Source organism: Salvia splendens, chromosome 1, assembly GCF_004379255.2.
Source record: "Salvia splendens isolate huo1 chromosome 1, SspV2, whole genome shotgun sequence".
Classification (NCBI taxonomy): domain Eukaryota; kingdom Viridiplantae; phylum Streptophyta; class Magnoliopsida; order Lamiales; family Lamiaceae; genus Salvia; species Salvia splendens.
In genome coordinates, this window is record NC_056032.1 from 19,459,580 (window position 1) to 19,531,668 (window position 72,089).

The following is a 72,089-nucleotide window of genomic DNA, read 5'->3' on the forward strand; positions in this document are numbered from 1 at the left end:
CACACATTCATTCTCGAGACTTGGTTGATCCATTTGAGCATCCTCACTTTCATCAAAATCAAAGTCAACTTTAATTGTCGAACCAAAATCTCTTTCCAAGCTCCCCTTATCATATACGCTTCCTTCCATTGTTGCCAAGCAACGCATCTTATCAAAGATGCACTTGTCGAGGACATCAACTCTAAAGCACGCTTTTGCATCACTAGGATGCTTCATCGCTTTCTCCACATTAATGGTCACTTGCTCACCATTAATTCTAAACGTGACAGAGTTGTCTTTAGCTCCTAACAACACATCTCCCGTGGCAAGAAACGGTCTACCAAACAGAATAGGTACCTCTTTGTCCTCGGGCATGTCCAAGACTATGAAGTCGACGGGGATGATGAACTTGTCTACCTTGACCAAGACATCCTCTACTATTCCAGTGAGCTTCACAATGGAGTGATCAGCCAATTGTAGAGCAATGTCGATGGGTTTCATCCTCTTCTCTAATCCAATGGCACGTGCCGTTTTCAACGCCATCAGTGAGATCCCCGATCCTTGATCCAACAGACATTTGGTGAAGATTGTGTTACTGATCTCACAAGGAATCACACAGCTTCCCGGATCCCTCTTCTTCATTGGCATCATTCCCGAAATCAGTTGTGAGCAATTCATGCTCAAAGCCACTATTCCCTCGTCTTGAAGTTTCTCCTTGTTTGCCATCATGTCCTTGAAGAACTTGGAGAACTTGGGGAAATTAGTGAAGAGGTCCACCAATGATACATCCACATTCACTTTACGGATCACGTTCATCATCCACTCAAAGCTTTTCTCTTTAGGGACCCTCTTCTTCCTCTTGGATGGATATGGTGGAGGAGGAATGTGATCGGGGAAGTTGAACTTGCTTTTCGGATCTAGTGCTGGACTTGTCATCATCTGTCTCTTTGATTCCATCTCTACACTCTTCTTTCCTTTCTCTTCTACTGAAAACCTTTCACTTACCTCGGATTCTACACCATGTTCCTTGCTGCCGGATGCAGCCTGTTCTTGACCATGTTGGGCACCCTGCACCAATGCGGGACTTCCCTTACATGCCTCGTCCGCCCCTGCGTGCGAGGAATGCAAGCCTAACATCTCATCCGCCCCTGCGTGTGAGATGCCGGAAGTACCTTGGCCGTCCATTGATGGTGTCGAATCCAACTCGCGACCACTTCTCAAGACCACTGCTTTACACTGTTCATTGCCTCTCGGATTAGGTACGGTATTACTCGGGATGGTATTAGGAATCCTCGTGCGTGATGCTGTGGCCAGCTGCCCGATTTGCGTCTCAAGATTCCTCATTGTCGCCTCCATTTGCCCAAACTTTTCCACCGTCCTTTCCTTGAAATTCTCGTTCTCCTTTTGACTCTTAGTCATAAAAGAGAGAATCTGTCCCAATTGATCCTCGACTGATGGCTTCTTCTCATAACCCGGAGGTTGAGTGTTGTTCCTCCATTGAGTCCCCGAAGTGTTGCTAGGACCAGCTTGATTCCAACTCGTTTGCTGAGGCCTCCAATTTTGCTGATTGTTGTATTGGTTGCCTTGATTGAACCCTTGGCGATTGTTACCAATGTAGTTCACATCCTCCACGGGAGGTCCTTGAAGACTTAGGCACTGATCAGTATGGTGCCCACCTTGGCACAACCCACATCTCATCACAGTCACAGCTTGGGGTTGAGGAGTCAATTGAAGAGATTTAACTGCCTTTGTCATCGACGACATTTGAGTGCTAATGTCCGCCAGTTGAGCCTCAATTGCGGTCACTCTTTCCGCATCCTTTGTAGCACCAAATGTATCTCCTGCTCTATCAGCCCCTCGCCTTGGATTGTACCAATTCCGTTGATTGTTGGCCAGCCTTTGAAACAAAGCCCTCACCTCATCGTGAGTTAGATCATCTAGGTTCCCATTCGAACCTGCAGTCACCAATCCCGTGCCTTCACTGTTGAGTCCCTTGTAGAATTTCAAAAGGTCATGCCCCGGAGCTAGTCCGTGACTTGGGCATTTCCTTATCAATTCCGTGAATCTCTTCCATGCTTCCGCGAAGGACTCGTCATACTTCTGTCGGAAAGAGGTGATCTCCTCTCTCAACTTCTCAATCTTCATAGGAGAATTGTATTCCAAGAGGAACAACGTCTTCAACTCTTGGAACGTTGCTATGTTGTAGCCCGGGAGGGAGTCATACCACGCTCTTGCGTTCTCCCTCAACGAGAACGGAAATAGGGCCCTCTTAATCCGATGATGCTCCACATTTGGAGGTCTATGCGAGTTTGTCAGCTCATAAAAGGCATTGAGGTGGCTCACCGGATCTTCCTCATCCCGTCCGTGGAAAAGATTTCCTCCATTCACCAAACTAATGTAGTGAGGTGGAATGTTGACGTTGTCGTTTGCATAAGCGAACTCCCCCGGGTGCTCAATTCCCGATCTAAGAGTGTCGCCAAACCTCACCACGGGTGGTGGGATCTCATTGTTCTCTGCCATTGATTCACCGTCTGAATCCTGATCCCTTTCTTCACCAAAGAGTCGGTTACTTCTGAATGGACTCGAATAGTCAGAGAAGATCTCAAACTCTGAACCTCTAACCTTACTTCTTCGTTGATAACAGAGTAGTCCAAACGGTGGTGTACCCTGTGATCGCGTGTGCATTCACTTTTTTTATATATATATATTTTTTTATTTTTTTTTTACCTACACAACAGAAAATACACCAAGCACAAGCACAATATATTTTCTATTACCGAAAGCGAGACCTCTCGACAACTTCGGGGTAAGTACTATAAAACGTGTGTGCTTAAGTGAAAAACTAAACTATCTAAGCTAAGAGATAAAAAGATGTCACCTAGAAAATATACTCCTTCGTCTTCAAGTCCAGACGTGGTAGATGGCTATCACCTCCAGAGAAAATGAAATGAGTACCTATAAAAATAAAAGAAAGATCAAACAAAAATAAAACAAAACACAACTAGAAGTTAAACAATCTATTGCCTTCCCCGGCAACGGCGCCAAAACTTGATGTGTAAAAATCGAGTTCAATTATCAAGTGTATTATCACACAAGTCAATTTAATAAACTCTAATATTACAGCAATACTGCAAGAATACAGTGTCGATTGTAATACTTCGAGTGTCGATCCACAGGGAAGGTAAAGATTAGTTAACTCCAAAATTAAGAAAACACATAAAAGAAAGTATTTTGTTTTGAAGATTTTGATTTCCAAAAGTTAACGACAAAGTAAAGCTACAAGTTAACTAGAGGAAGACTATTCGAACGGGAAAATATGCCACTCCAAGTTGCTCACTGGGCTTGTATTGTTCTACACCTTTAACAATGAAACATAAGAAGGGATTAAAACATCAACCTAATCACGTACACTGAACATGTTTGTGACGTATAATTCACAGTCAGCTGAACACTTGTTCCATGAATTAATTTTCAAAGATATTAAACTCCTGCGGAAGCGCGGGAGTAAAAGATCCTCTACTATAATCTCCTACTTAATCCACTATCAAATTATCCTCTGAACAATTCTAATTCGATAGCAATCCATCAATCAATCATTCATAAACTATGTTAAAGAGACAATAGCAGAGGAATTAACATCACTACGTTATTAGCCAAAAACATAGTGAATAAATATTGAGCACATTGTTGGACACAAACATATGAAATCAATGGTGTAAAAACATCCATACAAGCCTAGATTACAACTTGGAGCAACATAGAGAGCTTAGCCTATACACATGGTGAATTTTGCAATTAAAACCGTAGGATTCAAGCTCTCGTGAGTGGAGTTGAGATTTGGAGTCGGATCGTCGAAAAGTTGGCCGGAACTTCCTCTTCTCTTCTTCCTCCCTTTTCTTCCTTTTCCTTTTTCACGTCACACCACCTGACACCTTTTTTTCATCCCCCCACCTTTCTTCTTTTTCTTTCCTTTTCCCAATCACACGTCCAATCACTCTCTCTCTCATCCCTCCTTTAACTGCAATATTGCAGTTATACTTTATCCACCCGGCCGGGTAGATTAATGGGCATGAAATTCACCCGGCCGGGTGGCCACTTTTAAGAGCTTTCTGCACAGCTTTTCACCCTCCGAGGTTCCTTCTTTGTTTCACCATTTACTCCTCTTCCTACACCATAAAACACACTTTTGCAAGCATCAAACTATATAAATCATGTAAAGTTAGGGGAATAAAAATGTACAATTTGATTCACATCAATAGGCTTTCAATAGAATGGTAAAAGACAACGATAGTAGGATATGATTGTGCAATAGGACAACAAAAGACAGTTGTATAATGAGATGGTTAGGATGATTTCAAATTATGGCAAGAAACAATTGTACCATCGAGTAGCAAAGATAGTATGTCACAAATAATTGTGCAATTAGGAAAAGGACGATTACAATATAGTATAGCAAAAGGTAATCGCACAGTTTGAACAATAAGAAATGATATCAAGTTATTGCACAATAGAATAGCAAAAGACAAAAATTTCCATAGAATTATCAAACGTTGCCTCCAAGAGGTCTTAGTTCCATCATCATCAAAACAAAAGGGTAAAACAACGTGGAAAGAGAAAAAACTAGAGTCATGCAAAAAGGTAAAGTATCAACAACGTGGGGAATCGAAATAAAATATTCCAGAATTATTATGTTTAATCTTTTCCATCCTTATCCTCCTTCGCCCCGGTCTCTCCAACGCTCTCTCTATTTGGGTCCTCCTCCTCCTCGGGTTCCTCCTCCTCCGGATCCTCCTCTGGATCCTCTTCCTCACTTTCTTCCTCGACACCTACGGGTGGAGGTACTATCCCGGGCATCCCATCGGCCTCTCTGTCGATTCTTAAAGGGGCTGAAATGCGCATCCCGAGTCTCATTCTCTTAGGAACATGGGAGACATGTGGCTCCCTGTCGCAGCGATTCCTTCGCATGCGGGCTTGAATAGGCAGATAGATATGTGGAGGTGGAGCACGTGGCGGTCCGTCAAAAGCAGCTGTCATAGCCGGAAGTAGCACCTCTATAAGGCCAACCAAATCACCCTGCGCGGTGTAGTCAAGCGGGCTATACCATATGAAAAACTGAGATGCCTGAGCGGTCCACTCGTCCCAAGGCGGTGGTAAAGTGTGGATGAGCTTTTGGATCCCCTCGTGATGGGTGGCTCCCCCATACGCATAAGCATTCATCCACTTATCATAAAATCCGGTGACATAGGACATAAGGAAAAGCTTCCCATCCCACTCGTAATCTTGGTAGCGCTCAACTGGGTGGTCCCTATTGCTGGAGTAACGATTTCGCATCGGGGTATAATACTGATGGACCATCTAAAGGGACAACAAAGAAAACTCAGCATCAGTCCAACGATAGAAGGAAGCAATGGGGTTTATGTTTCAAAAAGAGATGCTAAGAACATGATGCCTATGAAGATGGCTATGTATAGCAAAAGATTTAGGTATGTAAGTAGCATCATGTCAAAGTTTTGAATATTCCAAGGTTATTGGTTCGTGTGTTTTCGCGTTTCGTCGAGTCGTAGCATGCCGACTTCCCCATAGGCTACTTGCCTTGCACTAAGCATTTCACATCTCTACGTTCATTATTATCGCAAAGTTTTGCATTCATTGCACCAATTTATAACTAGGTATAGTAGCATGCTCAAGTTCACCATCATAGATATTGTTTCACAATGTAATCGCATAAGCATCATCATAAAATTTCATCTAACTCATAGGTTTAACGCATATTCGAGTAACATATACAAGTTTATTTTCATAACAACATTTGTCATCTCGGCATAAGCGCAAATATCAATTTCACATCATATCAATTCATCAACCCATATTCCAATCAAAATTTTCAACATGATATATAATCTCAAATCCCCATAGAAGTACTTTCATTCATGCAAGAGTAATATTCCCATCGATATTCCCAACATTTCACAGTTCATATCAAAATTCCATCAACATACTTGTTACCTCATTCCTCGTGGTTGGGCAGGGACGAGTTGTGGTGTTTGAGCTCCCGATGTTTATCATTTATCCAAATTACACATGCACAGATTTTGACTCAAAAAGACTCTTGGGTCCAGAGCGGAAATGTAACGCCCCACTTTTCGAACCATAATTTTGGAACCCTAAGACGTTGTATTTATTGCTTTGATTGTCGCAATTAAATGGCGAATCGTTATGTGATTTATTCGATGACCAAATTTTGTTTTGACCTAGTCAATTTCGTTGATTTTATGACGTGGCTTAAATTAATTGATGTGGAATGAAATATATTGTGGTAACTTATATTTTAAGGGGATTGAGATTTAATTAGGATCATAAGTAATTACCTTGCCATTTTGTGGAGAAAATTTCGACCATTATTATTATTTGGAGAGGAATTATTTTTCTTGGATTTAATTATTTATTTTGGGATAGTTAACCAAATTAAATCCTAAAGCCTAATTATCTTATTTCTTCATGATAAAAATCGGCCCTATTATTTTTCCTAAGGGAGATTTCGAAATCTCCTAGCTTGTGGGGGAAGGAAATTATTCATTATTTATTTTGATCCCTTAATTATTTCTTTCCATGTTTTAATTGGAACATTCTAGCAAATCTTGCCTTATCTATTTTATTAAAGATTTGGAAATTATTCCTTGTGGAAGAAATAATTTCACACGCCTATTCCTAGTTCATGGGAGGATTTTTTATTTATTTTTCTGCTCCGTGAAAATACCAAATTAAATCATGGCTAATTAAATAACCATGATTTTCGAATATCCTCCTTATTCTCCCTCAATTTACACGCCAATCATCCCTCCCCAAATCTCTCAAATCTTTATTTGATTTATTTTCCATATCTTCATGCAACTAATTGGAGATTTCATCTTAACTCTATAAATAAAACAAAACCTAACCCTAGCCCCCACCAAAAAAATCGCCCCCTCCCTTGAAGTACACGCTCATTCCCTCTTCTCCACTCTCCCACACTTGTTCATCCATTCTACTCAAGATCCCCTCAATTTCCCAAGAGATTATTGAAGAACCAAGGTTTTATTCGCTTTCTACCGATTGTTTCGTCCAAGAAAGGTAAATTCAAACTCATATTCTTCACTCCTCTCCACCTAAACCTTCTTTGACTCCGTCATGCATGTAGAGAGTGTAGGGAATGCGGATCTAAGGGTTTAATCGGTGGGAATGTGTAATCGTATGTGTGAATGCATTTTGATTTCAATTGGTTGATGATTTAATGAATCCTCGGTGAATGATATGTGATTTCATGAAAATATGTGTCTAAGGACCCTTTTGAGCATGCTTGTATGTTAAAACCATGAAAAGGTTGATGTTAAATAGGTGGGGGTAAACCCTAATTTGGATTTCCTAAAAGCATGAGAAACTGTGATTCCGAACAGTAAGTTCCGACTCGTTTTTGACCGATTCTTTTTCCTGAGTAAACTTCATGATGTCTTCTATGTTGTATGTAAATTTCAACTCATTTGGATAAAATATGGATTTTTGGTGAATTTTTAAAGTTGACTGCGCATTTCTGGCAGAAACTGTTTTCTCGACCAGTAGGTTACGTTTTCTATTTAACCGACCTAAAAAGGTTATTTTGACATGAAATTTAAACTGGAAGTTATTTGATGAGTCTACTGCTTTGTCGTAAAGTGTTAGCCCCAACGGAAGTCGGATGATTTTTAAATGATTTTTATAAAATGGTTGCGCAGTGCTGCCAGATTTCTACCTTTGCAAAATAACTATGTTTTGAATGGCATACATGAATTATATATGTGACGAGATGACGTGATATGCAAAGATGTTATGCTATGATGTGATTTCCATTTGTTGTTGGGAAAAGGGAAAAATTAAGGACATGCATAATACTAAGTCCATGTTAGTGACTAATTGGGAATACCTTATCCAAAGGTGAAAATTCGTGCGTAAAGCGTGATATCAAAGGAAAAGCGAAACTTGAAATCTAAAGGATCGAGGTGGGCTTCTTTTCAAACCTCTTTATTTTTCCGAAAATATTACGTGGTGTTATAAGGGTGGTTTAAAGCGATTATCATGCCGTGATTTGTTTTAACATGCCTATCTGATGTGGCTGTTGCCACTGTTATATAAATCGAATTCGGGTCCTCGTAGGGCCGCAAACCCTACTTGGATTAGTGTACACCTATGGTAGACTGTGTGCTAGCGTACGAGCTGGCCGGTCTAGTGACCTGGTTTGCGGCCGCATTCCTTGTCATGTATTGGCAGATATGGTTGATGACGATGGGGAAAAATGACTGCGCAGTCGCTATTTTGAACAATGGAAAATATTTTGGTGCCTCGGGCCTTTTTAAAAGCTCAAACCCCGATGGTTACCTACGTATGGCATGATAATATGTACTTTTATTTAAAATGTTTTCGGCATGAGCCACTGAGTATTTTCAAAAGTACTCAGCCCTGCATATGTTTTCTCTATGTGCAGGTTGAGCAGCAACGAGCGGTTGGTGGTGTTGAGCAGGAATTAATAATAAACTATGGTCGTTTTGAAACTCCGAGTGTCGTCGTGTCTTCACACATGACGTCACTCTTCTCTTGGATGCTTCCGCTGTGATGTTTTCTTTACATACTTTTATTTAAATTAAAACTGTTTTATGTGGGATATTTGAAAACTCGTTACTTTTGAATAAATGCTAAACCCTTAGTCCTTTATTTATTAAACGTAATTACTCTTGGTCGTTTTATTTATTAAACCTAAATTTTGGTCACACTTTTATTGAAAACCCTAGCCTTCTTTGAATGTCCTTTAAAACCGCCTTTAAGTCGCGATCGCCCGCTTTTATTAACCCTAGGGGGCGGTCGTGACAGGAAAGAACTGAGGCTCTGATACCAAACTGTCACGACCGCCCCTAGGGTTAATAAAAGCGGGCGATCGCGACTTAAAGGGGCTTAATGGACAGGCATAGAAGACTAGGGATTTCAACAAGAGTTTGACCAAGAATTTAAGCTTAATAAATAAAACGACCAAAAGTATTTATGTTCAACAAGTAAATGACTAAGGGTTTAACATTTATTCAAAAAGAGTAACGAGTTTGCAAATATCCCAAATGAAACAGTTTTTGAATTTAAATAAAAGTATGTAAAGCAAACATCACAGCGGAAGCATCCAAGAGAAGAGTGACGTCATGTGTGAAGACACGACGACACTCGGAGTTTCAAAACGACCATAGTTTATTATTAATTCCTGCTCAACACCACCAACCGCTCGTCGCTGCTCAACCTGCACATAGAGAAAACATATGCAGGGCTGAGTACTTTTGAAAATACTCAGTGGCTCATGCCAAAAATATTTTAAATAAGAGTACATATTATCATGCCATACGTAGGTAACCATAGGGGTTTGAGCTTTATAAAGGCCCGAGGCACCAAAATATTTTCCATTGTTCAAAATAGCGACTGCGCAGTCATTTTTCCCCATCGTCATCAACCATATTTGCCAATACATGACAAGGAATGCGGCAGCAAACCAGGTCACTAGACCGGCCAGCCCGTACGCTAGCACACAGTCTACCATAGGTGTACACTAATCCAAGTAGGGTTTGCGGCCCTACGAGGACCCGAATTTGATTTATATAACAGTGGCAACAGCCACATCAGATAGGCACGTTAAAACAAATCACGGCATGATAATCGCTTTAAACCACCCTTATAGCTCCACAGTCATACGTAAAAGATTTTAGTAAAAGAAAACCCACAAAAATGTAGGGTAGAAAAGAAGCCCACCTCGACCGTTTAGATTTCGACTACTGCTTTTCCTTTGTTATCACGCTTCGCGCACGAGTTATTACCTTTAGATAATATATATATCTTATCAGTCACAACCATCGACTTAATATTATGCATGTCTCTATCGTTTTCCCTCCCCCCCCCCCCCCTTGAACAGCGCATCATGTCATCACATATATCAATCAAGTAATTCACTTATAACAACATAGTGTTTTTGTCAAGATATAAATCTGGCAGCACTGCGCAACCATTTTATAAAAATTATTAAAATTTCACCCGAGTTCCGTTGGGGCTAAAACTTTACCACAATGCAGTAGACTCATCAACTAACTTCCAGTTTAAATTTCATATCAAAATACCCCTTTTTGGTCGGTCAAAAAGGACAACGTAACCTACTGGTCGAGAAAACATTTTCTGCCAGAAATGCACAGTCAACTTTAAAAATTCACCAAAAATCCATCTTTTATCCAAATGAGTTGAAATTCACACACAACATAGAAGACATCAAGAAATTTACTCAAGAAAAAGAATCGATCAAATCGGAGTTCATTTGGTCGGTAAAATGCATGTCGGAACATACTGTCCGAACTTACAGCTTTTCATGCCTTTAAAATTTCGAATTAGGGTTTATCCCTATTTATTCAAAATCAACCTTTTCATGGGTTTAACACACAAATATGCTCAAAAGGGTCCTTATACTCATGCTCTCATAACATCATACATCATTCACAATAGATTTATTAATTCATCAAACAAATTCCTTCAAAGCGCAATCAAACATACACACACAAATTCCCACCGATTGAATCCCTTAGATTTGAAATCCCTACACTCTCTACATGCATGAGGAAGTCAAAGAATGTTTAGATGGGGAGGAATGAAGAATAGGGTCTGATTTTTACCTCTCTTGGACGAAACAAACGGTAGGAACGAATAAAAACCTTGCTTCTTCAACAATCTCTTGGAAAAATCGAAAGGATCTTGAGTAGAGTAGAAGAACAAGTGTGGGAGAGTGGAGAAGAGGGAGGGGGCGTGTGATTGAGGTGGGGGGCGTGTGATTTGAGGTAGGGTTTAGGAGTCTTTTATTTATAGAGTTTAGGGAATATAATATCTCCCAATTAATTAGAGAATAATTGGAGAATAATCACAATAAAGATGGGAGAGATTTGGGGAGATTTGATGGAGGTAATTGGCGTGTAATTGATGAAGAAATAAGGAGGATATTTCGAAAATCATGGCTATTTAATTAGCCTTTGGTTTAAATTTGGTGTTTTCGCGGAGCATAATAAAATAATACGGAGCAGGAAAATTAATAAAAATCCTCCCAAATAATATGATAGTAGGCGTGTGAAATATTCCTCCCACAAGGAATAATTTCCAAATCTTTAATAAAATAGAGTAGGGAAAGATTTGCTAGGACATTCCAATTAAAACATGGAAAGAAATAATTAAGGGATCAAAATAAATAATGAATAATTTCCTTCTACAAATTAGGAGATTTCGAAACCCCCTAAGAAAATAATAGGGGCCGATTTTTATCAAGAATGAAGTAAGGTAATTAGGCTTTAGGATTTAATTTGGATAATTATCCCAAAACAAATAATTAAATCCAAGAAATAGAATTCCTCTCCAATAATTTGGTAGTGGCCAATATTTCAACAATAAAAGGACAAGGTAATTATTTATGATTCTATCTTAAATCTCACTCCCCTTAAAAATATAATTCACCGCAATATATTTCATCCCACATCAATTAATTTAAGCCACGCCATAAAATCAACGAAATTGACTAGGTCAAATCCAAATTAGGTCATCGAATCAATCACATAACAGTTCATCATTTAATTCGTGACAATCAAAGCAATAAATGCAACGTCTTAGGGTTCCAAAATTAGGGTTCCAAAAGTGGGGCGTTATAGTTTTTCTTAAAAGGCCAGAGCTTACTAAATTGTTTGAGAGCTTAAAAGTTCGTCTAATCAGACTAAGTTCTCTCCTCCCATACCATATCTAAAAAAATGTGTGCCGGGAAAGTGGCCACCTTCCACGGACACCATAACCGGCCAACTCACTGGATGACTCACGACCCACGTTGTGTACACCAGTCTGTGTTAGGACGCTACCCACACTCAGACCCGAATTCGATTATAATGTTTTGACGTAGCCAAAACAAAGAGGCACTTAGCATCACAGATAAGCATCAAAACAAACATTCATGGCATTACAATAATTTGATATGAATCACAGCTCCATTTTTCAGAAAAGATGATATTTCATAATTTCACAAAGTATTTGATTTATATCAACACTAATTATTTGATGCATAATTTCGCAAAGAAGGCCCACCTGATAAGCTCAATTTTCACTTAGAGTTCTTGTACCGATTTTACACCGCTCCGAGCAAAATAACCCCTTTGAAAAGTAATAGTGTAGCACATTAATTAGTTTTGAAATATTTGCTTTGAGAAAAGAATGCATACATCCTATTAGATAGCACTTATATCTTACTCTCGTGTTATAGGATTTCTAATTCTTCCTCGGGCTTAACTAAGTGGCGAGATTTAATTACTCATTTATATCTTATTGCAAATAATTACTTGGGTAATTATTTAATAAAATAGGGATCTTGGATATTCCTTTTTATTTTCCTTCGAATTTGCCCAAGGCCGTCCAAGGCGTCGTGGGCGATGCCAGTCGGCTTCTACGTCCCCAACTTCATGATTTCCCATATTTGGAAACTTAATATTTTATTCGGGAATTAGTTAAGCTCCAAACACTAACTCCACAATTAATTCTAGTCTAAGCATGAATTAATTTAATTTCGCCTAAACTCCGATGCTAAGCCCAATCCTTATTAAAAATCGGCCCATTTTGTGTAGTAGTACTTGGCAAATTCCAATTAATTCTCTCGGTCCACACTAATATTTAATTTAGTAATCCAAGTTCCTTTAAACTTTCTGGCCCAAAATAAATAATTTCTTGGCCCAAACTAATTTGAGAGATCACCAATTAAAAAAAGTGGCCCAACTCCTTAATTAAATGGGACCAACCCAAATACTCTTCCCAATATCGGTTTTTTTTTTCTTCCCAATATCGGTTCTTCTTCTTCCTCCTCCCAAACTCCTCTCATTTTCCTATTATCCCCAATTTGCTGAAAATTAACCTTGGATTGAGAAGCAGCGCCTCCTTCACCTCTCTCATCGGCGAAATCTCCGTTCCAATCGAGTTTCCACCCCAAATTGAGAGGCAGCGCCGCCGCTACTACGCCGGACAGCCATCGCCGTTGTGGGCAGAGGCTTGCCGGCAGCCAATCTGAACAACAATAGCTCTACAGCCCTCTCTTCCTAAAGCTAAGTTCTTTATTCAATCCTTTCCTAGTGTAGTCACTAGTCATATGATGTGGGCAGTGGCTATGTGTGGTTAAAAGCCTTGAAAATGGTGTGACCAAGCTTTGATCTTGTGAGAAATTACTTACTGGAATGCCTTCTTACTCTTGTGGTTTTGTTACTGGGCTTTAGAAAATGGCGGTCTATGGTTATTCTTGGTCCAAATTGTGTGCTGTGAAACTGTGAAAGCCCTAAAGCTCTAAGTTCGTCAGCTTTAAACATGATTTTTCTATTCTACTGTTATGGTTGAGACTTCTAATATTTCTAACTTCTTGCCTAGCTAGAGGGTGGTGTTGTGGGGTTTACCTTGACCTATGGGGCTGCTCTCTTGCTGCCACTGCCTCTCCTTGCTCCCCTCTCCACTCCTTGCTGCAATTCCTTACGTTGTGTGAAGGTGGGGAGCAGAAGTAGGGGTTGTGGCTTCTTGTGCAGCTCCTCGTATTCTGTGCTTCCTATTTTGGGCTAAATGGTTTCCTCACTTTTGAGCTTGACAGAGGGGCATCCCATGCCCTATTTGTGCCAACCTTGGAAGTGCACTTTTTGTTTGATCTTGGCCATTGTCCTCTTATGGGTTCATAAATGAGCTGACATTTTCTTCATCTTATTTGTCTATCTTCTTCACTTGAAATATTTGCAGACATCCCATCCAGCCATCATCCTACTTATTTGAATAATGCTTGTACTCTTATGACTTCATTGGGCTTTGTTCTCATCCCCTTTTTTTGATTGTTTTGGGATGCTCTCTTGGAGCTTTGTGGGTTGCATACTCGAGGGAAGAAGAAAGGAGAGGTAGAAAGGAGAATCTTGCTTTGAGGAGTATTTGGTCTTTGCCTCTATTTTTGGATACACACCAAGCATTTATCTTTGCACTTCTTAGGGACAAGAAGTGCAAAGAGAGGACCCCACATTATGTAGCAAAATCTCTTATGCGTACGTGTGTATATGCGTGTAATATTGGTGGGCGAAAAATCTAATTTTGCTTCTTGGCACTTCTACTTCTTTGAACACAACAATGATACCTCAATGTTTATTTAATAGTACACGTGCTTCACTAATATCTCCTTGAATTAATAAATCCCTTGCACCTCATTTTCCCGAACAAGTACTTAGATTTATTTCGAAGTTGGATATTACCACAACAAGACTCATGAGAGTATAACAATTGCAAAATGATGAGGACCTAGTACTAAGTACGATCTGTTATACTCCTTCCATCCCATAGTAGATGTCACACTTAGGAGATAGCACGAGATTTTAGGAGATGTTATTTTATGTATTAAGTGGTGGGAGAAAATATAATTTTATAATTGATATGAGAGGGAACTTTTTCTAAAACACGAAATGTGACATCTTTTATGGGACAAACTAAAAAGGAAAGTGTGATATCTACTATGGGACGGAGGGAGTACTAATTAAATCTGATTTTTCTAAAAGGATGGCAAGGAAATCTTTGGGCGTCACACTATTGCTTAAGAGCATCCGCAACGGAGGACGTCCCGGCGGACGTCGGACCGGCATGCCGGACGTTCGCCATTAGGCGTGCGGGAGGCGGACGCGGACGTCACTTGTGGACACCGCAGATCCGCGGCTTTCCGACAACGGACGTCCCGGCGGAGGTCCCGATTTTTTAATTTAAAAAAAACTCTATATTATACGGCTCGTTGAACTTCATTTCATTAGCACCACTTGTTTTAACGAGTTTCTCTCTCTCTACTTTCATTTCTTTTGAAGATAAATGGAGCACAACGATAGTGATTCTCCCGCCACGAGCGAGTCACAAACGCCGACGTTTCCTGTTAGAGGTGGGGGAAACACCAGTGGAAGCGCACTGATGTCCGGGATGATGCCCGGAATGGCGTCGATGATGCCCAAACCCCAAATGGCGGGGATGATGCTCGGGTACTACAATATGTACCCCCTTGGTGTGCAAGGGATGATGCCCCAAATGCCCGGGGTGAGTGCCGCGATGACGGGGATGACGCCCGTCCCGATGATGCCCCAAATGCCCGGGATGATGCAAGGCATGCCTGCCGCTGCGGGGGGTAGCAGGCAGGGGTCCCCCAATCACCTGGGACAATGTCTATCGCCCATACATGGATTTATTGTCTAGTGATTCCCCCCAGAGTACTCCTCTGGAGACTTAGTTCACCGGCATAGAGACTTTCTCTTTTGAGGAGTTGTGACTATCTTCGATCAGGGAGTCTCCCACTGTGATGCCACAGGGAAGGGCAAGGGCACTACCTCGTCCTCGCGTGCAGGGGACGAGGGTGGGCCGGGGGGCGAGCAGGGGGAGGAAGTCGGCGGGAGAAAAATGACCATCTAGAGCATAGGGGAATGCGTCGCGCTGGCGAAGGCCTGGGTTGGTGTAGTCGAGGATCCATACATCGGGGCTAAGCAACATATTGACAAAATGTGGTGGCGCATTAGCCAAAGCTACCTCCAATTCAAACCGCCAGGTGGGAAGCCTCACGATGGAGAGCAATGCCGGAAACAGTGGGAGCGGCTGAGGAGGCACCTCAACCGATTTTCCGGCATCTACCAAAACAACCTCCGGCGAAGTACAACAACAGACGAAGATCAACGCCTCCGGCGAGTACAGCAGCAGTGTCGGTTCCCACAACCTCCCCGATGTCGAGGCAGAGTTCCCGACCCCTCAATCGTCTTCCAGTCGCCGTCGCCCGGTTGGGCAAAAGACCGCGATGCGGATGGCTAGGGGAAGCGCCAGAGGGTCCCACGAAGTCCAATTGGAAGCTCCTTCCCAGGTCACTCCCGAGCTCAACCACCTCTCCCGCATGCAGCAAACGCAGAGCCTGCTAGACACCATGGACAAGTGGTATGCAGCGACTGATCCCTTATACAAGATGATGTTGAAGGATGCCATCGACACTCTGAGGCGCGATTTGGGAATGCCACCCCTGCTCGGGAGTGGCGCCGGGAACGACGAGGAGTGATACGGGGGCCGTATTTATCGAAGTTTTGGGTTATATTTTTTTTAACTATGTATTTTTTAAAAAAAATAATTATGTATGTTTTTTTAAATAAAGTGGTTGCATTTTCCCCGTATTCGTGTCGAAATTTTAATTCCGTAAATTGCATATTGGTGGATTTGTGAATTTTTATTATTGTGGATGTCCGTCGAGATGTCATTGGGGATGTCCGTCATTGTGCAGTCGAATGTCCTTATGACGTGGCAGTGCAGTGGAAGGTCCTCATGACGTGGCAGGAGGTGTTTTTGGGAAGTCCGTCGGGATGTCTGTCGGAAAATCCACACCACTGTAGATGCTCTAAGGACGAATGGAGTATATCATAATATATATGAAACAAGTTTTAATAAAATGATTGATGGTACGTGAGTTGAGTGAATTTACACTTTAAATGTGTGGTGAGTGTGATAAATTGTGTGGACTTTTTTTTTTAAACACACTTACATCGTAGTTCGTGATACATTTGGCAAGCTAACTAGCCCTTCCCAACCCTCGTGGCTCGTGAACTAGCCTCCCTCCAGCCGGATTCGGTCTCGTGAACTAGCCTTGGTCAGGCTCGTAGACCAGCCACCCTCCGACGGGTTCGGCCAGTAGACCAGCGCTGTCCCGGACGGGTCAAGGCTCGTCAGCTTGCCAAGCCCCAAGGCAACAAGCCTTGTAAAGGCCCACATGGGAAATTAATTCCAGGTTGCACCATCCAGGATTCGAACTCAAGACCTCCTAGATGGGCGGTATCCTTGCCTCCCTTCTCAACCAGTTGAGCTAGGAGTCATGGATTGTGTGGACTTATTCTTTCATGCTTTACAATTTTTTTTCTTTTTTGATACTGTACTATTCTTTCTCCAATTTAAATGTCAATTTTTCAAATTCTATGTAAAAATATCCTTAAACTAACTTTAGACTGAGGAAGTACAATACAATTTCTTAACTCCCTTCTAGGAAAGATGATCCATGATTTTATGCATTCTTATTTGAAGGAATTTAAGTTGATAGAGATAAAAGGTTGTAGGATGTTTAGGAAAGCTGGATAAAGTAAAAGAACGAAAAAATTATTGGATGTTTTTAAGTCACAAATGAATAAAATAACAAAGAGAATTTGTAGTTGAGTATTTTAATTATTTTCTTAAATAAGTAATGAGTCATATTTGTTTAAATGGATAAAAAAATAGTGAGTCGTCTTCAATGGAACGGAAGAAGTACTATTATTCATCGTTATCATCTCAATCCTACTTTTATTCATTCCACGTAGATACCAGCCATAAAAATGTATGATTCATTCCATTTCAGTTCTACCTTAATCCTTCCTAATTAATTATTATTTTAAAATATTAATCGAGAGAGGTAAAGAAAGGTTGATAGGCATATTGGAAGGAGAAAGTAGAGGGATATATTTCTTGTACTCCATGTTTTTGTTGTGTATTTTGATATGCTCATCTCCCTAGTATTTATAAGGAGATTAGAGTCTCGTTAAGTACACCAATAAATGAGTATTGGAAACACACTACAACTAGAAACTTTACACTTATTAAATATTCTAGGAACTCTACTATAATCAATGTGTTTATACTTCTTTTTTCCAACAATTATCATCTAAATTCATGCTTACATATCATCCATCAGCTAAGGGTTTATGAGTGGGACTATATTTGGTACTCCCTCCGTCTAATAATAGATGGCACACTTGAGGATTGACACGAGATTTTAGGTAAAGTTGTTTTGTGTGTTAGGTGGAGAGAGAAGATAGCATATTTATATTAATGTAAGATGGAGTTTTTTCCAAAAAAGAAAATGTGACATCTCTTGTGGAATAAACTAAAAAGGGAAAGTGTAACATCTATTATTACACGGAGAGAGTATATATTTAGAAATTAAAATAAAAAGTTCAAATATCGGCCAGATTCAATGGAGGGAAAGATAGTAAGCCAAAACCATCTCAAGGGTATTTAATGAAAAATAATTTATTACTATGTCTTTTAAAGAAAAAAATACAGGTAGCCACTGTCCCCAAATTGTACTAGTCATGGTAGTAGTAAATTAGTAATAATTGAAGTCTGATGATTATTGACGATTTGGATAAGTAATGTGGTCGATGTCATGAAGATTAAATTAAGTGGATGAAGTAAGAAAATAGACATCAATGAAAAGTAAGAAGCCGTGGCCTCAACGAAGCCAATACATTTATTCATGCATATGCCTATTATTCAAAAGCCTGACATCAAATTTATTTTCACATAGTCATCAAAACTTCCTTATCTACATTTCTATATATTAAAGTTTACTAAGCGACTTGCACAACTAACTCATTATAATTGAAGAAAAATGTCTGAGTTGTGCTTCATCAAAAGCTTAATCGTGTTACTCACATTTAAAATTGATAAATGTGGTTGAGGTTACAGAAAAAAAATAAAAATATTTAATGATCATCTCAATTGTAAAAGAAACATCACATGTTCTTTCTTGGACATCATATCAAAATTAGAGTTTTAGCATACTAGTCATGACTCAGAACACAAATGGGACAAAATGAAGAATAATTTGGTCCGATGTCTACACAGACATATGCATATATATTATTCCCTCCGTTCTCAATTAATTGACACTAATTAACTTGTTACGAATTTTAAAAAATATAATGAAATGTGGGTCATACTTTTATATATTAATGTTATAATAAAATGTGAGTTGGAATGAGTTAATGGAATATGGGGTCAATTACTAAAAATAATAAAAAGTAAGAGTGTCAATTAATTAGGAACGGACGATAAAGGAAATTAATGTCAGTTAATACGGGACGAGGGAGTAAACAACTTAGCCAGAAATGAGTTTTTAACTCATGATTTGATGTTATTTGATCTATAGAAGAAAACAAAGCACCACCATTTTGTCGGGGCATAGTCTAGAACGACAAAAGAAGAAAACTCACAATTAATCAAAACGAAACTCAAGTGTACGTACCAAAACAGATGAGCAAGAAGGAGCCGTGAAACTCAGGATGGGTAGCGCCGTCACCTAACTTGAACAGTTGAGAAGGCGCTATCCCTCATGAGCTTTTCAGATCCTTCGTTACAATACATAGCGACATTGGATTTAATTCGAATTGATTTGGATGTAAAAAAACGATGTAAAAAATGGAAAATGGTAGTGTTTATGTATAGGGGTGGGGGGCGTCATAGATGAGAAAAGGACGAGTAAAATGTGAAATGGGATATGAAGTAGTGTACGGTCATATGAAGGAATCATGTGTTCACGTTTGAGGGTTTGTTTATTCGCATAAGCTAAGGTAGTTGGTTGCCGACTGTAGCTTTGTCTATGCTTTTCCATTTACATATTCCTACTTTAAATAACTTTTTTTGTCAATATTGGTACATTGCAACCATTTATCGCGCTAGCTCGACATTTCCAAGACAAACTACCTAATTTTTATATGCATATATAAATATAGGGATGTATTCATGACAATAAATGAAATTCTGTCAAAAATCTAAGTGAATCTCATCCATTGAATCTTGTGATGTAACCGTTAAATTAATGCTACGTTTTAGTCTAATAATGTAGATTGTGTAGTCTAATAATGTAGCTCGGCTAATAATGTAACGTTTTTAGTGTAACAATGTAGCTCAGATATTATTATCACAATCATCCAATCTAAGGATCCAAGGGCTGAGATTTTATTTGATTTTTGACAAAATTTTGCTTATGGACTGTGAGAAATGGAGAAGAAGATGATGGATAAATCTCCATCGAAGAAGAATGAAGAAAAAATGCTCAACGAAGAGAGAGAACGAAAGGGGAGAGTTTTTCATTATGGACTACATTTTTAATAAGTGGTGTTTACAAAAATATAATAAAAGCCATTTATATAGGCTGATAAAAGAAAGAAAATACCTAACTAATTACAAATTATTTTTCAATTTCAATAGCCTCCCTCAAGATGGAAGCATATCAAATGCAACCATCTTGACAAAAACATCATTACAAAAGGAAAATAACTACTAGCATCTCAATCTAATTCTAACTATTCTAACTCACCATCTTGAGCATTTGCAAACCATCACATTGCAGCAGGAATTATGGTAAAAACCTTGATGCCTCAAAACATTTACTAGCATCGAGTACATCCAAGATCACCACACAAACCATACAACAACTTCTAATCCCCCAATCATCTATTAGACTGCAGTCTAGCTCAAGCAATTGTCTCTTGCTGCTTGCTGCACAGAGAGCAGCAAGTTTACTTGGCCAGGCTTGCTGAGCAAGCTGAGAGATACGATGAAATGGTGGAAGCAATGAAATAAGTTACGAGATTGGATGTTGAACTGACGTTATCCAGCTGAATTCAAGGGTACAGATGATCGTAAAGAGGCAGCAGACCAGTCACTCAAGGCTTACGAAGCTGCCACTAGTGCTGCTTCCACTGACCTTGCTCCTACACATCCCATTAGGCTTGGCTTGGCCCTTAACTTCTCTGTTTTCTACTATGAGATCTTGAATTCCCCTGAGAGGGCCTGCCACCTTGCAAATCAATCCTTTGATGAAGCTATAGCAGAACTCGACAAGCTTCAATGAAGAATCAATTGGCTCCAAAGATGCCACAACTCAACAACTCTCAGCCTCAAACCATGTTTCTCCAAAAAAAACTCCAATTCTATCTTCATCGCAACATCGATTGACTACGAACAGCGCCACATCAAAGCATAGGATAGAAAGTCTTTCTCCTCGGCAAAAATAACAACGAATTCGGCTGTGATGCAAACTTCTCAATGGAGATCAAAAACACATTTCAAACATCCACGAACCAGGCTTGAAATAGATCCAACCGAACAATCGGTGAATCAACAAAACAAACATCCGACATACAATCGGAAAACCAGAGATAAATCTGAAAACATATTCAGATTCAACAACAAAATTGAGAAAACATATTCTCAAACAGAAACACTCAACCGATTTTAATCGGAGAGAATACAAAATGATTCACATATCAGAAACTGAATACAGAGATTCACAAACAAAAGAGATAGATTCACCTATACTCAGTGAATAAAACCAGAAACAGAGATTGATATGAGAATTTCAAACGAGAGAACCGATTAAAAATCGGAATTGAAAAAAACAGATCGGAAACAAAGAGATCCAAAAGAGGATTGAACCTGGCGATTTTCATCGGTAAAACTGCGGCAGAAAACAACAAAACCGCTTGATGAACACTCTAAAAAGCAGAAACATTCTCACAAAACAAAAATCACAAACCCTAGCTGGAAATCAAACAAAAAAAGGAGAAGAGATAGAGGTAATCTGAGGCGCGCAGTGGATTTGCGCTCTGATACCATGTGAGAAATGGAAAAGAAGATGATGGATAAATCTCCATCGAAGGAGAATGAAGAAAAAATGCTCGACGAAGAGAGAGGACGAAAGGGGAGAGTTTTTCATTATAGACTACATTTTTAATAAGTGGTGTTTACAAAAATAGAATAAAAGCCATTTATATAGGCTGATAAAAGAAAGAAAATACCTAACTAATTACAAATTATTTTTCAATTTCAATACCATAGTGCACCCCATATAAATATATATGTCTATTATATATGCTGCCTTCTGTACGTGTTCCACATGTCATACTATAGATTTTTACATTATGATCTTGGGATGTAATAACAGGAGAAGAATTAAGTGGCCTAATATAGTTGAATCAGGGTAGATCCAGAATAAAAAAATATAGGGAAAAAAGAAATTATTAAAATTTAATTACAATACTTCAAAAATATTTAATAAAATAAATAAGAAGAAGTATATTTCTTGGTTAACTCCATCACTGAATATGTTTTCACACGTACGTACTTTTGTTATCGAAGGCCACATAGTTGCACGATGAGTTATATTAGCGATGCACTATTTATTAGCATAAAAGAAAAATGCAAATAGACATGTGAGTCTAGTATAACTAAAGGATAAGGACGAATATTGACTCACGAGACTAATGATTACTACTAACAGAGGTGAAACTAGTAAAGGGGGGAGAGGAGCTTAATTAAGCCCCTATCTAAAGTTTATACTTAGCCTTTACAAACTTCTGCCACGAACTCCTATTGGGGATATAATCAAAACGGTTTTGATGTCACACGATTCAATGAGATAACTATAATAGCACCGACACATCTCTGTTCTCCCCTAATTCCTTCTGAATTCGATTTTCGCCGGACAACAGTCACTCACAACACTGACCCATCCCTTAACCTCGCTCGACAATAGCGTCTCCTCCCTCAACATCAACCCGATGTCGATTCCACTAGTTTCTGATTTGTCAATTTCAGTAATGTTTTCATCTTACTTTGATTTGTTTAAGATATATTCACAATTCAGTTAAATACAGATATTAATTTAAAAATTCATAGAATCAGGTATTACAAATACCCAATTTTCTGGCTTGGACGCGTCTGAGGGTGGCGGGTAATCTACCGGGGCTGAACTCGTCGGAGGGAGTGCAGTCTACGAGCCAACATTGGCTAGTTCACGCCCGAACCCGTCGGAGGGAAGCTAAAGTATTCGAGCCACGAGGGGCTGTGGCGGGCTAGTTCGCTTGCCGAATGTATCTCGAACTCCTATGTATGAAAAAAAAAGTACCCAATTTTCGGGACTGGATCCCGACTCGGGTAATTAGTACCCGATTTTGATGTGGGTTCGAATTTCAAATATTATTTTGGATTTTCGGGATCAGACGAAAATTTCAGATCGGACATCCACGAATACCTTATTTGACAGCCCCTGGACTATTTATTGATTGTTTGCTAGGGGAATATGTACATGAGGATTTACCAATGATTTAAAAACCGGACCGGACCGGCCGGTTCGACCGGTCGGACCGCGAACCGGTAGGTAGTCCGGTCCGGTTCACCCCTTTAAACCACCACTGCATTGAACTGCCGTGAACCGGTGGAACCGGCCGGTCGGACCGGTTGGACTGTGAACCGGAAACCGGTTTTCTATTTTTTTTCTTCAAAATTTTTTAAAATTTGTTGTTGGTAGAGGTTGAACTCATGACCTCTCTTCTAGTTAAGAAGACATCTACCACTCCACCACATGAGCTCATTGAACAATTTGAACATTAAATATTTTTATACATTAACCATTAATTTTATCTATAAAAACTAATAATTCAGTTTAATTTTATTATTCTTTAATATAATTGTTAATTATAATATTTATAATTATCATCCTTTATATGTTAATGATGCTCTACTTACCACCTATATTATTATTAGTACCATATAAGATTCATTATTTACTATAAATAAATTTTTTATATTATATACTTAATTTATATACCCTAGCTATTGACATTAATGAATAATCTTATCTAAACTAATTAATAAGTACTTAATTTGTATTTAATTATATATTATTTTACGAAATAAATTTTCTTAAATTAATACTCCCTCCGTCCCGAGCTACTCGCTCATTTCCTTTTCGGCACGGAGATTAAGGAATGAGTGTATAGGAAAGTAAAAAATGACGGCTATATGTGAAAATTTTTACTAAAAATGGAAAGAGTGCAAGTAACTTGAGATGCCCAAAAAGGAAATACGTGCGAGTAGTGCGGGACGGAGGGAGTATAAACATTATCTATTTTAATACATGAAATATTAAATTTTTTATCTAGATTAACTAATATTAAATATATATATCTGAATATATTTACTAAATTTTAATATTATTTATATTTATACATCACTAATTATCTATAAGGTTTAATGTTTTGTGATATATTATTAATTGTAAATCATTTACTAAATTTAATATATTTTTATATATATTTGCAACAGTAAAACGATTAGACCGGTGGTTCCACCGGTTGAACCGTGAACCAGTAATGTCGCCGGTTCACTTGCCGGTCCGGTTTTTAAAACATTGGGATTTACTTTGGGAGAAAATAATAAAAATTTCCTATCATCATTGCATTTCACGGCAACACTTGGACACCAAAGATTTATGCTTCACAAGACATTACTATTGATGTCAGATACTCCTCTCTGTCCGTGAATAAGAGTCCCATTTTTTTCATTTTAATATGTCTTCGAATATGAGTCTCAGTTCACTTTTACCATAAATGGTAATAGGGTCCCACCTTTCACTAACTCATTCCACTCACATTTCATTTAAAACTAATATATACCAGTGTGACCCTTATTCCACTAACTTTTTTCTACCCACTTCTCATAGCATTTCTTAAAACCTGTGCCGCCCATAAATGGGACTCCTGATGGCGGATGAAGGGAGTATTATAATAAAATGATCATCAGATTTATGCTTCACCAGACAACAATCTTGATGTCAGATAAAATCCCAAAACAGTAAAAACTGTAGCAAGTTACTAAACCCCCATGTTGGAGACAGAACAGGAAATTCAACAATTGCATAAATCCATGATAACTGCAAGAACTTAAATCAATTCAGAAAAGCAATTTCCAGCTTCACAATAAAAATTCCTTCTTTGTGACCATATCAAAATTTTCTGGTGCAATTAGACTACATAATTTATCATAAACTCAACAAGGCCCTGCTCGTGCAGGTCCGTGTGATATAAATACACGATCAACGAAATAAATAATGGGGAAGATAGACCCTACTTTCACCAGATTATTGGAACAAAGAACAAATATCTACACCACACACGAATCAAATGCTCTGGTTGCCTCCTCGACTAAATTGATCGTGCCTCTGCCTGTGTATTGCTTTGGTGTTTCTGATACAACAAACTGAAAAGGTGCATTGCATCAGCTTTCTAAGTCACGTTGTTAATGTTGTTTCCGTTGTTTAAATCTTGGAAGAAGGATTTTGCTGCTTCGTACGTAGACCAGCAGATAGCAGCAGCTGGAGCATGGAAGAGCATTCTCGGCATCCATCCTCTCATAAGACCTCTGTATCCATCTTTCTTGATTATTGTTCGAAAAACATCCCCGATTGAACCACTTACAAATCTATCACATCCGCAGACACCCTGCATATCAAGGTGGTGTCAAGATGTAGCTCAAATAGTCACAGCAACTAATTAACTTCTACACCTCAGTTCTTACAAAGATTACAGTTTTTTAGGTTTTAACAAGAAAGATACTTAAAAAAAACAAACAAAGATACCAACATTCTCTAGAGACGAACAACACAGATTAGGCCCACATCGCTGTAACTGTAAGCTTGATGGTTCTTACTCCACAAACCTCTCCTAAACATCCAATATATGCCACAACTAGACATGATTAGACCTACCCTATCCACCCATTAATCCTTGGCTGTGTTTACAAATAACAGAATGTGAACTAGAGTTCATTGCTAAATACTCTCTCTGGTCCCATATTTCATTATTTGGATGGTGCTCGACTAATGTCTCATTTCACTTTTACTATTTGTGGTAGTGGTCCACTAACTTATTCTCATTCACATTTTATTCTTAAACTAATAGTACACAAAAATAAGACACGCATTCCACTAACTTTTCCTACGTACTTTTACTAACAATGTCAACAATTTCTTAAAACTTGCACCAGTCAAATATGGGACATTTAATGTGGACCGGAAAGAGTGACAACAATAGAGTTCATTGACAATTTGACACAAGACAAATGATATCTTTTAACTTGTAGATGGGCAAATTAGGGCAAAGATAGCTCGTTTACAAATACTCCCTCCTCTCACAAGAACATGCATTCTTTCCGTTTTAGTATGTTCCATAAGAATATGGACTTTCTAATTTTAGAAACTCTTTTCTAGACGAGACCCATCCTCCAATATCAATACTTGAATTACTTTTCTAATCTATCTATCACTTACTTTACCAATTGTGCATTAAAACCCAGTACCTGGCATTGCAATTGAGTTTTGACGACGTCAAAGGGAGTAGTGAAGGCCGCCGCCAATGCCCCAGCTGCTGCGCCAGCAGTAGCATGAACAACCAACATCTCCTCACCGAGAGTCTCGGGTGAATTCGACACCTCGGTCAAGCCCCTCTTCGCAGCCTCATAGGCCGCAAAATGCAGCGCCGTGAAAGGCGCATTCATTAGCACCGTAGTCCTATAAGAAGCATAAAACGCTCCAATCCCATCCTGCCTCACCACTCTGGAGACGCAATCCACCACCCCCTTGTAGGGACTGCTCCCCAATTGCAGCCTCTGCTTCACCATATCCATCGGCGTCAGCACAGCGTCGCTGGCCACGGTGGCGCAGACACCCGAAGCCGCGTGCGCCGCGTGGCTGTCCGGATTGCCGCGGGAGAAGCGCCTCTTGCAGACCTCGTAGACGGAGAAGTAGGCGGCGTGTGCGGGGCCCGCGCCGAGGGCCATGGCGCCGATGCCGCGGTAGAGGCTTCTGGCGCCTTCGGATTTCAGAATCGACTGCACGGCTTGGCTGACGGTGGCGGACTTGATGGGGCAGGAGCCGAGGGCTTGCATTTGGGTCTTGATGGTGTCGACGGGGAACATTGCCATGTGCTCCACCATACCGGCGACGGAGCCGGCGATCATGAACTGCCAGAATTGGAGGCCGTCGTGCTCCACGGCGGCGACTCCCGTGCTGTAATCGGGGAGAAGCTCGGTGGCCATGGGAGACCGAATTAGGATTTCAACAATTGTTCAATCGGTGAAAGGTGAGCCGCATCGCAGGAGAGTGATGGAGAGAGGTCTTCAAAACTAGGGTTCTGCTCCAATAAATTGGGGGCACGCTTCCACTGATGCACGACTTTTAAAATTTACTCCCTCCACCCGGATAATTCATCTCACTTTGATCGGGCACGAGTTTTAAGAAATATAATGAAAAGTGAGACGAAAAAGTTAGTGAAACCTGAGTTATACTTTTATATATTAGTTTTATAATAAAATGTGAGTATGAATGAGTTAGTGGAATATGGGGTCCACTACCAAAAATGGTAAAAGCGAAATGGAACAAATTACGTAGGACGGATCGAAATGAAAAAATGTGATAAATTATTCGGGACAGAGGGAGTACTGTTTTTACATAAACTCCGCGTGTCCCACTCAAATGACCCACTTTCCATCTTTATCACTGCTTTACTTGTTCAGTTATTCTCCTTTGCTTTATTTTTTTCCACTTACTCACTCCTTTCCATAAAAATTATCTCATTTTAATTAGATACGGGTTTTAAAAAATGTAATAAAATATGAGTTGAAAAAGTTAGGTAATGTGGGTAAGAATGAGTTAGTGGAATATAGAGTCAACTACCAAAAATAGTAAAAATTAAAATGAAACAAAATTTTTGGAATGGACGAAAACAGAAAAATGGGACAATCTTTGTGGAACGGAGGAGGTAACCCATAAAATTTTCCACTTGATGAAGGGCATCTCCCTTGGAAAGGGACTACTTTATTAGTTTAAGAGCACCCGCCGAGACGAGACGGCAGCCCTACTTTATGGGACTACTTTATGGGACAACCCTACTCGCGTGGGTGTCTCGTATCTCGTCCCTCCGAGACGAGATGGCAGCGAGACGCGTTGCAGCGTCCCGACTCATCCCGGTCTCGCCGAGACGCCGTCCCACCGAGACGGCTGGCGTCCCAGCTCGCCACGCGCTCGCGCGACGTGGCGCGCGCTGGCGCTAGGCGTGACGCCCACTCGCCGACCCGCGAGTGGGCTTCGTCACGCTGACGGAATAAATTATTTTTTTAAAAAAAATCAAATTTAATAAAAAAAATATTTAAAAATTCAAACGGTAATGTTACCGTTTTTTACAGTTTTTTTTTAATTTTTTTTCTTTTATTACTCTATCTATAAATACTCTTATTTCATCCTCATTATACACACAAACACACATCTATTCTTCCCAAATCATCTCCATCTCCTCTCCAATTTTCATCTAACCTCTCCAATTTTCATCACAAAATGTCCGGCGACGGAAACTCTGGCTGCTCCGGCGGATTTGACATCAACGCGTTTGGCGACTGGGGGGCATGTACAATGTCTTGGGTGGTTCTGGTTCCGGTTTGTCGACGCCGGGGACCCAAGGCTCGTTAACGCCGGCGGGGTACCAACCACCCCATTTTGATGTGGATGCATACGCTCGTCCCTCCGCCCAGAGGTATTCGTAGGGATTATCCCAAATTAGGGAAGATTATCCGGATGAACCCAATCCGGAAGGAGGACGAGGCGGTGGAAGTTCCAGGGCATTCGACGTCGTGGTGGAAGAGGAGGAGGAGGAGGAGGAGGATGTAGGTCGTCATTCGTACAGCCGCAAGGACACGATGGCTCTATACAACGCCTGGATCAGCGTCTTGTACGATCTCATCGTCGGGAATCAACAATCCCGGAAGTGCTTTTGGGAAAAGGTCACCGAGGCCTACAACGAGATTAAGCCGAAGGGGTCCCGCCGCCACACATTGAAGATGCTCTGAAGTCATTTTGACCGAGTCGACAGAGAGGTCAAAAAATTCTGCAGCATCTACAAGAATGAAGCGGCTCATTACCAAAGCGGAGCCACTAGATCCGACATTCTGAGATCGGCTTTGCGAGTCTATTTCGACGACAACGGCAAAGAATTCAAACATGTCGATGTTTGGGAGGCCGTCAAAGACGTCGAAAGATGGGCCGACGGTGTCCAGTCCAGCACGGGCTCGACCTCGAAACGCACGAAGCACACAGCGGGTGGCCAATACTCGTCTAGTGGGGGCAGTTCAGGCAGCGCCGCACAAGAGGTTGCCTCGCATGAGGTTGAGGGCACGACAAACGATGCAGGGGGGTCCTCCCATGGGCGCCGTCGGTCGCAAGGGACCAAGGCGGCGAAGACGGCTAGAGGGAGGAGAGGCCGAGACGAATCAAGCCAGACGGGTTCCCAAGGCCGCCCTCCTCCATAATGTCCATGTACTTCACTGTCACGATGGCGGACACTTCCCGGATGACGCCCACTCAATATCAAGCCCATCATGCCGGCATTGTGTATCTGGCGGGACAATTTGGTATTCCGCCTCCATTCGGTGCACCGCCACCGCCTTCGGGGGATGAATCGCCGGTGGAGTAGTTTTTATAATTTCTATAAATTTGTATTTTAAATTATGTATTTTTTATTTATTTTGCCTCGAATTTAATTATGTATTTTTTTAGGATTTTAAGTTGTAATTTTATTTAATTAAAGAAGCGTGTTTTTATTAATTGAATTTGTTGGAAATAAAAATAAAAAAATGAAATTGAATGAATAGTTAAGGGATGAGATGGTTAAGAGACGGATAAGAAATGGAGGGTTGCAGGTGCTGACTCTTAGTTAAGAGATGGAGTGAAAAGTACAGTGGGGCCCATGAATAGTTAATAGATGAGACGGTTAAGAGACAGATAAAAGACAGCGTTGCGGATGGCCTAATGAATTGTACCATTTTGTTTTTTTATTTATTCTTTCAGCTTCAGAGATAAATTTAATCACGTTTTATTCTCATTTTTATCTCTTTCTCTCATTATTCTCTAATCCACTCATTTTTTTTTAAATGTGTTTCAAAATAAAAGTTGTCTTACAATTCGTTTAAGAATATTTTTTATATTCTCGAACATATTTCTTTATCCAGATTATTATGCATAGTTCAAATTTTGTACTCCTTCATTTGTTTTATTGCAAGTGATTGATTTCACCTTTTTTTTATTGTCTTTCTGCAAGTGATTAATTTTTAGCTAAAAATAAAATATTTAATCTTTCATACTTTATTATTATCTCTTTATCTCTCCTAAATGAATAAACAAGGGGATATCACTTTGACATATGTAAACTAGGATTTACGGATGTCAACTCGTGTGAAAATAATGTCAATCGAGAGTATTAATGGAAACTGAATTTCGTTAATTATAACTAACATTTAGAAAATATCTAAAACTTTCAAACTCATACAACTATTTCGATTTAAAATATTTTTTCACAAAATATATATCAAAGTAAAGTGAATTCTACAAGGATTCTAACAAGATCGTAATTGCATATGTTTTTATGTCAAATTTGATAATTTTATTTAAATTTTCAATATTTTCGACTTTCGGACTATGGATGTCAAGCGGGCTAACCCGTTCGGGTTCGGGCCACCCGTTCGGGTTGTCGTGCCATTTGAGTGCGGGCTATACAAGTTGTAAAATTTCAACCCTAACCCTAATCCATCGAGTTTCAGGCTATTCGAGCAAAAAACTTTTAAAAATAATCTCTTGTAATCAAAATTTTCCTCCATAAAAGAATTCTAAATTTTAGATATTCTTTTATTCTTAGTTTTAGAATCACATAAAATCTTCAAATTTTCAGGGTTTTCGCAACCCGTTTAACCCGCCAACCCTATTGGGCTAACCCGTTTTATATATGGGTTGCGAAATTACATTCCTAACCCGCAAAATTTTTTGGACCAACCCACGAGTTTTGGGTTAGATTGACATCCCTAATTTAGAACCATGTCAATAAATAGTACAAATATTGTCAATCATATGCAGGTTCAGTGTCAATCAATTTAGTTGAAATTCTCAAGGCATTGAATTGACAATATTACTATACCGTGTTGACATCGCGAGAATCACAAAAACTGCAATATATAAAACTCACAAATATACCCTTTTTGAAGTAGCAATACAAAATGAATTTTCACGTGGCATCACTATATACCATTAGATCTTTTAGATATAATGGCTAGGAATTGGCAGTTAATCCATAAAATGATATGTTATTAGGTTATCATACAAAACTTTATAACAATAAACATAAGCCAAATATATAAATCTATAAAATGATATGTTATTAGGTTATCATACGAAACTTTATAACAATAAACATAAGCCAAATATATAAAATAAAAATAGAAGATACATAAGCCAAATACAAAATAATAACACAAGCCAAATTAAAAGTGCAATAACAAATAAAATTAAAATTACTACTGAATTGTACTCTATTCATCTCATAATAGATGTCACATTTCCTTTTTAGTTTGTCGTACAAAAGATATCATATTTCTTTTTTTGAAAAACTTTCTCTCTCATTAATATAAACATACTATTTTTTCTCTCCACCTAACACAAAATAAAATCTTCTAAAATCCGTGCCACTCTCCAAGTATGTCATCTATTATGGAACGAATGGAGTATGATTTTTTATTATATAATATATTAATTTATCAATTTTTATTATAATATTTAATTTAATTTAATTTAGTTATTGAGAAAATGTTATAGGATTAGTGTGTAATTTAGATAAAATATATATGTATCATTGAAAAGTATAAAAAGTAAGTGAATGGAGAATATTCTCTTAGATTTGAATTTAGTGTAAATGGTTCGAGTGAAATCATAATCTGATGTGACAGACTTAGGGATGTCAATCGGGTCGGCTCTGCGTGTTTCGGGCCAACTGATAGGGCTCGTTTCAAGCATGGTTTAATGGTGGTTAACATACTAATTGGTGAATTGATGTAAGAAATAGTGGAAATTTAAGTGTGCAGGAATTAAAAAGCAACGAAGTGGTAGTGTGTCGTGATCGAGTGGACGCAGAAGGCAGAAATGACCCAGAATTGGGACAAACTGATCAAGAGAGCGAGAGTTAAATGACCATGCCGAGCAGTCGTGCAACTTGATCAAGAGAGTCCAGACACGATGGAGTTGCGAAGGATGAGTCAGATAAGAGAGAAAGAAGGATTGTCTTTTTCTGCAAGGGTATTAATGCCAAATCATGAAGACCTTGCCCTAGGGATTGGTGGCCAAGCCGTCCTATAAATAAAGGAAGAAATTGTGAAGAAATGATCATCTCTCGCCTCGGATCATTTGCGATCAGGAGGAAAACTCATTTCTTACTTCTACACACCACGGAGTTAGCAACAATCATAGAGAAAGGAAGTTAGATAGCAGCAAGTATCGGAGTCCTACCACAACAACACTCTTTCCTTCCTCACTTGGAGAGAGAGAACTTAGTCTAGAAAGAAGTTCATGTTCGTTCATGTGTTCTTAAGCTCTGAGGAGCAGCTACAATCGTTTCATTTCATTTCCATTTTTTTTTCATGATACAAGTTTGAATCTACTGTCACTTTTCAAGTTTTTCTTAGTTAACTCTTTTTCGCAAGGTTATTTTGTCGTTGAATCTTGAATCTGAGTTTCGAGTTGTTGTTTGATTCTGGAATTTTGAGAAATGTTCGGTGAAATGAAGTTTTCTGACGGATGTTTGTTTGGATCTGGAGTTTCAGAGTTCAATTCTATTTTGTTCATGCTCGGTTACGTATGATTGTCGTTTGATTGTTTAGATCTAGGTTCGTGACGTTCTGATCGTTGTTTGATGTTTTAGCTTTAGCAGTTTTTAGTTAGATTTACGTCGGATCTAAGTTTACGTATGTTAGCTTGCATGAAACTAGAGTAGTTAAGGTTGATCTGCTTTAAATTCGCTTAAATTGCATGGATCTAGTGCTGATTGGTTGATTTCCTATTTTTCGCTACATGCTTTGTTTCAGATCTGTCGTAGTTGATTAGCTAGCCTATTTTTGTTTGTTTGGAGAAGAAGACGATCGTAGTTAGTTAGTGTAGCAGTCTCTGTCACCTTCTGCTTGTTTCAGCTTTATTTGCAGCGCTTTTCTTAAGTCAGTGGTCCCGATTACTTTCTGCAGTGTACCTTCTACGATGTGAGTTCAGTTGATCAGTTGAGAGTAACAATCAGTTAGTTGAAGAATAGTTTAGTCTAAGTTGTGCAGTTAGATAAAAGTCAGTTTAAGTAGTCCAGTCAAGTAGGTAAAACTTAACTCACTCTTAAAGCGTGGCAGCAGCCATCCTCCAAGATGTCACCACACATGCCGAAACACTTTCATCTCTGTAGGATTCGACCCTTACTTCCCTTTACTAATTAATAGTATCGTGGGTTAAGGTCTTGAAAGCAGTTCTCGTTATGGTTAGCGCACCCAACGACAAGTAGATTGCCTAAAAGTTGTCTTGATAAATTGGTCAACGTCTTCTTGATCAATCTGCGTTATTTTTTATTTCAATTTGCGTAAACTCGAGATAAGAAAGCTGACTTGTCACCAACCCTACTCGGGTTGCAGGTTAATCGGGTGCGAGCTAATCGGGTTGTATTTTTTCTGGTTATAAAAGTTCAAACATAATCCTAAAAGCTCTGGTTTCAGGCTAGCCCCGCAAATTGATCGGGTTGCTACCGATAAAATTAACATGCAATCAATCCAATATATAATGATGAAAATTAGTTATATTTATAAAATGTAAAATATTTAATTATGATAAATTTGAGATATAGGCTTAAACTCAACCATAAACGTTACTAATATTGGAGATTCGTGCAAAATGAAACATAAACATATTTTAAGAAATTTTAAAGCATGTTTTAGAAATTTAAATATTTTTTAGTGAATTTGAAGTTTCTAATTTATTTATCAATTATTATATTACTAAAAGTTTAATATATAATTTGTATATTTAATATAAAATTGAAACTAACTATATTATAAAAATAATCAATGAAGTGACGAATTAGGTGTCAAACAAATAGAACAATAGATATTTTACTGGGTTTTTGGGTCAGTCCATCTGGTTTTTTAGTTTGACCCTAACGGGTTGCGGGCTATTCGGGTTATAATTTTATCGGGCTAGAAATTTCCAACCATAACCTTATAAATTTGACAGGCTATTCGGTCAGCTCACTGGCTGCGGACTACACAGACATCCCTGACGACAGTTACACTAAAATGTGTGAGTTTAGTGTAAATGATTAGAGATGCTTTTATAACTTCTTCAAGTGATGAGGTAAATAGAGAGGTAAAGAAAAATAATCACTACCATATTTATCTCTTTTTCACAAAACCCCATTCTCCAATAGAGTTGTCCATTGGACTGGACTCGGTTCATCAGTAAGCCTGAGCTAGACTTATATGGGTTAAAGTGGGATCTAATCTGAGCATTTTGTAAACCCAAGCCCGAACCTGACCCTGCTCATCTGAAGCCTGGCTCAAGCCCAAGACTGGCTGCGACCTATGCCCATCAAAAGCCCACATTATATAATTAAATTTTTAGTGTAATTAAGTAATTAATCACTAATAACAATATAATTCTTGATTAACGCATGTCATTTTTTTCACGTGTCATGCTAATCTTCTCTATATCATTCCAATTTTGTTGGATATATGCATATGAACTCAACCACTAATGGTCTAATATTTACAACTAAATCCAAATGAATGCAACATTCAATCTTTGACTATTTAATTGTTTTTCTTAAATTTTTTCATCTAAGAAATAAAAAGAATGATTGTAAAGTTTTATTCTTAAGAATATTAAACATGTCTTCAAACCACAGTATCTAGTAAATAATTGCCACCATCTATTAACAGTAGTGGATTTTCCTTGAATTATGCACTTTTAAATAAAATAATGAACGTAAAAAGTGATATTAGTAAAAAAATTAACAAATCTTAAACATTATTTAAGTTTAAATTTCATTGAAATGAGAAAAAAATACAAAATATGGAGTATTTTATTTTTTGCTTTTAATATTTTTAGAATATCTTTGATATATGAGTACATAGGGAGTGATCAATTGCTAACTCATAATTTAATTACTAATTACAATTGATTTAACAAAATACGGAGTATTTTATTTTTGCTTTTAATATTTTTAGAATATCTTTGATATATGAGTACATAGGGAGTGATCAATTGCTAACTCATCATTTAATTGCTAACTACAACTGATTTAAGACCATAATCTTTTGGTCTCCTATTTGTCATGTGTAATTTCGTTTTTCATTTTTAAATATTAAAAAGATAATAGCCACTATCAAATTTAGGGTTTAGAAACACAATGTCAATACAGTGTATGAAATACATCAACACAAAGACATGACAATGTCAATACAATTTCATATTGACATTGTACAAGCATTGTATTGACATATTATGTGCCGTGTATTGATATAAAGTTGTTAACGAAATTTATGAATTTTTTTGAATTTTTTTTCAAATTTTGACATCGGAACATATGCAAGTGAGATCTCGTTAGAATCGTTATGAAATTATCTTTAATTTGATATATGTTGTGTGAAAAAATAATTTAAATTGAGAAAGTTATATGCGTTTTAAAGTTATGAGATATTTTTCAAAAGTTAGTTACAACTAATTTATTGTAAATTGACCTTAAAATCCTTATTGATGTTTTTTGTTGATCGTATTGATACTCCGGGGTTGAAGATCTAGGCTCTTGATTTGAATATCTAATGACTATTACTTAATTATAGTTAAAAATTAAGTATTGAATTAGTAATATAATACTCCTTAAAAATACATAAATAATAAAATTTAAACAAAATCCAGCCTGACCTACTTGCCAAATGGATATAGGCTGCCATGGGCTTAGCAAAATTAATAAAAACCAGGCCCAGCCTAGCCCGCATCAGATATGGATCTCTAGGTCGGGCCTCGGCTGCTCTCTACTTGACAGTTCTATATCTTTTCTAATTTAAAATATTATCTTTTATCTCTTTTCCATGTAAAAATAACTTTAGTAATTACTTTAATGTTATTTTTTAATTTATCTTTTTCTTCGAATTCAATAAAAGAGTACTTTTTCAAAAAAATCCGAATTCACCTTTTATTTATCAAAATTTTCCTAAAGTATACTCTCATCTCAGTGACGACAGAAAGGAGAAGATACTGCTCATCCAATTGCTATGGCGGGACGAAATCAGCACCGCCTCACTCCGACCGAAATCCGTCTAAAGGAGGACCTTATCGCCGCCCGCAGCCGCGAGATCCAAACCCTCCTTCTGGACAATCAGCGCCTCGCCGCTTCCCATGTCGCGCTCAAGCAGGATGTCCTCGCCGCGCAGCAGGACCTCCACCGCCTCTCCGCCACCGCCTCCTCCGTCAAGGCCGAGAGGGACGCTCAGGTGCGAGAGGTCTACGAGCGCTCCCGCAAATTGGAGGCCGAGTCTCGCTCCGCCGAATCGAACCGCGTTAGGGCTCAAATCAAGGACCTTAGGGCTGAGCGCGACCAATTATCGGTCAAATTGAAGGAAGTCGAAGACGATATCGCGAGGACTCAGCCCGAGCAGAAGGAATTCTCTGACCTCAAGGCTGACATTGAGGCATTGCGTAGAGAAGTGCAAAAAGGAAGGTATGCAACAATGCATCTTTTTTTATTGTGATTTACCCAAAGATGTATATCTGTATTTGCTCATCAGATCAATTGGATTCACCAACAACGAAATTGCAAGTTTATATGATTGAATTGTCGGATAATTGTGTTGGATTTGATTGAGCAGATGATGATTATAGTTAAGCATTATTGGCACATGTTGCAATTTTGTTTCAGATCATTTAAAAAGAAATGTATTTGGTTTGAAATATTTAGAACTAACCTTGAGTAGTATCAGTGGTCGATTTCAATGTTGATATTATTTTGTTTGTGAATGGATAAAGGGCTGCTGTTGAATATGAAAGGAAGATGAAGGCCACCAACTTTGAACTAGGTGAAGTAATGGAGAAGCACCTGAGATCCATGGCTCGTGAGGCAGAAAAATTGCGTGCTGAACTTGCAGAGAAGAGAGCTATGGCGGCCGGTGTAGGTTCAGGAACATCTGCCAACCCAGGTTAGTCCTACAGGATTATGCTCATGTTCTTGCACATGGAGTTTGTTGGTTAATTTTCTATAGCATATTCACAAAAATATAACTGTATTAAATAACTTATTCCTCTTTCAGCTCCTGGATATGCCGTTCCCCAGAGCTTTGTTGAACCTGGAGTTGGTAGAAATTCAGTACCCGATCAGCATGCTGTTCATCAGGTTTGGTTTATCTCCCATCGTTAAAGTTTGAATGCCATGAAGTCAAACCTAAAACATCTCATACACATCCTGCTATGACAGTGATGGAGTAATAATACTTTGTAAACTCACTATAAATTTCTGCCCTTATGTTGAATTCTGCTATGACAGCGTGTCTGTCTGTCTGATGTGTTTCCTAGTGGCAGTAGCACTCATATTTTTTATGAATTCAAACCGTATTTCTGATACTCCATATAGTGTGGCAAAATGCAATTTTGGAGCCCTCTTATTTTCAGATTATGTTTTGTTGGCCCTTATAGTCTAGTGCTGCGTTCCTATCTTAAAGTAAATGCGCTTCTTAGTCAAGCTTTGCAGCATTGTGCTTACTGAGCTTTCGAAGATATATTTGATAAGCATATAAGATAGGAAGCCCTAACTTAACCCAAAACCATGGTCAAAGGTAAAGGGTTGACTCCCTATTATATGCTATTCCACACTTTCGTGTGAAACCGATGTGGGATCGTATCAATCCATCCCTCTTTTAAACCGGACGTCCACGGACGGCACACGCCACGGGCCCACCATCCGCTTTACGGCCCTTTTTTCCTTTCGGGCCCACGTTTTTTTTTTGGTGGCACCCCTTGGTCACACCTACGGGTAGCCCCTTTCCGTAGGACATCCGGATCCACGTTCACCGCACCAAATTGATAAGCATATAAGATAGGAAGCCCTAACTTAACCCAAAACCATGGTCAAAGGTAAAGGGTTGACTCCCTATTATATGCTATTCCACACTTTCGTGTGAAACCGATGTGGGATCGTATCAATATTTTCCTGCAAATTGAAGATTTTATATTCATTGTTAGGAAAAATTAGTTTTCAGACGCTCATTAAAATTATATAAACGCAACAACACTGCCTCCAAGTAAAAGTTAATAAAACATCATCAAAGTACAAGTAGAAGGGCTTAATAGGAAAAATGCGCTCTATTCCTTTTTTTGTATAAACTCTGAATTTTCCCTATGTGCTTATTGATTGATTATATTAAGCATAATTAAGAGTCTTCTATGCAGACGTCTTAATGCAAAAATGCGATTTTGGAGCCCTTTTATTTTGTGATTATGTTTTGTTGGCCTTATAGTCTAGCGCTGCGTTCCTTTCTTAAAATAAATGCGCTTCTTAGTCAAGCTTTGAAGCATTGTGCTTTGCTGAGCTTTCAAAGTTATATTTTCTGCACATCGAAGATTATATATTCATTGTTAGGAAAAATAAGTTTTCAGACGCTCATTAAAATTATATAAACGCAACAACACTGCCTCCAAGTAAAAGTTAATAAAATATCATTTAAGTACAGTACAAGGGCTTAATAGGACAAATGCGCTCTCTTCCTTTTTTGTATAAACTCTGAGTTTTCCCTGTGTGCTTATTGATTGATAATATTAAGCATAATTAAGAGTCTTCTATACAGATGTCTTAATTGTGTAACCAATATCTGAATTTTGAAAGTCCTTTTGGAAGGACTTCTAAAGATATAAATATAGAGTAGATTCAGCCATAATAAAATGTGTAACGTAAACACCTAAAGTAGATAATTCAGGTCGATTTATCGTGAGAGAAAAAGAAGGGCAAGAGTAGTTTTTAGCGTGTCTATCATGGTGTCAACAATCTCTTGTATGTGCTAAAGTAGAAGAGGTTGGATGAAACTAGTGGATGAAGGTGACACTTCATTATTTGGGATGAGTTCCAGAGATGATGGCAATGACATTTTGTAAGAATGGTGATCAAGACAAGTAGAAAAAAATTTTGTTTTGAGAAATTTTAATAGTGCAAAATTTTGAGTACATGATTGGAACATAACCTTGATTTGTTTGATATAAGTAGTGACAACAAGTGTAACACCATCGCCCAAGTAGTAAATTATACTCCCTCCGTCCCACAAGAGTATGCACAACCAAAAGTGCATACTCTTGTGGGACAGAGGGAGTATATATTTTATATTGATAATAATTTTATTTTATAAATAATAATATCTATAAGGATATATGGATATAACAATAACTTAAGTGTAAACATATAATTTAAATATAGAAAAATAAATTACAACTAATAATTGTAATCTTGATTTGGGGATAACCACTTAACATATGAATAGTCAAATGACAAAATATCATTATCATCGCTTCAAACTATAATGTTGAAACCTTTATTGTAGTGCGATGCAAAAATAATATCTTAGGCTCAACTGAAGAAGATTTGTGGCGGGAGGCGCACATGCACGACGATGTCGCATTACGCATGTGTGTTTATTGCTAAAAAAGAGTAGTAATATAATCTATTATAATTAGTGAATTTAAGTTGAAATTGACTATTCTTTTTTAGAAAAAAGAACATGGAATGAGATATAATTAGATTTTTACTCTTGACTTAAGATCAATTTTGATCTTTATTGTTTTAGGAAATAAAAGGATCCAACATTGACTTATAAGGAGCAATGCATAACCTATAAACCAACAACTTTAAATATGAGAAATAAGATAGAAAATATGGATAATATGATAAATAAATATTGATGAAAAATCATAAAAATATCTAAAATCGAAGCAAATTTTGGCAGAAAGTTAAATGAAGAATGCATGGAAAAAATGTAGGAATATGTGGATTCTAAGCGACCAGTTGTCATATATTTATAGTCCAAAAAAAAGAATGACGAGTCTATTCCAAAACCTCTCTTCCTCCACTTGTGGTAAGAATAAAAATTTTAAACTTCTATACTTCCCCAATTTCAAAACCTATGAATGAAAACTTTAAATATGAGGAATAAAATAGAAAATATGGATTATATGATAAAAAATTAATATAAAATATAATTGGTGAGGCTAAGCTTCATTAATATAGATGTATACGTATGACATATCCGGAAAAAAAAGAAATAATGGAAGAAAGAACTTTTGACAAAATAATAAGTTATTATTTCAAGAAAGATTCCATATACACCCTCCGTCCTACTACTTTAAGTGGGATGTTCCCACCTACTTTATTCTTCTCACTCCTCTAATTTTTCCTCTCTCATGCTTTACTATCTTCACTTTAACTCTTTAAATATCATTTCCTTAAATCCTGTGCCCAAAATAAGTGGCTCGCTCATGGCGGGACGGAGGGTATATAAAATTACTAGACGCTTTTTGCGAATTTATATTTATGTAAGGATAAAATTATAATGGTCGTATTTAATTATAAACTCTAGTAGCCAAAATATGTGCTGAAAAGATGATTAAGGTTGATCCCAATTATTTTATGGTATATCATTTCAGAAATTGAATTATATTTGCAAAAAAATAAAATAGACTCTTTTTAAAATAACATACGTGACCATCAAACAAATAAAAGGCGTAACATGATTATTTATATCAAATAAGTAACAACAACAAATTGTTGTGTTAGGATTCATGATATCCAATAAGTAATGGTAAATGAGTGATGGACATAAAATTTGTGATATCAAATTATTGTCTTGAAATTCAAATATTATTTGAAACGTCTATTCATGCTGCATTAAAAATTGAAATTTTTTTTGCTATTATTTCATGAGTTCAAATGGCATTCATGTTTTTCTTCCAAAACTCCCATTTTATATATGTATAGATGACACTAAGACTAGAAAAGGATGGCAGTCATAAGGACTAACATCTGAATATTTCCATATGAGTAATATATAATGATTTGTGCTTTTAAGATAATTATTCATTATCAATCTATATGTACATCTCCTGTTGTAATATTGCAGTCTTGAATCAAAAGTACTGCTTGGAGTGGTTTCTGTTGCATTTGCACCTTGTTTTAACTTTTTCTTTTCTTTTGAAGATTAGTCTGCTTCTTAGGATTTTGTGTTATATTAGAATTAGTATTCGTATGTATCATGTGGTGATGGAATGCCCTTTGATCTGTTTAAGTTATATGTCTCTTACTTCTTCAATTGCTTACCAATTCTGAATCAACAAAAATGTTCCTATATGGGAAAATTAAGACATAAACTCATGTTTTCCCGAATATCAGATAAGGATGTTCCCATCTGGGAGGTATTACTAGGTGGTACTGATGTGTGACTTTGAAGTGCATTAGCTTTGTAGTTAATATGATTATTATCACTTCCTGTGTCCTGAGTTTCATGTCTGCTTTTGTTTGTCATTGGGCATATTTGGGGTTCAAACCAGGATGCGATCTTGATATATTTTCATAGGCTAAAAGCCTCTTGAGTTGAAGTTGTTAATGGGGTTTTTATTCATATATTGAACAGGGTATGAATCATGTGCCTGGAGGGCCTCATGGTCACCATGACATGCAAAAGTAGCAGCAAAGCAGAATGTTTGGCCACCCTCTTCTCCTTCATCAGGTTAGTTGACATCGAATACATATTTCAAGTCGACTGCCACTGACAAGTTCACTAAAAACAGGGAGCCAGATAAAAATTATGCTACTTAGAAGAGCTCCTTTTAAACTTGTAGTATTACTTCAGTTTGCAACTAGTATTGCACTGCACCCCTTCCCCTACACCATGTACGGGGTGTGTATCAACATAGTATATTGTAAAACTATCACTAAAATATAAAATTGGAGTTTATTTGATATAAAATAATTTATGAGAAAAGTAAAATAGTTGAAAAATGTTGTGAAATAATGCCGGAGACGATTTTGTTCTATCTGTAGTGTATGTCCCAAACTTAGGCATATTTCAACCATAGTTTACAAATAGAATCATAATTTAATCATCAACAACATTTGTGAAAGAGAATTTTGTTGTAATTAACTAGTTGGAGTAATGACATCCTCTTAAAAAGGAAATGACACAGTTAGGTATCCCGAACTGACACTTGTTTTATAGTGAATGTTGGGAGAGAACTAAAGGCCTTCACATATTAAGATATTTAGACTGACTAAGGTCTCTGAAAAATGAAGATGTGGTGGTGTCATCAAACGCCATTTTGTATTCTCGATCGATTTGGCAATATCATAAAATTTGAAAGTTGCGACACTAGATAAGAATGATTTAATTACTGGTGATATCGACTATCCCTGATGATCTTATAAGATGACTTTCGATACCATAAGTTAATTTCACAAAATTAAATTCATTCTAGAACTCAACTTGAGAGGCAACAGATCTGAAAAAAATTTGATTCCTAGACATTCTCTTAACGATCAGAATATACCTTATTGAAGATTGTTTTTTATCTATACGGGTGGGACATGATTATTTATACTACCTCCGTCCTTTATAAATAGAAACTATTTCCATTTTGGCCCTACCCTTAAATATAGAAACATCTATTTTAGGAAACTTTTTTCTCTCTAATTAAGTGGGATCCATTCTCCTCTAACAATATGTCAATCATTTTTTCTTGCTCTCTCTCTCTCTCTCTCTCTCTGTTACTTTACTAATTGTGCATTAATACCCGTGCCGTTTCAAAAATTTCTATTATTAAAGGACGGAGGTAATATCAAATAAGTAACGACAACAAATTGTTGAGTTAGAATTCGTGCTTTCCAATAAGTAACGGTTCACGAGTGAGGGCCATTAAATTCATGTAATTTCTTCCAAAACTACCTTTTTTATATATATGTATATAGATATTGATAACACTGGAACTAGAAAAGGATGACAGTCATAAGGACTATCATCTGAATAATATATTTGATTTGTGCTTTCAAGATAATTACTCATTATCAATCTATATGCAGATCTCCTGTTGTAATATTGGAGTCTTGAATTGAAAGTGCTGCTTGGAGTAGTTTCTGTTGCAGTTTGCAGCTTGTTTTAACTTTTTCTTCTTTTTTTTTTATTTGAAGATTAGACTGCCTGTTGTTTTTCTTGTGTTATATGAGTATTAGTATTAGTATTTGGATGTATCATGTGGTGATGGAATGCCCTTTGATCTGTTTAAGCTAATTTTCTCTTGCTTCTTCAATTGCTTCCTAATTCTGAATCAACAAAAATGTGCATATTTGGGAAAATTAAGACATAAAATCTCGCTTTCCCGAATATCAGCATTTGGATGTTCTCATCCGGGGGGTATTACTATGTGGTACTGGTAACTACAACAGTATTGTTATGGCAATGATGCGCGACTTTAAAGTACATTAAACTTGGAGTAGTTAATATGATTATTATCACTCCCTGTATCATGAATTTCATTTCTGCTTTTGTTTGTCATTAATTTATCGGCATATTTGGGGCTCAAACCAGGTTGTGATCTTTACATATTCGTAGGCTAAAAGCCTCTTTAGGTGAAGTTGTTAATGGGGTTTTTATTTGATTCATTGAACAGGGTATGAATCATGTGCTTGAAGGGCAAAGTCGAATGGTCGGCTACCATCTTCTCCTTCATCAGGTTAGTTGACATTGTATTGTAGTAACAGATTACAAGTCGACTACCAGGAAGCCAGATAGAAATGATGCTTCTTAGAACTGCTCCTTTTAAACTTGTGCTTTAGTTTTCAATTATTATTGTAAAATTATTACTCCCTCCGTTTCTTCATAGATGAGGCAAAACTTTTCGGCATGGAGTTTAAGAAATGGAGGTTGAATGTGTTAAATAAATACTAGATAAAAAAGAGGGAGAAAAAAAGTAGAGAGAATAAAGTAGAAAGTGAATAAAGTAGAGAGAGTAAAGTAAGAGAGAGTAAAGTAAAAATGAGAAAAAAGTTACTATACAAAGAAATGACTCAACTATGAGGGGTTTTTTCAAAATGAAAAAATGACTCAACTATGAAGAAACGGAGGGAGTACTAAAATATAAAGGTGAAATGAGGTATTAATAATATATGGGCCAAAACATACTTCCTTCGTTCCATAAAAATGGACTACTTTTGCCATTTTGGTTCGCTCACAAAGATAGACATTTCTATTTTTAGTACTCCAATTTCTTTTTTCTCTCTGAAGAGGTGAACCCTCATTCTTCACTAACAATACACCAATCACTTTTTCCTTTTTATTTATGTCACTTATGTCACACTATACCAATTATGTACTTCCTCCGTCCCTAAAATTATGAACTATTTTCTTATTAATCCATCCCTGGAAAAGTATGAACTTTCTAATTTTAGAATAATTAAACAACATATTATACCTACTCATCATTTTATTTACAACTTATACTATTACACTACACTATAATGATGTGGAATCCACTTTCTACTAACTCTCTCTCTCTCTCTCTCTCTCTCTCTCTCTCTCTTACTATACAAACAATACATTAAAATTTGTGTCGAACAAAGTATTCATACTTTTCGAGAACGGAGGTAGTACTGAAATCGGTGCTATTTCATGATCTTATATATTTATGGAAAGAAGAGAGTATTGTTTAGGACCCAAATCTAACACCCTTAGTACTGAGGGACCCAAGCTTATATGAGCAAAAAGCTTGTAAATCGTGTCAACCCATATTATATTACATCGTTATTGGACTTCTAATTACATAGTATTCATTATGTAACGATTAATATTTATGAATTTATTTTAGTTATACATAAATTGTACATGTACATAATACCCTTAATTTTTAGATTTAATTTGAATTTAAATTATAAATTAGTTTTATTATTCATTACTCCCTCTGTCCGCGAATAAGAGTCCCATTTTTTCATTTTAGTCCGTCCGCGAATAGGAGTCTCGGTTCACTTTTACCATAAATGGTAATAGGGTCTCACCTTCCACTAGCTCATTCCACCCACATTTCATTTAAAACTAATAGATACAAGTGGAACCTCTATTCTATTAACTTTTTCCACCCACTTTTCTTAACAATTCTTAAAATCCGTGGCGCCAAGAAATGGGACTCCTAATGGTGGACGGAGGGAGTATTATATTATTCTATAACAATAAGAAAGAAATTATATGGAAATTTTATGTCAAATTTTAACATTTTTTTGACTTGATTCAAATTAATTATATAATATTTTTTTAAAAAATAGTTTTTTCTTAAATATGCAATATTTAAATTAAATTTCCATTTTTTTTCTAAATTGTGGCAAAGTGATTAGTATTTAATTTATTTTAAATCAATTAATATTTATAAATAATTTTTAATGTAAAATATTAAAAAGTTCAATTATATATCCCACTGTCCTACTCAAGATGTCCACATTTACCTTTTATTTTGTCTCACTCAAAATGTCCACTTTCTATACTTGGAAACAAATATATCTCTTCTCTCTCTTCATAGAAAACCCTCACTCTTAGGTTTACCACTTTAGGGATATTGACTATAGTGCTATAAATTTTGTTCTAATATGTGGATCCTATCTCGATTCCCCACATAGTATTAAATCATGCATACATTGTTTGTCAAGCAACCAGATACATTATTGAATAGAACTAAACTAAGTAAATGAAGTATTGGATGACTGAAATTAAATGAACATAAAGTGGTACTTTCAAATATCTAGAATTCTTACAGTTAACTACTAATAGACAAGTACGAAAAATAGTAAATTAAAGTTCTAGACATGAAATAAATAGATACAAACCCAATGTTAAATCTTGAAGTCCGCAGTCTTCTCTTACCCAGATAGATTATAGATGAAGGTGAAATATGTAGAAAATTGATAGGTGATTTACAAGTATGCACTGGACTAAGACATGTAGCACCTGGATCTCTTTCAATGATAAACGGCGAGGAGTATTTATAGACTTGGAGGCTCCTGCTCTGATTTGGTAACAAATTTGGCCTCAAAAGCTAAGAAATGATTCGAATTGGAGCTATTTGCGTCACCGCTCTATCTCAGCAGACCGATGAGTTGATGCCAGCGGTTTGTTGACATCATTCTGGTCTCTCGGCCCAATTCTCGGCAACCGTTAATTGCCTCTCGGCGGACTGCTGAGCGTGAGTCCTCAGCTTGCGTATTCCGATGCGGGCCACTAGGCACTTGTGTCGACTGTTGACTAGCTCAACGACCGCTGACTTTGGGTCAGCGCTGCTCCAGTTACTATTTACCTTTTGAAGTTTTTTTTAATCATTTCTCAACAAACACGTCAAAATTCTAATATGTATAAAATATGCATTTTAAGAACAAAATTCACATGCATCACACTCAAAACGAGCCAAATATAGGTCTTAAAAGCATGCAAAATTTGTGCTTATCACCTATGGAATCCTACTTTGCCCAGGTGCCCGGTACTCCGAACATTATATGTTCCTTCAGTATACAGAATTAGAGTATAACTGGAATTAGAATTCTACGGAAATAAACTTGAAAGAATTGAGTTGTAATTCAATTTCAAATCCTTTGTTTGGCTAAAATTATATATATTGAATTTAAGGAAGTAATAAGTGTGTGCTCAATGTGTCTGCAGTATGTGTATATATGTGTATAGTGTGTGGTGTGAAGATGCCCAATTTTATATTTTATAACTATTTGGAATTTCAATTATCTACCCTTGTTATGGAATTCAAATTGTGGAATTAAGAGGAATTGAAATGGTAATTTAATGTAAATCCAAACATGGATATAGAATTTGAGGCTCCAATTCCATTCCGTAGGCTCAATTCCATGATTCCGAGCGGGGCCATAACAAAATTTAAGGGGACATTGATGAAAATTATATTCATAAGTAAAAAATTTAGCTATATGTTAAGTAAATGGGGCAATAACAAAATATAATGGGACGTTGATGAAAAATTTCATTCATAAGTAAAAAAATTAGCTATAAGTTAAGTAAATTAAGTTCCAACTAATTAATAGTTTTGATTATTTTGCTAGACTACTTTAGAAATCGCTTGTTCTTAATTTATCAAGACTACATATTTAATAATTAATGCTTATATGGGAATATAATCAAATGCAAACTCTAAATATTATACAAACCCTAAACTATGATATTGACTGTTAGAAAATGTCAACAGATGACAAAATAGTAGTAACAGAAAATGTCAACACAGTGTCAACGGTTGATGCTGTGTTGGTATTGTGTTGACATTTTCTGTTGCTACTATTTTATCATTTGTTGAAATTTGTTAACGGTCCAGATCATAGTTTGAAGTTTGTACAATATATAACTTTGCATTTTATCACTATCATGCTTCTATATTTATATAATATTTTTCAAACAAATGAATTTTTAATATTAGAATAGTACTTGTTGTTGTGACAATATGTCAAATGAAATTCTGTTTATTACAAAATTTTAAAATATAAACTGATCTCTTACGCAGAATAATCAATCAAAGAACGAGTGTGAATGAATGGAACAACGTGCGTAGAAAAAGGTAAAAGTGGAATTTGTATTGCCAATCTTTAGAAGGAAATGAACGAATTCTAGATCAGTAAAGTACTATTTTGGTAATCAACATTTGCCTGAAATACGAATTTCATTTAAAATATTATTTTTTGATAATCGAGTCCTAACCACAAATGAAATTGTGGCTCAACTCCCTTTCCACAAACCGCTAACTAACATCCGAATGCATTTGTCTAACGGCTAGTTTTCCAAACCAGGTGATTCTTGATCCCCAACAGCTGCACCAGCTGCTCCATCATGCTTAGACCATCCACTCCAAATTACTCCCTTTGTCCCCGAATAGGAGTCTGAGCTCGTTTTACTATAAATAGTACTCCCTCCATACCTTAAATTTTGTCATATTTTTCCATTTCCGTCCGTCCTACAAAATTTGTCACATTTCACTTTTTACCATTTTTGGTAGTGGACTCCATATTACACTAATTCATTCCAACTCACATTTTATTATAAAACTAATATATAAAAGTATGACACACTCTCCACTAACTTTTTCAATTCACTTTCCATTACATTTCTTAAAACCCGTACCCGGTCAAAGCGTGACAAAATTTAAGGGACAGATGGAGTATACAGGTATAGCATTCCACTAACTCATTCTACTCATATTTTATTTAAAACTAACATATATAAGTGAGACTTATATCCCACTAACTTTTTCTCACCCATTTTTCTTAAAATTTCTTAAAACTAGCACCAAAAAGAACCGTGGGAATAATATCTTATGCATAGATACATGAACAAGTACTATACTTATGAATTAAAGATTCTTGTTTTGACCATCCTAAATAATACACTATTTAATAATCATATAAATTTATTCTTAATACAGAATTAAAAAAAAATGATTATCTGATATATAGGTACATGATCAAGTACTATATACCCAGAATTAAAGAATAGTCGTAAGCAAACGGTTGGCCGATTGTCAATTTCTTCGCCAGTTTGTAATTTATTCTTGAATAAATAGAATTCATAAATGTAAATGCTCATGCCACTTGCATTATTATTTTGTTCGTGGATTTAATCGAGGACGTTCAATGATGAAAAATATATATTCTTTTTGGACCCATCAGATTGGGGGTTGCAATTATTAACTTCATAGCTGAAATTAATTATTAAATTTCAAGTATTCCTATAGGGACATTATCAATTTTTTTCCTTTTCAATTTCATAATTTTTGCACTAGTAATTAGTGGTGAGTAGGCAGCGCTTGAGTGAACTCAATTATTTCTCGTGATAAACTAAAGAAATACTCCTTCCGTTCTGAGTTCTGAGCTAGGCGTTTCTTTTTGGCGCACAATTTTAAAAAATATATGTTAAGTGAGTTAAGTAAAGGAAGAATAAAGTAGGAAATAAAAAATGTAAAGAGATGAAGAGAGAATAAAGTAAAAGGAGAAGTGAGAAAAAATGTGTTGACTGTTACTAAAAGAGGAACTGACTCCACTACTATGCTACATACCAAAATGGTAAAATAATTCCACTATTATGGAACCGAGAAAGTAGTATAGAGTAATGAGTTAATGGGTAGTAGGATATGATGTTACAGTCTTTGCATCAATTTTTGTTTTGTAATACTCCATCTTACATGAAGCTATTTAATAAATGATTTATTTAGGTGATTACTTACTAAAGCTTTGAAAAAATAACACCCGTGTAATATTAATTTTTTTATGAAGTTTATCATTAAGATTTACATGAAATGATGAGATTGGTAAACGATGAAAATAATATATAACAATATAAAACTGAGTATTTGGTAGCTCAAAATATTTCATCGTGTTCAATATTCGGTACTGACCTTTAGCAATACTAGATCCACTATGTATACTTGCAGATATTTTAAGTGGTATTCAAAAGTGCATCATAGGCGGAATCAAGAATTCTAGAGTCTGCATGTCTGTTCTTCAATGTTGATCCCCTTTTTATAGAACAGTTCTGATCACTCATCCATAGGGTATCCTTCGTTGTGGCTTGACAATCGTACCCTTTTACAAATGGTGTTTTCTTAATTCTTGTCCTTTTCGTCCTCTATGGAGCGCCGACACACTTGGAATGTATCATCTTAACCACTTCGGTGACACTTCTGCATTTGTACTCCTATTTGCTCCATATACACTCTTCTAGATCAGTTTGCACTTCTCTTGATCAAGTGACACATCTGCACACTAAATATACCCATTCGTTCATTATATCTTCGTAAAAATCCAAAACATGAACATAAATCAATGCACGAAACATGCCTTATCAGCTACTTTCACTAAAACCAAAACCTAATGGCTCCACTAAACAAGAACTACCTTAACATTGAACTTAGCCCGACAAAAGAACAATGCAACCACAATGAATTTTGATTTTGATAAATCTCCAAAGATGAAGATGGGTGCTCAATATTGAGACTTTGTAATAATCAATATGAGGCAGAGTTGCTGTAAACCAACCTTAACATAACTATTTATACTATGACTCAAAAGATGGAAAATAGCAAAGTTTTGTACAAAAAGTTAATTTCCGGACAAAACTCCCGGTCATGCGAAATTGGGCTTTGAAAACGCCCGGCCCGCGTAAAAACTGTGGAATGCACTGCACAAAACGATTGGTCACGCAAAATTGGGCTTTGAAAACACCTAGCCCATGCAAACTCTTTGGAATGCAAAACACAAAATGTCCGGTGGCGCCTTTTTACGCATCAAAACGCTCGGCTCGCGCAATTCAATCTGGAATGTGTGATCTTTGTAAAACGGCCACAACTTCCTCTCTCGAACTCCAATTGAGATGTGCAAGGTATTCACTCGAGTCTCTTTCAAAGATAAAGACATTAATGGACTTACAGGTGAATTTGGACATCATTTTGATACGCAGATCACTATTTGAATCAGACTCTAGCTTCGGCTTGACTCCTTGTCATGTCTTCGCCATCTTCTTCAAACCCAATCAACCCATGACCCTCGATGACATTGTATTATATGATGCTGAACACTTTCAAATCATCATTTTTGAGACCATCTGAAGTTTGCAATTGGTACTAATTTGGGCAGCCCCAAGAGAACGAAGATTAATGCCTCAGGAAATTACAACAGCAACGGTGGTGAGACGTTAGACTTGAACTCTCCACTGGAATAGAGTTTTGACACTCATTGTAACGCGCCACTTTCGGAACCCTAATTTGCGAAGCATAAATTTTTTGCATTTAATGCTTTTAATGCTGTGATGTATGTGAATTAAATGATGAGTGAATTAATTGCATGTTTTCTGTGTGACCTAATTGCGTTTTGGAATTTAGATTTGATTTGATTAGTCAAATCCGTTGAACATATGACGTGGCCATTGAAAGGTCAAAGTGTCGAGAATATGTGATGGAAGTGAAAATGGTTGAAATTGTGACATGACTGTGTGAATAATCTATGCGGGGTGAAATATATTGTGGCGAATTATTTCTTAAGGGATGAGTGAGATTAAATATGAGCATCAGTATTCATTTGGCATTTTCGACCCCTGTTATTATAGGAGAAGAAATCCTATTTTTCCCTTGGATTTAATTAATTGCTTGGGATATTTATCCAAATTAAATCCAAACTCGATTATTCCTTATTTTTCTCCATGAGAATTCAACCCCTATGCTTGTTCCAAGGGAGATTTCAAAAATCTCCTATTTATGGGAGAAGGAAATTTTTTTATTATATTATTTGATCTCTTATTTATTCCCTTCCATGAATAAATACAAATATCGTAGCAATCTTACCGTATCTAAGGAGATCTTGCCATATCCTATTTAAATTAGGATTTGAATTTAATTCCTTGTGGGAGAGGAATAAAAATCGCCTACTTCCCTATTTTAATGGTGGAAATTATTATTTTATTCTGCTTCGTATTATTTTATTCTTATCCGTGAAATACCAAATTAAATCATAGGCTAATTAAATAGCCTTGATTTTGAATTCCTCCTTATTCTTCTCCCATAATTCACGCCATTCTCCCTCTCTTTCTCTAACTCCACATTTTTCATTTAATTAATTATGGAGAATCAAATCTTGGAAATCATCTCTATAAATAAGGGAGGAAAACCCTAACCCTAGCCACTAACTACACGCCACTCTCCACTCTCCTACTCTCTCTCAATTTTTCTTCTATCTTTCTCCAAGAATTCTTCACCTTTTTTAGAAGAATTTAAGTTGAAGCCTCAAGAATTGTTGAAGAATCAAGATTTTACTTTGTTTCTACCGATCATTTCGATCAAGAAAGGTATAATTGAATTTCTTTTCCTCATCCTCTCCATTGAAACCTTGATTTTGATTCCTTTATGCATATAATGAGTGTAGAGATCGTAGATCTAAGATTTAATCGGGTGGGATTGATGGTTGCATGAGAAAAAGATATGTATATGCGTTTATGGTTGTTTATGAATGAACTTATAGATGATTTATGGTGAATGCTATGTGAATATATGAGAACATGATGGTGAGATCTTTTTGAAGCATGATTATGTGTTGGAAGCATGAATATATGTGTTTGGATGAATATTTGATAAACCCTAATTCGAAATTTAGAAGCATGACAACTGTGGTGTTCGGATAGTAGATTCCGATGTGTGTTTGACTGACCAAACGATCTTATTTTGGGGTGAAATTTTAACTTAGTAAACTTCAAGGTGTCTTCTGTGTTGTGTGTAAATTTCAGCCTTTTTGGACGAAAGATGAATTTTGAATGACGTTTTGAAGTCGACTGCGCAGTTCTGCCAGAATTTGTATTCTCGTGCAGTGAGTTTCGTTTTTGATTTGACCTACCTAAAGATGTGATTTTGATGTGAAATTTTAACTGGATGATCTTTGATGTGTCTACTGTATTTTGGTAAAATTTCAGTTCCAACGGAGGTCGGATGAATATTTAATGATTTTTACAAAATGACTGCGCTATTCTGCCAGATTTCTATCATACAAAAATAATCTATGTTGTTAAGTTTTGAATGATATACATGATGTATATGTGTTAAGGAACCCATTCTATGATGAAGTGATGTGTTGTTTGTTGATGTAAGCTATGGTGTGTTTCCTTGTGTTGATGAACGCTTGGGATGAGTAAATTAAAGAGACGATGGAAGGAACGATAGGGCATGCATGATAAATTTTTGTGATGAAATGCTGATTGTATTGTGGTGTTGACAAGGGTTGTCGTGCGTACGTGAGCACAAGGAACGAGGGTTGCTTTGAGTTGTGTATTGTGTTATCTAAACAAGTGAGGTGGGCTTCCTTTTATATAAGGACGATGTCCTAAATGTTTTATCGATGGGAATGAAACTGTGTTTATCATGCCTTGTTTGATTTTTAACGTGCCTATCTGATGTGGCTTTTGCCACTATTACTTAAATTGAATTCGGATCCTCGTAGGGCCGCAAACCCTACTTGGATTAGTGTACACCTATGGTAGACTGTGTGCTAGCGTACGGGCTGGCCGGTCTAGTGACTTGGTTTGTGGCCACATTCCAAGTCATGTATTGGCAGATATGGCTAACGTCTATGGGAAAATGACTGATCAGTCGACTTTTACAATGGGAAATGATTTTGATTGCCTCGGGCCTTTCTAAAGCTAAACCCCGATGGTTACGTATGTATGGCATGATAAATAATAATTTTTATGAAAATGTTTTCGGCATAAGTCCACTGAGTATCTTTATAGTACTCAGCCCTGCATGTGTTTTCCCTATGTGCAGGTTGAGCGGCGGCGAGAGTATGGTGGTGTTGAGCAAGTTAATTGAAGAATGAATTGTTTATCTTTGATCTGTGAGTGTCGTTGTGTCTTCACACATAACTTCACTCTTCTCTTGGATGTTTCCGCTGAAACCTGTTTTACTTATTGTTTGATCTTGACACTATTTTGAGTTCCGTTTAGAATCTAAAGACATGATACGTTTTGGAGTACGTTGAACCCTTTGTTATCTTGAATACCAATGATTATAATTGTTTTCTCCTTTGGTCCATCTGTCAAAGCATCACCCTGACCCTTTTCTCTTGATTTATTGTTCATTTATTTCCTTGGTCAAACCCCTTTTTATAAAACCCTAGCCCCTTTTATTTGATTGCATTTAAGTCCTGTTAGGTCACGATCGCCGCATTTAATTACCCTAGAAGGGCGGTCGTGACACTCATGATGCGTTTAATGTTCGTCCTATGGGTTATAATGTTGCGAAATGGAAGGACAAGGTAATAAACACGGGTTTTGTATATTTTTAAGGCCTAGATTTGGCTCGTTTTAAATGTCAATCATGCAAATTATATTCTTAAATTGCATATGTTATACATTTTGGTATTTTGACGTGTTTGTTGATAAATGATAGAAAAAGACAAGAAAAAGGTGCAAAAAGGCCATGGTGCAGCAGCCTCTGTTAGAGCCCATTCTTCCAGGGAGTTTGAAGTCCAATTAGTGCCTACTACATACCATTCTCTTTGTATACGAAAGATCTTCACGTGGGTACCTTGAACATCTAAATCGAAGTTTGTGGAGAAAGTTATGCCCATTCTACGAATGTCGCGCAGCGCAGTCAAAAGCTGGTGGAAATTAGGCAGAAATTAAGGAAGGAAAGAAATTGTTGCCAAATCTCTCTTATTAATTGAAGAATTCGAATTTACCATCTTTCCTATTACTTGGAGGATACTTTTTACCAATTATAAATCTTTTTCAAGCCTATATATACCCCATAACCTAATTCATAATATTGATCTCAGAGCCTCCAATCATTCTCCATCTCAGAGTCTCCAATCCTTCTCGATCTCAGAGCCTCCAATCCTCTCCCTCTCTAAGCTTCTTCTATCCCGTATTCCATATATTATTCTTCCATCTTCTATTGGAACGGAGCTCTGCAGATCCAGGCAAGAGAACACTGAAGACTGCATAATTCAACCTTGGGTTTTGTTTTGTTTTACTTTATGTCTAGTACTTTAATTGTTGTTTTTACTTGTCTATGAGTAATAAACATCTTTTGAGGAATTTTTTGGTAAACATGCTATGATTTTGAGTTATTTATTCAATTGTTTTTCCTTGTTAGCTCTTTAGTTATTTCAATTTCTCTTGTGCTTATACATTTGTTTGATAGATCATCTTATAAATACATGTGGATTTTACTACAATAATCGGGAGATGAGTAGGCTAATTTGAGAGAGGAGAAATTGACGTCTTTGCCAATATAATCGGAAGATTTGAGCCTTTGAATGAAGCATATGTGTCTTAAGAGCTTTTTGGAGTTGTTGGCTTAGTTCTAGGAAGGAGACTTCGATTCTAGGTAACAATCTACAAATTATATGCTTCGAGAGAAGATATAGTTTCACATACGTGATAGCTTAATGATAGGGCTCGTTACAAGCATGGTTTTATAGGGGTTTATTACACTAACCAGGTTGATAATGTGTGAAAAAGTGGTGAATTTAAGTGTGCAGGGGCAGAGTGTAGAAACAACTTGATCAACTCGAAAAGGAGCGAAAAATGGCCAAAGCTGAAGACAAATTAAACAATTGGAGACAAGCAGAGCAATGGAGCCTGGCTAGCTAGATGAGTTGATCAAGAGGAGCACTGAGTTGATCAAGAGGAGCTCACCACATGAAGACATGAGATGACTGAGTTGATCAAGAGGAGCACTGAGTTGATCAAGAGGAACTCACCACACGAAGACATGAAGATCCTAAATTACTGCATGGGTAAAATGGTCAAATCGGACGAGAAGTTGCCTTAGGGCTGAAGTTGAAGCTGCTCTATAAATAGAAGCTTTCCACAATGAAGAGGAAGCGCTTAACGCTATCGTAGTTTAGGTAGGAAGCTTTCATAGACGCTTAACGCCATCGCTCTCTTAGTTTAGTTTAGTTTGCTGCTTTCTTAGTTCAGTTTCGTGGTTTCGACGGAGGGATTGACAACTCTGACGTCGAGATTATGTTTAATTTCATGTTTTCAAGACTTTAGTGTAGATTTACAGTGTGTTGGTCGTTTCAAGGTGGAATTGACGCCTCCATCTTAGAAGCTCCTTCACACCTCACTTTCTAGTTAGATTTAATGGGTTTGGCAGAGGAATTGACGACTCCGACGTTGGATCTCACTTATTTCCAGTTTTATGAAGCTTTGGTTTATTTTCGTGTTGATGATGTTATTTACTCATATTTCTTGGATGCTTTTCGCAATTGGTGGTTTAGATGTTTAGATCCATATTGTTTATATGATTTCCAGTAGCTTAGATGTTGAGATCTAGTTGTTGAGTAGAATTTCTCAAGATTCATGGAGTAGACGTTCTTGTTTTGTTCTAGTTTAGAAGTAAATTGTGTTTCGAAGCTTGTTTATTTTCTCCCTGTAACTTTTGAATCTCGATCATGTTTTAAGCTGCAAATTCACTACTCTTGTTTCTGAAAATATTTCAAGCAAATGTTTGTTTCAAGTCACCCTTAGTTTAGAAATTTCCATGCCAAGTCTATGTCTCCATCTTCTTATTTTCTCTTGAAGCTTTCAAAACCCTCTTCCATGCTCCCTTAGTTAGATTAGCTTAAGCTCTCAAAATCAGTTTTCATGCTTAAAGTTTAAGTTTCCCACTTTAGTATTTAGGTCCATGCTCAAGTGCTTAAGGCGTGGTGGCTAACACCAACCCCGTGTCGTAGAAACAATCTTGAGTAGGTCCATGGTCTCTGTGGTTCGACCCCACTCTTGTCGCTTATACTTAGTAATATTTGTTGCAAAAGTGGGAAACTATAAATCTAGTTGAAGTAAGGGACACGTGCACACGACACACGTGCAAAAACCCCCTCTTCACTTAATAACTCTAGAGACCGCGAGGAAGTCGATTAGATATTAGCTTTTGATTGTGGTTCCTAAAACTCTGGATACCTTAGCCTGCTTTGTATTATTTATGTTTTATGTTTTTCGTTATTTATTTATTTATTTCTTTCTGTCTAGTTTATAAATCAAACCAAAATCTCGTGTCTCTAAATAGTATATGACGCTTAGTATGTAATAGACAGTTGCAATCTTATTCCCAGTGTTTGATATCTCGGTACTGACCTTTAGATATACTAGATCTACCTTATTTACTTGCAAGTATTTTTAGTGCTAATAAATAGTGCATCACAAGGCCACCTCCACACCTTCCCTCTTGAACTCTTGAACTCTCCTATGGAATAGAGTTTTGGCACTCATGATGCGTTTGATGTTCTTCCTATGGACCCAAGCTTGAAATTTATTGGGAAAGCGATGTACCAGACGACCATCTATATGGACACTTCCCGGATGGACGAGGTGTTAATATTGGTATACTAAAAACCATGTTTTGAGCAATTTGAACGATTAGGCTTGATTGCATACAACAAACTCTACAATCCTCTTTTAACCCAATTTTATAAAACTGTGTTCGCTTATGCATTTATAGATGTTTCTCAAATATTTAAATGTATAAGAAGTAAACTAGTCTAATTCTTATGTTTAGTAGATAGGTTTTGAACGTCATTTACAGAAAGTAACATAGTCGGTTCAATATAATGCTTTACAAAAGATAAATAAAATTTCACAACATAGATAGACTTTGACTACATATCGCGAAATATTGCAGTGTCAGTCTGCATATTTCCTTTAGCTTTAGAAAATGAACAACATTTGTGTGGTATAATACTGAATGGATCTAACAGTGAGATAAGCTTTTCTTGCTATATACTGAAAGATGGGGAACTTTTCTAGATCAATGTATTTTACATTGAGCATGCAATATTGGTTATGCACTTCTTTGACTTATCAAGAGGTGAGGGTTTATTGTAACCCTATAATCCTGATATCTTGGGTAGTGGTGATCAACATCTAGAGATTACAAGAATTGTTATTACACTACAATGTGCGCTGCGCTGGGTGAGTCCAGTTTCATAATATCCTGAAGAGGTGTTCGAAATAGAGTTTTATTATTCAGATACCCGGCTGCTTGGAATTTATTTCACGAATAATAAATATGCTTCTTAAACTAGACTACTCTTGAAAAATATCTTAATTAATTAAAGTCACTAACAAATTTAACTTAATTAATGAATTTTTATATCATAAACACTAGAGATAATTTTTTAAAGAAAAAAGCTCGGAATATTCGTGAAAATGAGGTTGAAATTGGGGTGAAAATGAGGTTGAAATTAGGACTGGCTGTGATTGCATGTGTTGGAATGAAATGAGAAATTGATGTGATAGTTGAAAAATGGGATTGGGCTAAGTTCATCGCTTCACACTCTCACAATGCCTTTTTGGATGTGTAATATCCAATAGATTCGTTAAAGTGATACTTGAAAAATAAAAATTGTAGACTTATAGCTATAATGAGTTATGAATCAAGCCACTGATTTTGGCTCTATATGAGTGATATAAATGAGTTAACACGTGCTGAAATAGGAGTAGTGTCCAGATTGTATGGCTTTGAGATGGTAAAAGCCCAGCACTCTGCGAGAGGGGACCAGAGATCCACCCACCCCAGTTTTAGCCATAACTGAAATTCTACATTCAAAATCGACTTGATTTTTTATAACTATGTAGTACCCCTTCTTTGTTGTGTTATTATACTCCATCCTTCTATCCGGCATTTATAAAGATATTTTTTCATGGACGAAGAGAGTAATAAAATATGTGTGGAATAATTAAGTGGAATGAGGCTCATTACTAAAATTAATAAAAGTGAAGAGAGACAATCAATAAGAGACGTCTCAAATTCGAAAACTAAAACACATAATGGGAGACGAAAAAATTACTCCATCTGTTCCATGTTAATTGAGTCATTTTTCTATTTCAGCAAGTTCCAACATAACCAAGTCATTTCTAATTTGGCAAAAAATAACCATTTTTCTTATTTTATTCTCTCTTTATCTCTCTGACTTTATTCTCCCTTATATTATTCATTATCCATTTAACACACTATTCTTAATCTTCGTGTCAAAAAGAAATGTATCAATAACAAGGAACGGGGGAAGTGCTAAACATAAGGAAAGACATTCTAACTGAATGGAGGAATATATGAACTTTTTTTGCTCTCTTCATTGTTAAATAAAAGGGTAAGATACCCAATCGAGTGGTAACAAAAATATATGATGTATATTTAGAGTTGTTTGACATGATATAAACGCCCATGAAATTAATTAATTTGGGTCCAACATTATTGAGTTTGTATCCTTACTAGATTAATTCATTAAGAACATGATAATTTTGGGGGTTCTTGACCCATTAAAAAAAATTATAATTTTAATAGTTTAATTATTTTTATTCTTTTAAAAATATAGGATAGTGATAAAATACAAACTACATCTTTCCTACATACAAACTATGATTTGGACCGTTAGATTTCAAGATTTGATGTCAATAGATGACAAAATAACGTCAACAATATGTCAACGCAACGTCATTCGGTTGACAACGTCAGTCAATAGATGGCAAATTTAACAGTCCAGATCATAGTTTGGAGTTTGTACAATATATAGAGTTTGCATTTGATTACATCACTAACGATATAAAATAAATTTTTAATCTAGGTTCATGTAAATTAGGTTTTTATCATGTAAACTAAGTTTAAAAATTATGTTAATCATGTAATATTTGGTTTTAATCGTGCAAGTTAGGTTTTTATCCTGCAATATTATGTCTCAATCATGTAAATCAGGTTTATGTCGTTATCAAGTTGTTATCATGTGTATCAACTGATATCATATCATTAACAGGTTCGTGTAGTGTACGGGTCATGTGTGGATATAATGGTAGCTGTCAGGTTCAACCATTCAGCTATGAAGGTAGCAGGTCAAATTCTAGTTCAGATTTAGAGTTTGCTTAACAGATCGGGTTCGGGTTTGACCTTATTGAGTTGAGTGGTTATCTGGTTTACCTATAGCGATCCAACTTGCACGATTTGTCATATCTATGTGCATCTTGGGTGAATATGGATTTTTTAGTTTTGTTTGATGACAATTCTCTCTCCATATAGTAGAGTCATTTCCTTTTGGCATTAAAATTTAAGCAACAGTGAGAGTAAAGTTAAATTAATTTATTATTTTTTGTTAAAATGAGAAATGACCCAACAATTATGAAATGTTCTAAAATGAAAAAATACTCAACTACCATAGAATCATGGAACGGAGGGAGTATAAGAGTGAGGAGGCACAAACTATTTACCATTCGTATTTTGGTTCATAGACGTATATAAGTATAAATAGAGACGAAATAAGAAGAAAGATCGTTTTTAAAAGATGAAATTAGAAGACGGATAATAATCCAAAATGAAGATGGCAAAAATATGATATTATGAATCCACACTGCAAACACGTACACCTCTGAGCCTCTCCACAAAAATACTCGTGAAATAAATTACAATAATAAATGAGATCATATAAATTAACTTACGTACATACATGTGTGTCTAAATTGATAATTAATTGCTACTAACCCCAACAATTATACAAACCATTGTCGGTGCTAGCTAATTAACCCCTCTATAACAAAACCAATGTCGGTCGATGTATTATTGCCTTTACTTAATTCATGTGTTTGACAACCCTAATTTAATTACCTCATTTTTTTGTCGACCATATTCATATATAAACATAATAATCCATTATTTACACTTAAGAACCACAATGTAAGAGATATAAAATGTTATAAGAAATTGGAAGCAACTTATAATTACAGTACCATGTTTTACTTGTTTGTAACGGCAGAGGACTCTCATCCTCATCGTCGCCAATCCGCTGCTAATAGTGTCAGACTATATAAAAGGCTAGTTTTTTGTAGTGGATATTTTTCGACCATCAATTATACCCCAACGGTCAACTCTCCTCCTCCACCGCCGCCGCCATCGCCATCGCCATCATCTCCTCTGGCGCCGCGATCCGGTCTCTTGCGCTTCTTTTTCTCATAAGGAATGCCTCGGGCTTTGGCCTGACTCTCTCTGACTTCTCTGAGATAAATCCTGACCGCCTTCGCACCAAAGGGGTTGGAGTCAGGTTTGCCTCCGTGCTCCTCGTAGGCGGCGCGGAGGCGGCCGATGAGGGCGTCCAGGCTGCCCCAGGCCTGCCTGGAGGGGCAGGCGCACGGGGCGGGCGGGCTGGGCTGCCCGAAGTGGGGGCACTCGGTCGAGTGCACCTTGGTCTTCCCAAACTGGTCTAAATATTTCAAGAACTCGATCACGTGCGCGCCGCTGCACCGGGCGAGCGTCAGCGGCGGCTTATGGTTCTTGAGGTACTGGAGGAACGTGTTCCAGTCGCGCCGCTTCTGCGACTCGTAGCGGCTGGGCGGGGCCGTTGACTCTTTAGACGACGGCCCCGCATCGCCCGGATCGGGTGCGGATGCGGAGTCCATAGATGGAGGGATCGAATTGATGATATATACCGATGTTTTTGATGGTTGATTGTTGATTGTTGATTGTTGATTGGGATGAGAGTGTGAATGGGGAGAGAAGGATTGAGAGAGGAAGTGATGGGACGTAAATGAGCAAACGTAATTGGAGAGTGAGTATGACTTTGTGGTTAACTGTAAGGAGTGATGAGAGAATGCAATCACATGGTGGCCCCTTCATTAGGTTTACTATTCAACACCACGGCGGGCCCTCAATATTTTACTTTAATTCATTTCTTTTGTCTTATGCGCTTCATTAATCTTTATGTATGCTAATCATGACTTTAATATTACGATTTTTAATTAGACATAAAACATATAGAGGGTCTTATACGAAATACGAAATACTCCATCCATCCCACAATAAGAGTCACACTTTATCATTTTAGTCCGTTTCGATAATAAGAATCACACTTCATTTTTATCATAAATGGTAAGCAGGTCTCATATTTCACTAACTCACTTCATTCACATTTTATTATAAAACTAATATAAAAAAGTGGATCTCGTATTCCACTAACTTTTTCAACCCACTATTCTTTACATTTCTTAAAACATGTGCTCATAATAAGAGTGACTCCTATTGTGGGACAGAGGGAGTATATTTTATTTTAAAGATTTTTTTTCATGAACTTTGCCAAATTATCATTTTTGATCTGTAACATTTGAAAATATGTTTTTAGATTCGTCAACTTCGACTTAATATCATTTAAGCTATTTTTTATTTTGGACAGAAATACCCTTATGGACATAAAAGGTTATCTAGTCTATGTACTCTCTCCTCTTCATTAAAATATTTAATTTCCCTCTTCATCTTTCTCTCTCTTCTTCCTCATCTTTATTGTCTCTGTCCAAGTCGATTTCTACACCAATTTGAAGAATTCAAAGCATCAAACACAAGAACCAAAAATCGCTTTTTCTCTCTAACTCCTCGTCACCCTCAATTCACTTTATCTCCCCCAATTCACTTTCCCTCTCTAACTCCTCATCACCATGTCGTTGAAGTCATCCTCCAACTGCAGATAAAGTGAATTGGGGTGACGAGGAGTTATAGAGAAAAAGTAAATTTGGGTTCTTGTTTTTGATGCCTTGAATTCTCCAAATTGGTGTAGGAATCAACTTGGACTGGACGACTGAGATGAGGAAGAAGAAAGAGAAGGATGAAGGGGAAGAAGAAAGAGCGGAAAATTAAATATTTTAATGATGAAGATAGTAAATAGGATAAATTACCCTTCATGGCCATAAGTGTATTTTTGTCAATAAAAGAAAAAAGCAACTCACTAGATATTAAGATGAAGTTGACGTACCTCAAAAGATATTTTCAAATATTATGGATCAAAGATGATAGTTTGGCAAAATTCGCATACTAAAAAAATGGCCCCTCTTTATTTTATTAGATCATTTTAATAAAAAAAATGAGGTCTTTGTTTTAATGCATTATGGTTCATTCAGTTCTTTTACAATTTTTTGTTTTGTTAGATCCTAATAAAAGTATTTTTGATTCAAGAAGTTTTTATAATTAATATTTTTATAGTAGTTAAATTTTTTTTCTCCTATTTATTTTAAAATTTATTTAGTTATCAACTAAAAATAATTACAAAATAAAATTTTATTGATGTTTTCCGTTATTAATTAATGAATTTTTCATTTTTTAATAATTCTTTAGTCTTTATAACAATTCAATTAATTTTAAAATAAATATAAAAAACTAAATATATTTAATTAACACTTGAAAAGTTAATTAAAATAATGATAAAACTAAAGAATCTTTTAAAATATAACAATTCAAAAATTATGTTTCGCAATTTCATAGTCTCATTATTCACAAATCTAGTCTTAAAGACCGAACTAGAGACCAAATTAGGGCCCTTAGATCTAGTTTTTAGTGGATGAGATGAGATGATGTAGTAAAAATTTTAGTAGTTCATTACATACACAAATTACTTCAACACGGGGGGTATTTAAGTCATTTTATAAGTAGGGTAAAAGTTAGAATTCGTAGATCACAAAAATTTCACTCATTCTCATACCCCTCCCGCCTCTTCTTCTCTCAAAACCTCTCCGAAAACCTCTCTGAAAAATCAAGGTTTCTTCATCTTCATCGATCATCTCCGACCGATTCAACTGAAATCGGCGACAACCATCCCTGATTCAGCATCTCCATCGGTCGATTTAGCATATCCATTGATCATCTCCGGCCGATTTCAACTGAAATCGACGACAATCATCCCCGATTCAACATCTCCATCAGCCGATTCAGAAATCTCCATCCGCCGAGATCGACATCTCTTCAGCCTAACCTGAAATCGGCATCAATTCGAAATGGTTGACACACACAAATCGTCGACCGAAGGTGAAGGACGCCTATTACGTTCTGGTCGTACGTCTAGTTCAGGTAATACACATTTGATTTTTTCTTTGATTTTTCTTTAGGATAGATTACTTCAATATTTGATTGTTGCATAAATTGATTACTTTAGGATAGATTACTTCACAGTACTTCTCTGATATTTAAGAGAAATATATCAAAAAGTGTGGCTAGAGAAATCATCGATTTAGTTCATTTCATGAGGATATTACTTCATTTCATGAGGTTATTACTTCATTTCATGAGGTTATTACTTCATTTCACGAGGCTATTAATTTAGTGTTTGATTTTTCATTTTTTTCGATTTTATGTGGTTAATGTGTGCTTCTGGTTCATTTCTAGACTCATTTGAATTATGTGGCATAAAATGATATGCATCTTCTAAATGTGATTTATTACTTTATAATTTGAAAACATTGCTTCATAATTCAGATTTCAAAGCACAATACTTCTGCCGCTGATTTTAATGGTTGACACAAGAAAATCGTCGATGGAAGGTGAACGACGGTGATTGCGTTCTGGCAGAACGTCTGCCTCAAATAATACACTCTTTTGAAGCTTTATTGTTTTTGAAATTCTAATTTACTACATCTGTTTGTAATTTGGTTTCTGATTTTCGTCCAATTATTTCATGAAGCAAAGCGGAGGAAGGTCAACGTAGGTGTCAAATATACTCGTAGGTCAGTAGCTAAATCACAGCCGGTGGATAAATCAAAACACAAGAAAAGTTCGTTTGATGTTCAGTACTGCAAGCCAAATCTCTATGCCAAAAGGTAAAAATAAATTTATGACCTAGTCCTAATTCATAAGATGAAGTTAACTGTGTTGTATGAATTTTATTAACCGTGTTATATGCATATTTTGTGAAGAAATAACAGTTGAATGAACTAACTAACCTATTTGATGAAGTAATAAACTCATGAAATGAAGTAATATAAACTAACGTGTTTTGTATGCATATTTTGCTAGGAAATAAGATTGAATGAACTAACTAACCAATTTGATGAAGTAATAACCTAATGAAATGAAGTAATATAAACTGACATGTTTTGTATGCATATTTTGCTTTATAATTACATTGAATGAGCTAAATAACTTATTCGATGAAGTAATAAACACATGAAATGAAGTAATATAAGCTGACATATTTTGTATGTATATTTAGCTGGGAAGTATACTTGTAATGAACTAAAGAACCTAATGATAATGTTACAAACTATTTTAATGATGATATAAACTATGTTTCAAATGTTGAATTGTTGTTATGTGTTTCTTATATATAGGTGAAGATAACACAGGGGAAAATCCTCTAACTCACAACGGGGTGAAAAATCAAATTGGAGGAGAGGGATGATGAGTTTCGGAAGATGTAGTTGAGACATGGTGACATGCTGATGATGACATTTGTGCAATCACTAGATGGGCCGTCCCCACGCCCTAACAAATGGGCGGTGCCCAGAATCACGGCTCAACCCATTGAGATGGGTTGGTGTGTCAAATTTGGATGATTTCTTGTATTGGACAAGTTTGTATTTTTTTCCTTTTTTCAAAATGGAGAGTTTGTATTTGGATATGGGGTTTATATAGTGAGGATGGTGTGGTTTACCAACTTTCTCCTACAGTGGAAATAGTTGACTATTTTAGAGAAAATTCAAACGATTTTATTCACTCACAGTAGTAAACTATTGTAATGAATAATAAACTACTACAATGATATAATAAACTACTACAATAAGCCATGCGACATCGTAAAAATCTGCATATCCACCACCGCCACAACAATAAGAATCATCATTCAACCAGAATTAAAGTTCATTCGCCCATGCTATTACTTCATTTATAAAGGTAATTTAGTTCATTATAAGTACAATTAATCAAGTACTTATGCATACAATACACTTCAGATTATCATTTCATATTAACCAGAATTAAGTTCATTTAAACATGTTATTACTTCATTCAACTAGATATTTGGTTCATATTAACTAAAGCTTTACGCAAACTTATGCATACAACACAATTGAGTTCAAGATACTTCATTCAACCTGCGGATTACTTCATTTAGCCAAACTGTTACTTCATTATTGATTTGTTTATACTACTGACATGAAATCGAAAAAATATTCATCAACAAGGTTCAACAAGAGATTGTTCATCACATTGGTCAAAATACCTTATCAATGTTAACCACATATCAGGTATCCAAAAAAATAATCGGAAAATTCATGAACCATCAAATGAGTTGCCCTCAATAAGCCACACGACATCGTAAAAATCTGCATATCCACCACCACCACAACAACAAGAATCATCATTCAACCAGAATTTAAGTTCATTCGTCCATGCTATTACTTCATTTATAAAGGTAATTTAGTTCATTATAAGTACAATTAATCAAGTACTTATGCATACAATACACTTCAGATTATCATTTCATATTAACCGGAATTAAGTTCTTTCAAACATGTTATTACTTCATTCAACTAGATATTTGGTTCATATTAACTAAAGCTTTACGCAAACTTATGCATACAACACAATTGAGTTCAAGATACTTCATTCAACCTGCGGATTACTTCATTTAGCCAAACTGTTATTTCATTATTGATTTGTTTATACTACCGGCATGAAATCGAAAAAATATTCATCAACAAGGTTCAACAAGAGATTGTTCATCACATTGGCTAAAATACCTTATCAATGTTAAACACATATCAGGTATCCAAAAAAATAATCAGAAAATTCATGAACCATCAAATGAGTTGCCCTCAATAAGCCACGCGACATCGTAAAAATCTGCATATCCACCACCACCACAACAACAAGAATCATCATTCAACCAGAATTTAAGTTCATTCGTCCATGCTATTACTTCATTTATAAAGGTAATTTAGTTCATTATAAGTACAATTAATCAAGTACTTATGCATACAATACACTTCAGATTATCATTTCATATTAACCGGAATTAAGTTCATTCAAACCTGTTATTACTTCATTCAACTAGATATTTGGTTCATATTAACTAAAGCTTTACGCAAACTTATGCATACAACATAATTGAGTTCAAGATACTTCATTCAACCTGCGGATTACTTCATTTAGCCAAACTGTTATTTCATTATTGATTTGTTTATACTACCGGCATGAAATTGAAAAAATATTCATCAACAAGGTTCAACAAGAGATTGTTCATCACATTGGTTAAAATACCTTATCAATGTTAAACACATATCAGGTATCCATAAAAATAATCAGAAAATTCATGAATCATCAAATGAGTTGCCCTCAATAAGCCACGCGACATCGTAAAAATCTGCATATCCACCACCACCACCACAACAACAAGAATCATCATTCAACTAGAATTTAAGTTCATTCGTCCATGCTATTACTTCATTTATAAAGGTAATTTAGTTCATTATAAGTACAATTAATCAAGTACTTATGCATACAATACACTTCAGATTATCATTTCATATTATCATTTCATATTAACTGGAATTAAGTTCATTCAAACATGTTATTACTTCATTCAACTAGAGCTTTACGCAAACTTATGCATACTACACAATTGAGTTCAAGATACTTCATTCAACCTACGGATTACTTCATTCAGCCAAATTGTTACTTCATTAATGATTTGTTCATACTACCAACATGAAATCGAAAAAATATTCATCAACAAGGTTCAACAAGAGATTGTTAATCACATTGGTTAAAACACCTTATCAATGTTAAACACATATCAGATATCCAAAAAAATAATCGGAAAATTCATGAACCATCAAATGAGTTGCCCTCAATAAGCCATGCGACATCGTAAAAATCTACATATCCACCTCCACCACAACAACAAGAATCATTATTCAACCAGAATTTAAGTTCATTCGTCCATGCTATTACTTCATTTATAAAGGTAATTTAGTTCATTATAAGTACAATTAATCAAGTACTTATGATACAATACACTTCAGATTATCATTTCATATTAACCGGAATTAAGTTTATTCAAACATGTTATTACTTCATTCAACTAGATATTTGCTTCTTATTAACTAAAGCATTACGCAAACTTATGCATACAACACAATTGAGTTCAAGATACTTCATTCAACCTGCGGATTACTTCATTCAGCCAAACTGTTACTTCATTATTGATTTGTTTATACTACCGGCATGAAATCGAAAAAATATTCATCAGCAAGGTTCAACAAGAGATTGTTTATCACAAAGTACTTCTTTTTTCATTCAGCAATGTTATATTTAAATGTGCGTATTTGATCAATATTGCCCTCAATAAGATGAGCGACTGTCACGACCGCACTTCCTAAGGGTAGAAAGCACGGTGGGTCGCGACTAATGGGGGAATTAAGAAGCGGGGAAGAAGGGGGAAAACAATCAAAGGAGTACAACATGTAGATCAACAGTCGAAACTTCATTATCAAGTCATAGTTTTAGATCAAGAAGCAACATAGTTCGAATGGAAAAATAGTCCTACGGATTAAAGAAAAAACATAGGAGTTCGTAAAACTTAGAGTAGCGGAAGCAATTGAGAGTTAGCTACTACTATGTATGAAGACACAATAGCAACCAGAACATTTATTGAATATGGTCTCGGTCCAATGCTCAACATCCTCCGCCTCCCGTCCACGCTCAACCTGCACATAGGGAAAACATATGCAGGGGCTGAGTACTTGATGCACTCAGTGAACTCATGCCCGAAATACATTTATCGATAAAATTATGTCAAGCCATCATTGAGTGAAACTCGGGTTTTACTTAAAAAGGCCGAGAAACACTAAAAATCGTTCCTTAAGTAAAATAGTGTCCGCGCGGACAATCGTCATCCTCCATCATGTACCATATCTGAACCATCATGTGAAACGAGAATGTGGCCACAAACTCGATCACTGGACCGGCCGACCTAGAGGACGGCTCACGATCCCTATCAGTGCACTAGCCTAAGTAGGGCTTAGCCCCCAAATAGACCCGAATTCGTTAACCATCAAAGTCTAGTAGAACTTTATTCTAATAGACAAATCAGATAGACAATTCAAAAACATAAAACACTGCATGACATAATATTTAAAACCACCCTTATTTCACCATAAACATATCATATCAAATAAAAGAGATAAAGTAATAAAGCCCACCTCAAAAGCTTAGAGTTTTCCTTAGTAGCTTCTCGTTCCGACCTTAGCGGCTGTGCGAACCACCTTTTCGGAAAATACATAAAGTACCCATCAAATCTCGGTAACGAAGATATTTAGAATGCATGCACTCTAAGTAAAATCTTTTAATTCGTTTTCTCGGTTTTTCGTGAGTTTTAGATTATTCGGCGGCCGCCCAAGGCGTCGCGTGCGACGCCGGTCGGCTGCTTACACTCGTTCTTTCCTCCGTTGGCTTCTCGTATCTTCCATGACGTCGAAATAAATTTCTAAAAAATTTATTTAAGCGCGTACTTAAATGATCGCAACTATTTCTCTTCGAAAATATTTTATTTCGGACTTGGGATAAAATTATTCATCCTCCAAAATATTTCAGAATTAATTAAATAATTTTCCGCGATTTAATTTAATTGACGGCTCAAAGTTTTATTTACTTAGCCCACCTTATTCCTCCAACTAAGATTAGGAAGCCCAAAAATTAAAGAAGGCCCAACTTTTAAAAACAATAGCCTCCCAATAATAAAACAAGGCCCAAGGTTTTTTTTATATACTCATTGGACTCTAATTTAATTTGAGAGGCCCAAACACAAATGTACGTACCTTATATTCTCGCATTTCTTTCGATAATTAAAAAAAAATTCACGGAACTTTATTTAATTTCGTTATCTTGTTCTTCACAAAAAATTAAAGAACGCCTAACGTCACAACTTATATTTGGTGTTGTTCCAAATTAAAGTACGGGTGTTACATTCTACCCACCTTAACAGAATTTCGTCCCGAAATTTACTCATTTCTAACGAACAACTCCGGGTATTTCTCTTTCATTCTATCTTTGAGTTCCCATGTAGCCTCCTCGTGACCATGATGTTTCCAAAGCACTTTCAGGGACGAAATTGATTTATTTCTCAATTCCTGCACTTTCCTGTCCAGAATATCTTTGGGCTTCTCCTCATAACTCAAGTCGGGATTCAAAATCATCTCCTCCTGATGTACTACGTGTTTGGGATCGAACACATACTTCCTTAATTGTGACACATGGAAAACGTTATGCACAGTCCCAAAACTCGGTGGTAGTGCCAACCTATACGCTACGGGTCCCACATTCTCAAGAATTTTATAAGGCCCTACGTAACGTAGCTTCAACTTTCCCTTTACACCAAACCTCGTTATCTCCTTCGATGGAGATACTTTCAAGAACATCTTATCTCCAGCGTTGAACTGTAAATCGATACGCCGGACATCAGCATATGACTTCTGTCGGTCTTGAGCTTCCTTTATCCTTTGAAGAATTTGTCGCACAATCTCAATCATTTCTTCGACTGAATCTGGCCCAAGTATTCTTCTTTCACCAACCTCATCCCAGTACAGGGGTGATCTACACTTCCTCCCATGCAATGCTTCGTATGGGGCCATATTTATCGTTGCCTGGAAACTGTTGTTGTAGGCAAACTCGATCAACGGCAATACGACTTCCCAATTTTCTCCTCTGTCAAGAACTACGGCTCTAAACATATCCTCGAGAGTTTGAATCGTTCTCTCGGACTGTCCATCGGTTTGTGGATGAAAAGCAGTACTAAAATTTAGTCGAGTACCAAGCTCTCGTTGCAGACTTATCCAAAATCTTGAAGTGAACCTTGTGTCCCTGTCCGATGTGATTGTTATTGGCACTCCAGGTAGCCGAATAATTTCTTTCACATAAAGTCGGGCTAGTTTGTCGGATCCATGAGTTATGGGAATAGGTATAAAATGCGCACTCTTAGTGAGGTGGTCTATGATTACCCAGATGGCCGTATTCCCTTGCCGAGTCTTTGGCAAACCCGTCACCAAATCCATGGCGATGTGTTCCCATTTCCATTCCGGAATCTCTAGCGGTTGCAACTTCCCATAGGGTCGTTGATGCAGAGCTTTTACTTGCTGGCAAGCCAAGCATTTCTCCACAAACGAAGCTATATCCCTCTTTATCCCATCCCACCAGAATGATCCCTTCAGATCATGGTACATTTTTGTACTTCCAGGATGAGCGGTATATGGAGTCTCGTGTGCCTCAGTCAAAATTTCATTTCGAAGTCCTTCGTCATTCGGCACACATAGCCTTCCCTCGTAGGTGAGGGCATTGTCAACCTCTTCTCGGAACTTCTCTTACTCACCTTTCCTTACCTTTAGTCGAACCTTCTCCAAATCCTTATCATTTCTCAGACCTTCTCTTATCCTCGTCCGCAGGTCGGGTGTAATTACCAAGGTGGCGATCTTTCCTTTTACGGTCTTGGGAGCTCTCACTACTTCTAATCGCATCTTGCTAAATTCGCGAATCAAATTTTCTTCTTGAGTGAGAAAGGTAGCCAGTTGTGGTTGGGCTTTCCGACTCAGTGCATCTGCCACTACATTTGCTTTGCCCGGATGAAAGTTAATGCCACAGTCATAATCCTTGACTAGTTCGAGCCATCTGCGTTGCCTCATGTTCAAGTCTTTCTGCTCGAAGAAATATTTTAAGCTTTTGTGATCAGTAAAAATCTCACACCGAACTCCATAGAGATGGTGCCTCCAGATCTTCAATGCATGCACAACGGCTGCTAATTCCAAGTCATGGGTGGGGTAGTTTAGTTCGTGTGGCCTCAATTGACGCGAAGCATAGGCAATCACCTTACCGTTCTGCATAAAAACACATCCAAGTCCAACCTTAGACGCGTCAGTGTAAACCACATAGTCTATTTTCCCGGTTCTGGCACGACGAGAATAGATGCGGTGGTCAACTTCTCTTTCAACAATTGGAAACTAGCCTCACACTCCGGTGTCCAATTGACCTTGGTCCCTTTCTTCAGTTGTTGGGTCATCAGCCTTGCAATTTTGGAAAATCCTTCGATAAAACTTCGGTAGTATCCTGCCAGACCCAGGAAACTCTAAATTTCATTTGGGGTCTTTGGCGCCTTCCACTGTTGTACGACCTCCACATTTGCAGGGTCAACTCGAATCCCTTCGGCCGTCACAATATGCCCCAGAAACTTTACTTCTTTTAGCCAGAAATCACACTTACTGAACTTGGCGTACAACTTCTCTGTTCTCAGTGTCTCTAGAGTGATCCTTAGATGTTGCTCATGTTCTTGTTCATTCTTCGAGTAAACCAGCACATCATCTATGAACACCAGGACGAACTTGTCCAAGTATGGATGGAATACTTGATTCATTAAGTCCATGAATACCGCATGTGCATTTGTCAGTCCAAACGGCATTACTACAAACTCATAGTGCCCATACCTTGTGCGGAACGCCGTCTTGGGTATATCTTCTCTTCGTACCCTCAACTGGTGATATCCTGACCTTAAATCCATTTTTGAAAATACTCCTGCTCCCCTGAGTTGGTCAAACAGGTCATCTATTCTCGGCAGAGGATACTTGTTCTTGAGAGTCAATTTGTTCAATTCACGATAGTCTATGCACATTCTCAGCGTTCCATCTTTCTTCTTCACAAACAGCACAGGTGCTCCCCACGGCGATACGCTGGGTCTGATAAAACCCAAGTCCAAAAGTTCTTATAGCTGGATTTTGAGTTCTTCCAACTCTTTCGGTGCCATCCTATAAGGTGCCTTCGATACTGGTGCAGCTCCTGGTTCCAGATCGATAATAAACTCCAATTGTCGATCAGGCGGCGGCCCTGACAAAGCGTCGGGAAACACGTCGGGGAACTCACGTACTACCGCCTCATCTTCAACTTTTCTTTCTTTCTTGTCATGTCCTTGCAGGTAAACGAGATAGGCAGGATGCCCCTTTCTAATCATCGTAGTTGCTTGAAGTGCCGATATCACATAAGTCCGTTGATTCATCGAAATCCCGTGGAAGGTAGTGGGCTCCTTCCTCGGGGTTTGTAACGAGATTTGTCTCTCTTGGCATCGAATAGTGGCGTAGTTTTCAGCTAGCCAGTCCATCCCCAGAATAATGTCCACGTTATCCATTGGCATAACATGTAGGTTGTGAGCCAATAAGCTAAGTTCTCCCACCATAAA

At 36.9% G+C, this 72,089-nt stretch overlaps 4 protein-coding genes, 1 non-coding gene and 1 pseudogene across 6 annotated transcripts; 3 read left to right on the forward strand and 3 right to left on the reverse strand.

The window, feature by feature from the left end:
* Nucleotides 1-2,005: 2,005 nt before the first annotated feature.
* Nucleotides 2,006-2,112, forward strand: LOC121757983. The gene has a single exon (XR_006041295.1). It is a non-coding gene; the product is annotated as a small nucleolar RNA R71 (small nucleolar RNA).
* A 17,739-nt stretch (nt 2,113-19,851) lies between these two features.
* On the forward strand, nt 19,852-20,707 carry LOC121744177 (14-3-3-like protein). The gene is made up of 2 exons (XM_042137668.1): nt 19,852-19,935; nt 20,483-20,707. Exons 1-2 carry the CDS (start codon nt 19,852-19,854, stop codon nt 20,705-20,707), a joined length of 309 nt encoding a protein of 102 aa, XP_041993602.1.
* A 3,893-nt stretch (nt 20,708-24,600) lies between these two features.
* On the reverse strand, nt 24,601-26,822 carry LOC121797031 (mitoferrin-like). The gene is made up of 2 exons (XM_042195769.1): nt 25,993-26,822; nt 24,601-25,136 (listed from the first exon to the last, which is right to left on the reverse strand). Exons 1-2 carry the CDS (start codon nt 26,728-26,730, stop codon nt 24,921-24,923), a joined length of 954 nt encoding a protein of 317 aa, XP_042051703.1. The 5' UTR covers nt 26,731-26,822; the 3' UTR covers nt 24,601-24,920.
* A 7,350-nt stretch (nt 26,823-34,172) lies between these two features.
* Nucleotides 34,173-34,268, reverse strand: LOC121757907 (annotated as a pseudogene).
* Nucleotides 34,269-35,737: 1,469 nt separating this feature from the next.
* On the forward strand, nt 35,738-43,463 carry LOC121797039 (protein FLX-like 1). 2 transcript variants are annotated; one of them, XM_042195777.1, is made up of 5 exons: nt 35,738-36,248; nt 36,554-36,723; nt 36,835-36,917; nt 41,191-41,286; nt 43,220-43,463. In XM_042195777.1, exons 1-4 carry the CDS (start codon nt 35,803-35,805, stop codon nt 41,242-41,244), a joined length of 753 nt encoding a protein of 250 aa, XP_042051711.1. In that variant the 5' UTR covers nt 35,738-35,802; the 3' UTR covers nt 41,245-41,286; nt 43,220-43,463. The 2 variants fall into 2 exon arrangements, with proteins under 2 accessions (XP_042051711.1, XP_042051715.1); XM_042195781.1 differs by lacking the exon at nt 43,220-43,463 and adding an exon at nt 42,633-42,858.
* Nucleotides 43,464-59,558: 16,095 nt separating this feature from the next.
* Nucleotides 59,559-60,689, reverse strand: LOC121797049 (protein LIGHT-DEPENDENT SHORT HYPOCOTYLS 5-like). The gene has a single exon (XM_042195787.1). The coding sequence runs from the start codon at nt 60,514-60,516 to the stop codon at nt 59,971-59,973; it is 546 nt and encodes a 181-aa protein (XP_042051721.1). The 5' UTR covers nt 60,517-60,689; the 3' UTR covers nt 59,559-59,970.
* Between the last annotated feature and the right edge of the window lie 11,400 nt (nt 60,690-72,089).

Bases quoted from the DNA above. Each gene is read 5' to 3' on its own strand.
- LOC121744177 (XM_042137668.1), top strand. From the start codon at position 19,852: ATGGAGAAGAAGATGATGGATAAATCTCCATCGAAGAAGAATGAAGAA. The intron at 19,936-20,482 runs GTTTTTCATTAT...GCTGAATTCAAG, and splicing joins AGAGAGAACGAAAGGGGAGA to GGTACAGATGATCGTAAAGA.
- LOC121797031 (XM_042195769.1), bottom strand. From the start codon at position 26,730: ATGGCCACCGAGCTTCTCCCCGATTACAGCACGGGAGTCGCCGCCGTG. The intron at 25,137-25,992 runs GTACTGGGTTTT...CTTGATATGCAG, and splicing joins AAACTCAATTGCAATGCCAG to GGTGTCTGCGGATGTGATAG.
- LOC121797039 (XM_042195777.1), top strand. From the start codon at position 35,803: ATGGCGGGACGAAATCAGCACCGCCTCACTCCGACCGAAATCCGTCTA. The intron at 36,249-36,553 runs GTATGCAACAAT...GAATGGATAAAG, and splicing joins AGAGAAGTGCAAAAAGGAAG to GGCTGCTGTTGAATATGAAA. The intron at 36,918-41,190 runs GTTTGGTTTATC...TATATTGAACAG, and splicing joins ATCAGCATGCTGTTCATCAG to GGTATGAATCATGTGCCTGG.
- LOC121797049 (XM_042195787.1), bottom strand. From the start codon at position 60,516: ATGGACTCCGCATCCGCACCCGATCCGGGCGATGCGGGGCCGTCGTCT.